Genomic DNA, 72,089 nt, shown 5'->3' with positions numbered 1-72,089 from the left:
AGCATATAATGAGTTGCAATAGTCAAGACGTGTAGAAATAAAATTGTGAATAATTGTTTCAAAGCTATTCCTATTTAAAAATGCTTAACTTTGGCCAACTGGCGTAAATGATAAAAACTGGTTCTTCTGACTGTGGCATTAATTTGTTTGTCCAGTTTAAGACTACTGCCAAGATAAAATCCTAGGTTTTTGACTTCGCAAGTGAGGTGTGGTGTAAGGGTACCAAGGTCACTGCAATATCTTTCAGAGAGCTCACTTACCATTATGTTTTGTAGGTATGTAGAGTTGGGTATTGTCCGTATAACAGTGGTATGACACACTAAGTCTACTCATAATTGACCCCGAAGAGTACAAAGGCCATGTTATCACCAGCATCTGTCGTTATTAATATATTGTTAAGAACTTTTAAAAGGGTAGACTCAGTGCTGTGAAGAGGTTTAAAGCCAGATTTAAAAATATCCAAAATAGAATTGTTATCTAAATACTTTTGGAGCTGTTTAAAAAAAAAAATCCCCCCAAAAATCAAGAGTTTTAGATTAGGACAGGTTTAAAATTGGTCTGTAATTCGCATATACTGAAGAGTTGAGCGTAGGTTTCTTGAGGACGTGTGTCACCGTGGCAAGTTTAAAACAGACAGGGAAAGTTCCAGTCAAGAGACTGTTGTTAATGATACGCAAAACATCGGAAATAATAGTGTCAAATACCTGTTTTAAGAAGTGAGAGGGTGGAATATGAGGTGAGAAGGTAGGTTTTAGTTTTAAACTGATTTCCCTGCATGTCTAAAGGGAGATCAGTTCAAAGTGACTCGATTTCGAGCAGGAAAAAATAAGATCAGAAACATGCTTTCTCGAAGTGCGGACTTGTGCATGAATACTGCAATATAATTTTTTTCAGTGAAAAAATTAAGGAAGTTAACACTCAGTGAGAGAGATCAAAAGGAATTAAAAGAAGGATTTAAAAGTCGATAGTAGAAAATAAGGTTTTGGAACAATGAGAATTTTTTTTCGATGATGTCGGATTCATTCTTAGCTGCCTTCGCTGTTTTTTGAAAATTATTTAGTGAGCCAGTCAGCATCACGAAAGACATTTGAAGCCTGTCTTTCTTCCATTTTCGCTCAAGCCGTCGAGATTGTTGACGCAATCAACGAATACCACTAGTTATCCATGGCATGGGCTTGTTTTGAGGATAGATACGTTTTCGAGGTGCAATGGAGTCTAGAATGTTGGAGCATTTATCATTAAACGCCTGTAGCTGCTCGTCGACATCCCGGTGAGAAAAAGTGGAATACGAGATGAAAGGATTTCCTGGCGCAAAGTACAGTTCAGAGAATACCTCATGAGAATGTGGGGTTAAAGAACGAGGCCAACGAGCATGGGGTGGAACTGTTGTGAGTGGAAGAGGAAGAAAAGTTGAGAAGAGCAATGGTTTATGGTCAGAAAGTGGAATATCTCTAATTTAAATATCAGCCATAAAGAGACCATATGACAAAATTAAATCTAATGTGTGACCATGACAATGAGTGGGACCAGTTACCCACTTAACAATGTTTAAGGAAGATAATAGATTTAAGTCCTTAGCTAAAACATTAGCAGTGCAACATACATGAATATTAAAACCACCAATTATTAAAATATGGTCATATTTAGTCAAAATTATTCCCATAAAGTCTGCAAACTTGTTTATGAAGTTGCTGGATGAAGGTGGATGGTAAATAAGTAAAAGTAGAACTGGACAGGGAGAATTTAGATGAATTTCCTGGAGTTCAAAGCTAGTATAAAGGGGGTCGCACACCGGACACGTCTTGGACAACTCCAGGTATCGCACACCGGACACGCACTTTCTCATCAGTGTGTGGCCAGCAATATTGTTATGTTTAATGACATTTGAAATGAAGATAATGTCTGTTCTATATTACGATTGTACTACAATCAAATACAATCGTTGCTGAGTCTGCAGTCTGAAAACTTTACCTCAGAGCATCCGTTAACTGAATGAATTGAGAATCTCACCTGAAAATCCACACCACAAAAATAACATTAGCAATTGTTATTCAAGCAGCTGATCATTAAATTAATGCAAAACTAAATGTATATTGCAGCATAGGGCGAAGTCAGGATACATTACCAACGATTTAAGAGAAAATAATTTAAATTTATATAACACTACTATGTAAATGGCGCTCTGTGGTGCAGAAGGATTTTGAACACGGTCCTGAGCCGTTGCTGAGCGCCGCGGACAGACGCCGAATGGCACCGCCAGTGTGTGTACACTCATAGAGAATAATGTGTTCGAATTTTAAAGATGCGGCGCTGAGCTTCTCGTCCGGTGTGCGACCCCTGAAGTAGTCATTGACAATTGGCGAGACTGTATTCTGTTTTTAAAAATAGTCACGCCCTTGCCAAGTCCGTCTCCCTTTCCAGTTGACCGGGGAGTGTTAAAGAAGTCATAACCCACGGGAACCAATTCGGAAAAAACAATGAGATCACCTGGTTTAATCCATGACTCGGTCACAAAGTAATCCAAATTGCTTGAGGAGATAAAAGTTTTATTAAGTAAGGATCGGACATTGGCAAGCGCCATCCTAAGTGGAGGTGGATCCAGTGGGAAGTATGGAGCACTATGGAGTGATTGCAGATTATGATGATGGGTCCATCTGTTTCTTGTGATGCGGAGAACTTCGATCTGAAACAGTCATGATAAAACAAAAGAGCTCAAAAACTTTTAGAAGGAAGATAAAATGTCATAGTTGCTTCTGCAAATGTGTTTCTTATCTCATTTACTTTTGTTAACAATTGGTTGGGTTTAGGTTAGGGTTGTGGTACATTATTTTTAAACACAAGAGAGGATCTGCTGGACATTAAACTACTATGATATGTGCTAAAACAAAACTAATTAATTGTTTCCAAATTCACATTCATCTGTTTCTGAATGTTATTTTAGAGCCACTCACGGGATATCCAACTCTTAAAAAGCTTTGCAAAACATTCAAGAAGCAACATAGTATAATTTTGCAGAAATTTCACAATGGGCATGTCTTTCCAATGAGTCTTGGTTGAAAGTGAAAATGTATTTCTTAAAGTATTTTCTGTACAACTAGCTTATGTTACCAATCTCAAACATGGAATGATTAGAGGTCTCCAATATATTACACTTAAGAAACTTCAATAAACATCTAAATTAAAAATTTGTCCAATTTGTCTTTAACCAATTTTACTTTGGATATAAGTTCTTTACCCAGCTCCAATGCAACAAACATAATAAATTCAACAGAATAAACAAATAATAGTCACTATTAGCCTCAATGTGCATGCTGAGGGTATGCTGTTTTAACTCTTATGAGTGTTAACCCCAAAGGAACCCACCATTTAACATTACGTTACTTTATGTTTATTTTTGTCTTTAGAATCTCTGTGTATACTTTTTCTACAACACAGTCATGAAATTGTGTATCTATACCACGAATGTCATTTCTTGTAGCATTTTTACGCCAAACTTTTTTTTTTCGCGTGCATATGCTACTCACTGAAAACCCAACTATACAGGTGGGTTGTATTTGACTATACAAATCACAACATGTAAAAAATGAAAATGTGTGCATTATTGTGTCACTTATTTGGGATTAGTATGCTAGCTGCAACCATTTACATCTAGTCTTTGTGCCAAGCTAGGCTAGCGGTGGGTGCGTCAAACAGACTTATAGCACGCACGGAGATGAAAAAGTTATGTATGGACATCTAACTCTGGGGGATAAGGTGAATAGGCTAAAGTCCCAAAAAGTCGGAGTGTTCCTTTAACCCTTTCATGCATGAATTATGATAACAGTCAGGATTTGTTTTTGTTTAGGGCAAGACAAACAAAGATTTTATTTTATTTATTTAATTATTTATATAATATATAATTTATTTATTTAATTATTTATATAATAATAATAATTCTGATTATGTTCAAGATGGACAGATTTCTAACATAGTTTTCGTCTGAGAAACCCTAGCAATCAGGTGTTATCTCTTCTGAAATTAACAGTGTTGGAGTAACGCATTATAAGTAACATGCATATCAGATTACTTTTTTGATGTTACGAGTAAAGTAATGCGTTACATTACATAATCAGATTTTTTTTTTATGTTTTGAGTAATGTTTTACAAGTAAGAGGTGGTACTCATCTAGACTAATTGGATGTAGACTTTGTTAAATAATAGAGTATACGTGCAATTAATCATTAATCACAGTAATGCCTGACACAAGATACTGTATCTTGGCTAGTGTTTAAAGTACCTGCCAGTGACTTCATTTTATGCTTAGCTTTAATTCCAGATTTAGGAATTACATAAAACCACACGTTTTAAATATGGTACCTTGTGTGAGCCGAACATTTCTTTTCATTCAGTGTTTCTTACCATCAAGGAAATGGAACTCATAAGGAGAGTTTACCAGCAATGAAAGATAGCTATGATTGGCTAAATGTGTTACTCGAAACAGAGACTGGATGAGATTTGGACCTTTATCGGGAATGTGGTGTGTGCAATAGTCATCACTCACACTCAAACTGATGAATGTTAATGCTTTAATAATGAGCTGATTATTTCGAGATTGCAACCGACAAAATGTCTCTATTGAGGCCTCTTCAATGTGTTTCATAAAAAAAAAGTCAGGGTCAGCAGTGGTTTCCCATATGTACCTTACAGATCATCATCATTCTGCCTGTGCGGAATCCAAACCACCCTCCTTCAACAAACAAAACCAATCCACCCAGTTGCACTTGTGTTGTCTCTTTGACTCCATGACCCCAACTCCACCCCATAATAAGGATGGGGATTTGAGTCCTATTCTAAATGCATTATGACAATAAACACATCACAGATGTCTAATTGTGTTTATGCCCTTTCTTTTTTTTTTTTTTGTGTGTGTGTCTTATATTTTTTTTTGCCCAAGGTTTTGTTTGCTGTGACACCAACGTGACCGGTGGCCCATTATGAATTATAAACAAAACCTCAATAAGGGATCAATAAGGGAAAAAAAACAACAAAAAACAACAACACCTTTCTTTCACCAGATAATTACAACATTAATGCATCACAGCCTTTCCATCTGCACAGTGGTTGGTGGTAAAAGGAGGCTAATTAGCATGCGACCATACCATTCAACCAAAATTTGTTTTTAAACAATTGGCCTCTGTGTCCACAGCCCTCCCATAAGCACTTATGTTATTAATGGAACAAAACTGAATTTAAAGAGGTACACATGTCAGACACCACTTTTCTGCCACCACAGTCACTGCTCTGGAGAGACCACATAAAAGGCAATTATGGAATATGGGCAACTGTGGGATATTGGGAAACCAAAAGTTAGCATAACATTAACACTTTTTGATTTGATTTGCATTAGACTGGTACCTTTCGAGAGCCTTTGTATTCTAGTGTGTATTCTCTGTCTCTGGTCTTTTAAAGGATGAGCCATGTTGATGGACTTTTAATTACCCATGAAGCTTTTCCTTTCAGGGATCACACGACTGGATTCTGAAATAATCAGTTCATTTGTGTCCCTTATTACTTTTTAATATAAGAAAGGAGAGCAAATGAGTGACTGAGCTGAATAAAACTGTGGTGTCAATAATAGGATTTTAAAGAGGCAATGGCTGCAGACCAAAGGTCTGTGTTGTTCATGTATTTTCGTGTTGGTTAGTTTTTTCCACACCCCTCAAATGATCATGTATAATTTTAAATGAAATATGAATCGAATTAATAATCAAATTATTAAAAGGAATTTAAAAAAAACGTGTCATAATTTACATTACCTTATGTCGTTACAAACAGCAATTCCTGTATGAATGATATTATTCTGTCACTCATACAGGAACACAAAAGCAGCTATTGTGAAGAAAGTCGAGGTCAAAACTATACTTTAATTATGCAGACAGAAACACAGAGACACATACTACAAAGGGTGTGTTTCAATCAGCTCCCTAGTAAGGGCACTGATCAAGTAGTTGGTTGCTCCCTAAAAAGTCCAACAATGCAACATGAAAACCAGGCACCATCATTGCTCACTATGTTTCTGTTCTGAAGCGTGAAACATAAATCACGCGAGCCAACTCACCAAACATAATGACACAAATGATAGATGTTTTGGAAAAAAAAAAAAAAAAAAAAAAAACACACAAAAAAAACCACAAATCGTTATTTAATTATATTTCAGCATAAACATACATCGCTAGACAGGTACTGTACTGAACACAATCTAGCTAACATTAATAATTCATTTGCAGCTGAATGTTGCAGGTAACAATCAACAATTATTTGTTATGATGTACTTTAAATACAGTACCATTAAAAAAAATAAATGTCAGAAAGATGTCAGTTCTGCTGTTGTTAAAAAATTCCAGTAGTGACATTGTACAAAAAGGTTGTTGTCATGTCACCATCAGTGTCCCAATTAGGGTGACCACTTCCACAACACCAAAAAGGAGGACACTTTGCAGCATTTAGTGAGGCAAGAATAATTGCATATGACTCGATGTATCTTGTGTGTAACAGAAGAGGCAAAAAAGTGTTTGTTCAAAGGATTTGTATTTAGGCTATTCGAGACATTGTGATGTCTGTTTCAAAAACTGACCACTGAGATGAACCTGTCTTGCAAAGTGCACAGTGCCTGAAAACATAATTTCTGGACCTCTGGAAATAAAATAAATACGTAAATGACCAAATAATGAATGCGAAAAATAAATAAATACACATTTCAGTTCTAAACAAAGAAGTTCACCCTCTGTTGCAGCTCAGGCGACAACAGCACTTAATATAAATTTGTGCGCTTTTGTCCATTCTGGAGGTCTGACGTTTTGGCATGTTAACGTTATGATATAACATAGCCAGCACGTAAAGGGCTTGTTTACTTTTTTAACAAATGATATATCAGTTATTTAAGATACCGCTTTCATCCAATCATTTGTTTGATCAGAGATCTTACGGCATTAGACGCAATGCTGCTGCGTCCCAATAAAGATTCTGCACCAGAAGATTTGAGGAGGCTTCAAATCCGGACAGTCCGGCCAAAATCCGGAAGTATGGCCACCCTGAGCCAGGTTTCTGTCCTTACCAGTGCCTGAATTTGCAACGCATTCTCACCCCAAGGCGTCACCTTTGACCATGCTTCAATATTTGACGTTTTAGGCGCCCTTTAGCGTCACTTACATGACGCGATCCTACGGCGTCATCTAACTGACGCTAAAGGAAAGCGTCAGTTAGAAGACGCGGTTAGGTTTAGGTGTGGGGTGGGGGTAGGGTACACGCGATCCTAGGGCGTCATCTAACTGACGCTAAAGGGCGCCTAAAGCGTCAGATATTGAAGCATGTCCAAATGCTTCCCAAGGCGTCAGTTAGGTGACGCCTTGGGGGTGAGAATGGGCTGGAATTTGTGTACTGTAATGACACAATATACTGATTCATGATGTAGGGAGCTGGTTGAGACGCATTCAGAGTGTTTGTACACACTGTCAAATGGATTATACTTTAAAGACTAAGCGTTCTGCTGTGCGCCTATGCAAGCGTTCGCATTAAATCTAAAGTATACTTTGGACTTTAAGACACGGTCACATTTACCATTGTTTCAAATATTTACATGTAAAAACCATTCAGTTTAATAGGAATCCATGCTTTACTGCATGGAACCTGGCTTTACTGAAACCTGGCTGAATGAAGCCATTCTGGACAATGCACTACATCTGCCGGGCTTCCAGCCGTTCAGAGCAGATCACATCGTAGTCAACGGGGAAAACAAAAGGAGGTAGACTTTGCTTTTTCATTAATGAAAGTTGGTGTACAGATGTATCAACTCTGAAGACGATGTGCTATCCTAATTTATAGGCACTCTCCATAAACTCTAAACCTTCTTACTTGCTGCGGGAGTTTTCCTTGTACATTTTGGTGAATGTCGTGTGTGAGTGCTGTACTGCAAAAGCTGGCTGAACAAATAACAGAAACTGAACAAAGGTACCCAGACTCTCTTGTGATCATTCTTGGTGATTTTAATAATCTCAAATCTCTCCCATGAACTGCCAAAATACCGACCGCACATTACATGTCTCACAATAAAGTATGCATATCTCTCTCTCCCACGTGCAGCTTTAGGGCTCTCTGATCACTGTCTAGTTCATCTTAAACTGACCTACAGGCAGAAACTGAAATTAGCTAAACCTGTAATAAGGACTGTTCAAAGATAGACCAATGAATCAGTGCAGGTTTTCAAGCCTGCTTCGATTGCACTGACTGGAGTATTTTTGAAGCTGCAGCCACTTATCTGGACCAGCTCACAGATACTGCAACTCCATCAGTTTCTGTAAGGATATATGCATTCCTACCAGGACATTCTTAACATTCACAATCTGTCTGTGACTTAGCCGTCTCAACAGATTTTCACGCCAAAGAAGATATTTACAGAAGTGGGGATCTTAAATAACAAGGCCAGAAACAGGCTAATAAAGAAATCACCAAGGAAAATCACAAAGTACAAGAGACCACCCCCACGATCCGGAGAATCAACAACTGGTAAATAATCTGAATGGGTTTTACTGCTGATTTGAAAAGCCCAGTCTCACACGCCCTACCCACTGTGACCTGCATTTTACACATTCACCAACATGTCCCGCAATCCCCCTCCTGCTATTCAACCTGCACTTAAGGTCTGCATGGAGGACATGAGCTGAGTTTTCAAAAGAAAGACCAGAAACTCTTCAGGCCCAGGAAATGTTGTCTGCCTGTTTAAATGGCCCTAACTTGCCCCAATATTCACGCAGATCTTAAACAGATCACTTGTGCTGTGTGAAGTTCCCTGCTTCTTCAAACACTCCACTATCATTCTGACCCCCAAAAATCCCCAAATCACTGAATGACTTAATGACTACAGACCTGTTGCTCACAAGTCTTTTGAGAGACTGGTGTTGGCCAAGCTGAAGGGCATAACTGAAGGGGATCCTTTTCAGTTTGCATACATAGCAAACAGGTCTGTGGATGATGCAGTCAACAGGAAGGCACACTAAACTACCCTTCTGGCAGAGGACAAGTTGGTAATTAAAGTTTTCACGCCACCTAGACGATGACCCGGGAAAGGCCTCATAAGGTAGGTTTTCAAAGGAAATGCAGAATCTCCGACAATACCGTAGGGCATGGGACCCTGCACACCTGAACCTGGTAAAGGGCTGTCTTCGGGCACATTCAGTGTTTTGGCCTCCATGCCCCTGCCAAGCTGCGAAGAGCACACCCCCGTCACTGGCCCGGCCAAAGTCTCCCACCTCGATGTAGGTGAACCTGTAGTCTGCATCCACAAGTGCCAGAAGAACAAAAGAGAATGTCTTCTTATAATTGAAAAAAAAAGACTTCCAGAATTAGAAGGTGCTTTGATGGTGATGTGCTTCCCATCTATTGCACCCAAGCAGTTTGTAAATTTCCACTTGTCCCAAAAAAATGAAGCAATGGCTTTCCACTGGTTCTGGTTTGGTGGAGGAATGTGAGTTGACATCTTCCTATTTTCAATGGCACTGCATGTCATGTGCACAGATGAGCACACAGTAATTGCCCCAAACGGTATTGATAGACCAGGCTAAAAAGCTTTCTCCTGCAGCAAGGTATCACTCAGAAAGGAAAAGATGTCATTGTCAATATGAGTTATTATAATATAGTAGAAATAATAATACAACAAAGTGTTAGTAGTATTGATGACTTTATATTTTTTCCTCATAGTTGATGAATGCAAAAGAAGGTGGAAGGTCCTGAGAGATGCTTTTGTAAAACATAAAAAAAGCATCCTCCCAGTGACTCTGCAGGTGGGACAGTCAAGGAATGGAAATACGAGGTTGAAATGTCATTTCTGCTGCCTCATTTGCATCCAAGAAGGTTAGTATGCATTTTAAATTCCTTGTTTTGGTTAGCAAATGGTTAGCAAATGTTTTTAAATTTCTAGCACAAAACATTATTTCTTTACTTTACATTATACACAAAGGCTGTTTATTAATTGTATAAAGTTAAGTGTTACTTGATTATCCCAGTGACCACTGTTATTACATTTTAGCTCAAAATCTTCACCGGATCCAATACAGCCACTGGACGACACGCAGGACCCTATTGATTTGAGTGCAAAAGAGGAGCGCACAGCAACTCCAACATCACGGAGGTGTAATACCTCAACCTCACCATTTGGGCCAGTCACATCAACACTCCACTCCCGAGCTAGTCCCTCTGCAGCCGACCCCCGCATTCAAGCTATTCTGTCAGAGACTAGACAAAGCACCCCATCTCAAACAAGACCTGCATGTGACAAGTGAAGACAAGTAGGAAGAGAAGCTGAGCAACAGCTAATGGGCATCACTATCTTTAAAGCCACACTGTGGAACTCAACCTTTATAATATATTACCAAAACCCACTGAGATGGTACATCAACTTACAATAGGTTGAATGACACGTCTACCGTATCCTGAAAGTGTCTGTATTGCTTTTACTTGCACTTTGTAACTTCGGGTTTCGGGTAGATTCCCGTGCACAAAAAGAACTACAAAATTTGGCCGCTTTACGGCATACGTCACTTCCCCCACCACCCACAACTTCCTCAGATTCTGACGTTAGTGCTCAACTCGCGTTTGATTGCCGTCTGTATGTTTTCGTCATGGCCGAACAACAGCTACAAGGAAGAAGGCAATGATTTTATCAGAAGAAACTAAAAAAAGAAAAGGGGAGAGTTACAAATTAAAAGCCAGGACTAGGATTAACACTGGTCCAGCTTTTGCTTTGCTCTCTGGCGTGAGCGGAAGGGTGCTCGACCGATGCTGATGCCTGCACACAAATGCCATTTCCAAGGTAACCCAGATAAATTCATATAAGCTGTGTAGTATTTTCTGGTATACTGGCCACAGACGATGGTGTTATGAGTGTAATAAAATGACCACAGCCCACATTTCTACACACAAACACAGCCCGCCTCAGGGCTTGCACGAATAAAATCGACTCATGTCAAATGTAACGTTACATTAAATGTAGTGAACGTGCCCACGACTCAGTAGTACCCACAAACACTAACGTTACACACCACATGTCCCACGGTTTCCGCAAAAATAAAACCAACACATAACGTTACAGTCAGCTCTGGCCGACGGTGTTTTCAGTGCAGTGAATGTGCCCGCTGTCCCGCGCCCACATTCACTCACAGACATGATAAGCCCCACGGGGCTCACCCGACTCGCTCTCACTCAGCAGACTGCTATAAGAGAATCGAGCGCGACAGGGCTGCCCGGCCCGCCTCAAACACTGCAAGCACACACAATCTAAAGACACGGGAGGCGGACCGGTTGGCTGTTTGTTGACTTTAACTTGCGGCAATGCTGCAGAGCTTGTGGCCTCTAGGAACGCTAGACGTGAAACTTACAGGTCGAACACCATCTAGTGGCCAAAAGTTCCGCTGTGTGGCCTTAACAGAATAGGACAATGATTTCATACATGTCTACTGTAGAGGACATCATGTTTATCATGTATTTTTGGAGACACAACAACTGAATATTGAAATAAACTATACATTAATATTCCTATAAAGTATATATATATATATATATATATATATATATAAATATTATTAAAATGTTCCCAATTATTACTTAAATTATTACACTTATTTTTTTCCAATTTAAATTTTGTTTCAAGAAACCATAAATTTGTAAATTAGATCCAGTGAATAGATACATAGCATTGAATGGGAATATTAATTTATGGTCACATATTGTATAAAGTAAAATGGTGTATCAATTCATTATGTGAGAATCACAAATTTAGGTTAGATAAAACCTGAAATCCCAAAATTGATTAGTTACTGATATATATATACAGTATATATATATATATATATATATATTGCAAACATATAATATAATATTGTGTAATTTTATTTTAAAATTACCAAAATTGTAACCCAAAATTGATTAGTTACTGTCCTATATTAGCCTATTTTTTTACAAAAACCTTTGTTCCAAGAGTTGTTCTAATTCTTTTACAACAAAGGGCCATAAAAGCCAGAATTCCTGAGATTTCCAACTCTCTTATTGGCTGAGCCAACACGAAGAGGTTGGACTTCTTCAAGGTTATAAATGGCATCTCCCCTCTCCATTCTGCCTCTCTTCTCTCTTGTCCTCGTCCTTCTTCTTAAGTATTTTTACCAAGTTCATTTCCACAGAAAAGGAAATTAATTTAGCTGAATCGGGTTTTTTTTTTTTGGTAATTTACCTCAAAGACTTTTAACCTTTGTTTGAATGACCGTATAGCAACACAAAGAAAACCATATACACTTGCAAGTATATTTCTTTATCAAGCTTTCAGAGGATTAATATTGTGTTTTTCTGTGTTGTCTTAAAGGTTTAAACTGTCTATAGGTGAATTTTGCCAAATTCTCTCTCTCTCTCTCTCTCTCTCTCTCTCTCTCTCTCTCTCTCTCTCTCTCTCTCTCTCTCTCTCTCTCCCACTCTTAGTCTCTTACTTTCACTTTAAACCACCAGTCAGTGTGTGATCCTAGCAAGCTTTAAAAGTATAAAAGTACTTTAACTAACGTTAGCAGGCTATATCTTTGTAAAACAGACGGTTGTCTTCACGGCCAGAAATTCCCTTTCCTGTCTCTGAGAGTATTTCTGTATGAGAATTGATAAAGATCGCATGATTGGCTTGCTGGTCAAGCAGATCATCAGATCACCGATTGATTTACAGGGATATCGTAAACATATGATAGACAATAATTGACATATTAATATTTAATTATAATCCGTTCTAATTAAATATTGATATACAATTGAGCTAATTTTTACCTGTCTGTAAAATGTGATCTATGCAATTAATTACAATCAATTTGTGGTTGATTGCTGAAGTACACATGCATGCAGATGCAGGCAACGTTTCATCCCTTCTCGGGAGATTTAATACAGCTGATCTGGTACAAACCTGTATGAATAATTATTAATTAGCAATTATTAATTATTGTATACAAATTCCCCATATCGATCAGGTCAGGCTCTTTACACAATTTGTAAATGTAATATTAAAATAAACAGACAGTCCACTTAAGGTTTTTTGGAAGGATGCGTATCAGTTACGTTAGGGAACTAAGAGGGAAAAGGTATTGCATACGTTAGCTAGCTTACACTACGGGAAAGATTAATCTTTTCGAGATTTTGAAGCCAAAAAAATATCTTTAATTTTGTATTCATTGTCAATGCAGTGCAGCAGCTAGCAGACCTAGAGAAGGCTGTCTAGCATGCTCATAGGCTGCCCTGCGGGAACTGCAGCAGCCTACCACTTTGCCCGACGTGACGCCACCTCCAACGAAGGACACTCGTGCCTTTACAGCATCATAACCCGCCAGTATCGGCTTGGCTTAGCGTATATAAGCAGGGCTCAGAGGCTGTTTCTATAGTTTTCATCGACTGAAGCAAAAGCCGCACGTGGCGCGAGCATGGCAGGTTACACAATACTCGTTCGCTCGTATTGCGTAAGTTAGCTTACGCTACAGGAACCCTTTGTCAATGCTGTGTGCTCCAAGCATCCACTCATGAGTCCCAGTTTCCTGGGGAACCCAGATAAGTGGGAAAATGAGGTGGCCAGCAAATGCGGGCCGGCACTTGTACAAAAACACCCATAGGGTATAGAGAGAGCGGTTCCACCGCAATGACACATTGAATTCATAGCAATTAATGTATTACTTAATCTATCATATAGACTCGTTATTAGTTGCTGATGAAGTAATAATTAATTAATGGTTTAGTTCTTCATAAGTCATTACTCATGACTTATGATACATAAAGGAGTAGTTCACTTTTGAAAAAAAAACTTTTGCTGATAATTTACTCACCCCCCATGTCAAAGATGTCCATGTCTTTCTTTCTTCAGTCGAAAAGAAATTACGTTTTTTCATGAAAACATTCGAGCATTTTTCTGCATGCACTTCAGTGGGAACCAAACAGTTCAAGGTCCAAAAGACCCTTTCAGTACAAACTACAAACTGTTCAAAGGGCTTTAAATGATTCCAGACGATGAATAAGGGTCTTATCAAGCGAAATAATCCTTTAACTCATGACTATTTGTGCATTAGTTAAACATGAATTAATGTATATTAGTGCACCCGTATTGTAAAATGTTTTTATTATTATTATAAATATTTATTTTTCTCCATCAATAGTGTGCTTTCACTTTAATTGAGCGTGAGCAGTGCAACAAAAACAGATTTGACGTCGAAACCCCCGCTTCACTGCTGCTCACACGCCGCTCCTGCTCGTTGCTCACGCGCTGCTTCCGCTCCCGGTGTGAATGCACTCATTGATTAACATGCATGCCGAAAAAAATAAACCATAAACCATAAAATGAACCGTTTTCGACACATTGACCAACAGAAAGCTGCTTGGTTTGAAATGGACTTTTCTGTGCCTGTATAACACTATAATTGACAATACACCTTGCTAACGTGACAGTATACATGGTTTAATGGGAATACAATACACTTCAGCTATGTCCTAGAAATCCCTCACAGATGGTTTAATGACTGTGTACTTAACCAAACAGATTATAAGAAAGTAAATTCTTCAAAATATAAGGAGAAATGTGAAGTGGGAATGCACAAGAGAGAGCATGTAGAGAGAAAGAGAAATGGGTGAATGTGTGTATCAGAGAGGCTCATCAGCTTAAGACCTCACAATGATTTATTTGAACTCCATCTCATCCTGACTCGAAGTCTCAATGACACTTCCAGATAATGAGCCTTAAGATATTTCTAAAAGATGTGTGTGTGTCCCCCTCTCTCCCTCTCCCTCTCCCTCTCTCTCCTTACAGCTTCTTTCTAAGCTGTAAGGATTAGGTTGTGCACTAATAACAGATCTTGTCGCTCTTTTTAAACAGGGCATCTGAAGGGCTCTTAAACCTTGGAAGCTTTGATGAAATAATGTAATCTAAACTCCTTGACACAATGATAGACCACAGCCGTGGCTTTGAGCACTGTTTTGACTTTCTTTTGGACATTTTAACAACAAAACACTTGAATTCTTTAACTGTTATACTTCACTGTAATGTCAGAACACTGTTATTAAAGTATTCACAAAATCTGCATCATATTATTTTGTACGAATGGCCACATAACTGAATAACTCAGCTGTTTGATACATAATACAAAAGTGGAAGTCTTTGAAATAATGAAAAGCGTAAATTAAAATGCAATTAGATTAAAATAGCTATGAAATATTTATTTATTATTAAAAAAAATAATAATAAATGAAATAATATTTTTAGTTCAAGGACTTATGAGACAGTTGTCATTTTTTCATGAGCACTGGAAACATTTTGGGCCAATCACCTCTGCTGTAAATAACAGACCATGTGACTTTTGCATAGTTCCAGCATCTACTGTACAAGCTAACTACAGATACTAACCAGATAATCCATAATCCCTGGTTTAGTTTGCAACATTTAGAGTGTGTGACATAACTTTGCTTAAATGGTTGTAGTTTGAGTGCAGTTCTTTTTTTAGGACAATGGTGACACCGAGCATCCCGTCTCGCAACACACCGCTTAAGTCGCTGATGCTTGCCAAATAGCATGTGAGCAAAGTGATCTGAGCCTGTCTTGAGCAGTCACAGACGTTGCAATATTTTCAAACCAGTTTGATATTATCGCTACGTGATCTTGTTATGTGAGTGATGAAACAACATGGTGAACTAATAAAATCATGCACATTAATGTACACGAATGGGCGAAAATTTAATGATTGTTTTATATTAATAAACTAACAATAAATATATATTTAAAATGTAATTAGGTGGTGTTTGCACTATACTTAACATTATGATATATATTTTTTTACCATCAGTTTTTGCTGAACAGACATGGACTGTAACCGTATGGTTGAATGGAGACAAGGATTCAAAAACAGGTTGAGGGGATATTTATTAAATAATACAAAATAAAGACAAACTTCAACTAAAACAACCTCAGGGGGAAAACAAGAAAGGCTTCAGGCAAAATCAGGAAACGCAAGAAAACAGGAAACATTGACAACGAACCGGCACAGGACTATAAAACACAGGGAGGCAAAATAGTCAAACAAACAAAGTAGGGTTACAAGCAGAACAAGTGGGACAAATTTAACCAATGATCAGACAACAATATGGGAGGGGCTAGACAATAGACAGGAGAGCACCAGTGTTGGGGAGTAGTTAATAACTGTCCGGCCAGACAGCTTACATTGGTCAACTTCTCTGCAGCTGTACAGCCAATAGAGTGAATGGATTTTTTTCTATTCATATTGTTAGGATTGTACTATATAACCATAACCAGCATACAAACGAGGATATTAATAATGAACAATCTTTGAAATTGTATACCCTAGCTTTAAGACAAGATAACGACAAGAAAACTTGTTGTGTAATGTGAGCTCCACAGTGTTTCATGTAGTCTAATAGTTAGTGTGAGTTTGCCTTAATCTCGCCTGCATCCTCCACTCACCTAGCCATCGTTTACCTACTCCCCAAGGACAACATTTAAACTCGGATCACACACACACACACACACGCACACTTTCTTGAGAGTCTTCGTTTCTCGTTGATCTTACCTGTTGGAAATACTTACTTGGATTTCTCCATTGTCTGCTCCATTGTTGTTCTCAATCGCCTATTCTCCTCTTTTGGTTCTCTTTTTTTCCCCCTCAGTTTGGTCTCCTTGTGGGTTTCGTCTCACCTGCCAACAAAGAACTGTTCATTTCAAGTTAAGTCAAGTCAAGTCACATTTATTTATATAGTGCTTTTTACAATACAGATTGTATCAAAGCAGCTTCACAGTGATGACATGAAAATAATACAACCCAGATTAATAATATTGTTGAATATTAAATGTCCCCAACTAAGCAAGCCAAAAGCCAAGACAGCAGTGGCAAGGAACCAAAACTCCATCAGGTGATTGAATGGAGAAAAAAACCTTGGGAGAACCCAGGCTCAAGTACTTTTCTTGATTCATCATCTTACTTGTGTCGAGACCTTTTTAAACATCCTAAGCAACATCAATCTAGGTACAGGACATTACTGTTTAGAAAATCCAAGGTCTCATGCCAGCTGTATACACAGTGATTCCTATGGGCCTTTTGCACATGAGACTGCTACAGTTAGTAGCTCAAAAACAGAGGATTTCAAACAAGCAATCCCTTAAGGCAAATGAGGGCATGGGCACGCACTGAGTGCTTCATGCTTCAAAAATCCATGTTTATGATAAGGGTTACATACTGCGGATTCGTTCCTGTTCGATGTGGCTCTGGTTCCTCACCTTGGGTCCCATTCTAGATACGTGGTGATGTCGCAAGATGCAAACAAGAGACGTACGAGCTGGGGAGTGGTCCTGCTCAAGGGATATGGTGAGGTCCTCATCTTGATTAGCACATCAATTGCCTCAAATTCTAGCCCTGAAGTACTTCCTCCACCAGTTAAGGGGTTACTTAGTGCAGGTGGACAAAACTGCGTTAGCCTCCTATATAAATAACTAGGGCGGTTTGCACTAGTGCTGCGCATTTTGCTTTGAACTTAAGACAAGGTCCTGTCCCTCAGGGCAATTTATATCCCTGGATGTTTCAATGTGGGAGCAGATCAACTCCATCCCAAGGTAATGAAACAAATCTGGGAAAGATTTTTCGAAGCAGAGGTGTACCTTGTCGCCCTCAACAGACAGCGCAATGTCCCCTCTATGTCTATGTAATTAATGTAATTAATGTTGTTTCCACTGGTTTCTCTGCTCCTGGGAGTTCTGGCTAGAGTTCGTCAACAAGGGTCTTGCCTCTTACTTATAGAGCTGTGTTGGCCGAACAGAGTTGGGCGATACCAGAGAGGTGTGAGACCTTCTGTCTGGGAGAACTTCTGTCTCAAGCACAGGTGACTGCTCTTCAGACAAAGTGATACCTGAGGATACACCTGTGGCATATTTAGTTATAGCCTCTGACGAGCCAATGACATCACAGTCTGAGGCTATCAATTAAATGTCAATTCTATTGACGTGTTACACACATTATTCACAGCTGGTCATATAAAGATGGAATTCCAAAGCCCTTATACGGAGGATCTTGTTCCTACTTTTTCAGAGAACAGTGATACAGTCAAGTAACCCGAGACGTTTTCAGGTATAGACATTAAATGAAATAATCAAATGCAATAAAATAGAATACTTGGAGAGACAGGGATTTTTTGTGAATTTTGTGAGAATATTTTTGTGAATTTGTTCGCTTGACCACAAGAATTATGTGAAAGAGAGCTCAATTCAGTATTCACACGCTGCCTGAGTCATCACTTTTTGAGCATGTGCTTTGGATGTTACCGTAAAAAAAAAAAAAAAAAAAAAACTTTCCATGTCACGCTAGAGAATTATACAGCACTGCCCCATCAACTGTGTAGAGCGGTGTTCACATTTTTTCACGTTCATTGATCCAAAACGATACACACTGCTTTGTTTTACGGGTTGTGTATCTGCAGCCTGCAGTGTTGGTTTCCCTTTTTGAATGACGAATATAATAATAATAATAATAATTCATCACATTTATATAGCGCCTTTCTGGACACTCAAAGCGCTTCACATAGAGGGGGGAATCTCCTCAACCACCACCAGTGTGCAGCATCCACCTGGATGATGCGACGGCTGCCATAGTGCGCCAGAACGCTCACCACACACCAGCTATAGAGGAATATACCTGCAGAAATAGACAGTTGTCTCAATCACAAACATGGGCATAACGCGCATGATAGTTGACAGTCGGCTGTACTTCTCTTGGTGAGTTCAAGAGCAGCCATTTTGCCCCGATGCAGGCTATGCGAGGTGACATCGTAGGAATTTCTATGTGTAGGAATTTCTTCCATCTAGTGGTGAAAAATGTATTTTGCATTCAAATTGTGCTCTCCAGCACCTCGCTTTTTCAAATGCGAGTTGCATCTACGGTAGCCATTATGTACCAAAAAGCTATGGCAGGATGTCTTCTAATAGAACTTTGTCAAGTGTTCCTTCGGGTGAACAGGTTTGCTATTTCAAACAAACAGCAACTTGACACAACGAATAAACCAATGTTACAGTATGAATTACTGACTGTGTAAATCATGAACTATTGTATTAAGTATTTTTGCCTTCTCGAAAAGCTATCTCGACATTAACTTTTTTTTTTTTCGTAATCTCCGGTGACGTTTCCCTTTATGATCTATTTTGGAATTTTCTGGTGATGAGTCTTTTAAACTTGCCGGGGTAGTGACAAGCGCATCTCCAGTACCTGCTCTGCTCCTCAGTTTCTGCTGCTTTCAGTTACGTCACGCTGCCTCTAAACGAAAACGCATTGTGGAAACGCGTTGGCCTAGTACTTTTTGTCCCTCTCTGCTATTATAGTTTTTCAAGATGGAGAAACTACATGGAAGCCTCTGTTCTTCGTTTACACGGATAAGTTAGATAATTGGCAGAGGTATTTGTACACCATTGAGGACATATTTATGAATAAAAATATTAATTTTAAATAATAAAACACATTGAAAAGTACACAATGTCCCTTTAAATTTTCTCATGTAAAAAGGATTCACATCAGCTCATCCACAGGGCACAAACACCCACAATGGACACGCAAAGAACAGACAGTTAATGTTTACTAGAGTGTGATGTTTGCTAACGTGTCACAGCTTGGGGGTAAAAGAGTCATGTCCATGGAGACCGACAGTACCAGTCTCATACGACTGTCATAATGTTGGAGTCAAAGGTCAAAGTGGTCTGCTTTGATGATATAAAAATGCATGAGTAATTTTGGCTCTAGTAATTTTGGCTTTTTTTTATGTGTCTCCATCTTTGAAATAATCCCATATTCCATACATATATTCTGTTGTTACTAACACTGATATTAAACATGGGCTTTATTTTAAATTTTAATTAATTCTGGCACTTTAAAACACAAAACATGACATGTTTGTTAAGCGATGCTCAAATCAGAAACTATTAGCAAATAGTGGAGCAGAGTGACCTTGTGATGAGGGAACATATGTGACTCACAGCAAGCAAGCATTTCAACAAGTGCATATGTCCTACACCTACAGTGTGTAGTTGCTCTAAATGCAGTGCTGGAAAATGAGAAAAACCATGGCAGAGCTCACACCGCCACAATATAACTCCAATAAATAACACATTCACACACTCTTATATCTCAATCTCTGAGATGAGAGACACTTGTCAAAAAGGATTTTTTTTTTTTCCATCTCATAATTTTGAAGGAGACCATATCACATTCACTGACTTCCTGTAGTATGAATATTAACTGTTGAAATTAACTGTTTGCCTATGAACAGAAAAAAACAAAACAAAAAAACAAAAACAACAACAGGCAATTAGAGTTCACAGATCAGCCTTGAAATGAAAAACAAAAACAAAACAAAAAAACTAGAAGTTAAATAAATACAAACAGTAACAGAACCTACACCAGGTCCAATGAAAAAAAAAAATGAAAAAAATAACACTAGGAAAAAAAATCTTTGGATTGAGATTCAAAATTAACTTGAAAACTTAACTTTTTTTTTTTTCTTGCCAAATCGGCCTTACAGGTGAAATATACAGTCATGGTCTTGCAAGAACATTGACTAAACAATAAAAACATGAAAAATAATATAAAACATTAATGAACAAAAACACTTGAACAGTGAACATTTTCATGTATATCAGACCTGAATGTAATGCATATATCAATACCTAAAAATTACAAATAATAAATAAAGTGATGCTTCAAAATTGGGTAAAAGTAATTGTGTGAATTGTACCGTAGTAAGTAATGTTTACAAAACGTGTAATTTTGTCTGGCTTCAAAACAAACTCTGTACAAACTCTTTGAATTATCAGCCAGTTTCTTTGATATGCAAGTCAAGGTTTTGCATCCAAACATCTGCTGCTTTGGCTGTTAATGATAGATCCCCTGCCCTAGCAAGGGCCGAATTTGTTTTGCTAACAAGTATGTCTGTGCAAAGGAATTCAATTAGCCTTGTGCTATTTGATACAGACTATTTGATTGGCCAACAATATCATTGTCCCTAAAATCTCTCACAGATTCCATTTTTTCCCACTTCTTGCAAAATACCTGAAATGTGTTGCTGCCTGTGAGCAAATAGACTTTCTACCACAGAAAGATAAAGGGGAAAAAAAAGAGATGTGAGAGATGTGCGATGGATTCTTTCTCTGCTGGGCGAAACCAAGGGATTCAAACATCAAACCCCATCAACAAGGCACCTTTTCCAAGTCACTGATTACATCTGTGCTGGGTTTGAAGAATGTGCGACTCGCAAATATGTATGATAGAGTGTGTGTAAACCCAATCAGAACAAACTGCTTCCCAAAAGGTAGAGATTAGCAGTCAATATGTCTCACCTCTGTGTCCTGCAGTCCACTGGGGGACTCCAAGCTGAAAGCTTAATCAGTCACAGTCTAGAAAAGTAGAAAATTATTTTGGAGAGTCATTACATTGACAAAAGTTTCATGGCACTTGTGACCATTTTAAGAGCATTGCAAGAGCATGTTGAAATTTACTTAACCCTAAGTTAATGAAGATTGGTTTCAGATTTCAGTCTGATACCATACAGTAAAAGTGCAACAGTTTAGTTTTGCTGGGTTACACAGAGTAATTTTGAGTGGCAGTTCAATGATGTTTCCAAGAATTCATCCAAGGTTTTCATTTCCAGTTTCACGAGTGAGAAATGGCATAATTGTTTTTCCTCTTTATTTTTGTGAAGAAAAAAAAACCCTGCAAAGGAACATGACACACTTAATTTTTGGCTCAAAAAAGACAAGATGTTACATAGGACTATATGATACATTTCATTCTCTATTTTATGACAACTGAAGGCTTAAAAGTATATTTTAAAAACTGAGACATGTGGCTTTTAAGAAACCGAATGCGAATCTTCAGAGATCCTGCTTTAAAAGACTCAGGAAACTGTCTGAGACAGACCTTTTTTTTCAGTCTTTCTACATAAACAAATACATACTCGCACAGTGGATTTTTAAAAGCCTCTGTGAACTCCAGGTTTTCCATAGAAGTGCTGTTTCTACCCTCTGGCAATATCTAAACAGCAGACAATAAGCAGTCAGCATACACACTTTAGCTATGAGTGCAATCTTTAATCATCTGTGTTTATGGCACCTGCTATTTACAGAAATATGGGATGTGGAAATGTTTCCCTTCTCCCATGGCACCCTTGACATTGTCAAATCACAAGGGAGTATTCGATTGAGTAAAATATATGCCACTCACACACATCTTGTGTTTTTTAGTGTGTATTGATCGCTTAGCAGATACTGCATTTGCTCTTAATAAACTTCTTGGACTACTTAACTAGTTTTCTCAAAATCCAAGTAATAACAAAGATCTATTAAGAGAACACGTTCCAGCATAATCATCAAGTTATCACGGCCCAGGAGATTTATTTATTCATTACCTACATGGAAGATTAGGTTGGAGGCAGCATTCAATTTTAATAACTGCAACTAAGCAAAAAAAGAAGATGAAAAAAAAAAAACAGAGAAAATCCCAAAGTTTAAAGCGCATGCCAAAACAAAATCCTATAAATCAAAGACAATGATCACACTTTACACAAATAGTTAATTTTGTTTATAATACTCACAATAATGATCTATTTCATCTGGTTTGATTTCTAAATTAATTTCAATGGAATTTGTGCTTCACAGTCATGGGGTGAAAGGTGGGCTGGACAATCAGACTGGAGAAAGCTATCTTCCTAGCACACGACACGAGCCACAACATACGAGCACAGCCGATTTCCACGCGATTTCTCCTGAGTGAAAAAAATAATCTGCGTGCTCGTAAAACAACAAAAAATCTTACCAATCCCTGCGTCCCAATTCGCTTACTTATTCTACTCTTTTTGTCAAGAAAAAGTACATACTTTTGAGTGTGTAGCAAAAGACTTTGGGACATACCACTTCGTCATCTTTAACGGACAGCTCTGTCTAGTGCATCCTATCACCGTAAACTGACCTGTCAATCATCTCGTCACAGTTAAAATCCTCCATTCAATCTAAATTAATTTCTTACAATTTCAGAGAGAAATGTTGTTGCACGTTCACCTGAGAGTTGTGGGTCTTTCATGCGGAGACTCTCCAAATGTGTTTGCAGTTTGAATGTAATAATGCTTATAAAAGTTAATGGCTAAATGTAACTTTACAAAAGTTCACAATGCTGCTGCAGATGCAATATAATAATAGCCAACATTGAATAAATACATTTTCGTCAGGTTAGATACTGATAATTAAACACATAAACCCCATATCTAAACCTCTCTACATAACCGCCAGACTCACACGTCCTCCATGTCTGTAGTTTTTTTAAACACTTTTTACTCGTGTATGTAGTTCTAACCGAATCCTCATCCGATGTGCGGATGGTTGTGGGCAATATCAGCTGTTAGAATGTGCATCGATCTGCACTTTGGATTCTGACCTAGGGCCCGTTCTTTCGTACGTTGCTTAAAACATCCGAGATCAAATGAGACATCCAAGATAATATCATCGTACTCATCATGATCCGGCTAATTGGGTTCTTCGAACACACCTGCCAGTTATGATTAGTATAGCTGGATTGAGTCATCTGAGATATCTGCGCGTTCTCGTATTGGTTTAAAAGGGGACATGTATCGATAGCAGAAACAGTGATCAGCAACGCTGCTATTGGCTGTTCAGCAGCATGGCCCAAGAACATGCCCAGTTTTTCTCCCAAGCAGAGCAAGCGCTTTTAGGTTATGCCGAATTTCAGTCTTTAATTAAAATGCCAGGAACACCTCAAAGTGTGCAAAAGCCAGGAGAGATCTGGCAAAACTAGAAGACAACTGAAATGCGTTTGTGGTGGCCATGTTAGATGTTTTAACATTTTTATATTAATAATTTCATCATTACTTTGTAAAGTCAGAGTCACAACACTATAATGAAAATGGTGAAAGTGAAGTACAAAAATATTCTACTTAATGGTAATTTTTACTAGGCCTTGTATAATAGGCCTACTAGTCTCTTTTAAAAAGCCACTGTTGAATAAATGATTGTCTGTTTATAAAAGCAACCAGGAAAAAGGCTGAGAAAAACGAAGGGCATCTTGAAGGGCATCCCTGGGTTCAGCTCTTCCAGACCCACATCAGGGACCAGTAGCAGCAACACCTTCATTACTGGGAAATGAGATTTAAATTATCTTTGTACACTGTGAAATAATTTGTTGCTGCATTAAATGAAGTAGACCTATAATCAAAATTGGCTGGTTTAGTCATTTCAACTGTTAAATCTTGAGTAATGATAAATTGCTTTGTCTTGTGAAAGAAAAAACTGATAAACTTTTGTTAATGTAAAAATATTTTGCCATGAGTTATTAATCACATTGCACTGGCGAGTGAAGAAAACTTCTCAGATGACTGTCCTTTGGAGGAAGAACTTTAATTTAATTGATGGCTTTAATTGATTTATACTTGTGCCTATTATTTCTGATAGGAGTCCACATGTACAGAAAGGCCTACAGACGAGTCTGCACAAAGCAGTGATACAGGGGTGGGCAGTGTAGAGACAACTTTTCCGTTTTATTTGAGGCATGAGGCATGTGTGACACAAACGACACAGGGTGAAATTTGTTCCCTATATGAGTCTTCAACAGAAAATAGAGTATTTTGAAAAAAAATAAATAAATAAATAAAAATCAGGGGGAGAAACAAAACTTGACTAAGAAAAAATTGCACTAGAAATAGAGTTGCTTCAAAATAAAATACACTATTTCACACAGAGTACTATTGCTGACGTTGCCTAATATCTCTTATTAACAGATGACTGAATAACTGGCTTTTCTTTACAAAGAACTATTGAAATAAAACTCTAAGCAAATAAAGTTTTGCAAATTTGTCTTGTCTTTTATTTTAGGCTTAATTAAACATTTTTTTTCTTCTTTTTCTGATGTTGGCAATGTTGTGTAATATGGCACATGCAATGTCACAGGCTCTGTCAGGTGCAACCCTCAGGCTTTTCAGACCCTGAAATCTTCCTTTTAGTTGGCCAAAGCTCATTTCATTGTGTGCCCTTGTCCTAGAGCTGCATTGTAACTGGTCTGGGGTTTGGGTCAGGGAATGGGTTCATAAAACACCTGTCTCCATGCAGGATCCTGTTGTAATCACCTGTATACAGGAAAAATGCAGTTCTCAGCATAAGTGTATGTAATAGCGTGAGTTTGATATTTATAATTTTCCTTACCATGTTCAAATAATGTGCATAAATGTGAATCTCTGAATATTCTTGAGTCATGCACAGATCCTGGCCATTTTGCTTTCACACTGATTTGTGATATGGAGGGTCACACACCATCTAAGAGATTTTACTCAAGTCAACTGCCTTTTAAAAAAGTTGATATAATATTATAATCTGGGATATTAAAAATTGTAGTAACTTGGCTACACATTTACATTGTAAGCCCCCTTTCTGCTCACAAAATCCCTTCATTGAGGCCTTGATTGGAACATGTGTGCATTCTACAGTGAATGGCACCAATCACGGAAGTTAAGCCTGAGGGACTGCAAATCATAATCGGCATGGTCATCATGATTGCATTATCTTCATTAAAAATTATAACATAACCTAAGTTGGCAAAAAAATAATAATAATAAAAAATAAATAAATAAATAAGAGCACTAGGTAAACTTTGCGAATGGTGTAAAGGAACCCACTCGCAAATAATTTTAAGGCAATGCAAACATTGTGTGCTGTTGTTGAACCCCGACATCGAAACGAACATTAATGTGCATTTCCAACAAAATAATAATGTATTTAAACGACACCCTCACAAGGATCGTTTCACAGGAAAAAAATAAATAAATCTCAGAAATTAGGCTACACTATCGCGCTGCGCTAAAGGACTTCCCGTATCAGTCGCGATCTAATCATGTTTACATGAAATATGCCTGCTCACGAGCAGGTTCAAGCTGACGGACCTGTTGCTATGACAGCAAGTCAAGGATGATCGTAGAAGAACCAAACAATCCAAGATCATGGCAAATCGCCAACAATCAAATCCAGCTAACTGAGTTAGCAATGTACGAAGAACAAGCCCCGGATATATGTAACGGATAAAAGAAATTTGTAATGAATTATGCCAAAATGTTTGTTCATGTTCTATAATGTACCAAGTGCATCTAAGAAAAGGGGATGGGGACACCTACAGGCGAGTATCTATTAGTGCTATCCGCCATTTTCTCTTCAGTTTATGCGAGCTGTTGAGGAGAATGGTAGGTGGAAAATCTCTCTCCGGTCAAACAGAAATAAAAGTTGTCAGTGATGACTTTGTTTCTCTTTTAAGCACATGTGATTTACTTTATATTTATTTTTGACAGTTATGTGACCGGATGAGCTGTATTTCAAGTCTGTATGGTGTTATTTCACATATCTCCAGGTATGATGTACTGTTTTCTGTGTTTAGAGAAAAGAAAGAAAAGAAACTGAGCTTTTAATTGCGATAAAAACGTGATTTATTGTTTGTTGAATTAATGAAAGAGTTTATGCGAGCTGTTGAGGAGAATGTTATGTGACCGGATGAGCTGTATTTCAAGTCTGTATGGTGTTATTTCACATATCTCCAGTAAACACTTGATGGATGTTGAATCGTCTCGACTCTGTCTCCGTGTGGTCCTTTCCGGGAGGGTCGAAAGAATGAACCAGAAAAGGGGGTTACAATGGTGCCGTGATTCCCGTTTGTGATCCACGCAAAGCAGCCGATCTCCGGAAGGACGACAACAAGGCCTACCGCGGAGTGCAGCGAGGACGTCGCGCGCGCAATCTGATCAGGTGGACTGTGGTTGCCAGATTCTCCGGTTAAAGACTTTTTTTTTTCTCTCTCTTCTTCTCTTCGAGGGACTTTCGAACAGAAAGATAAATGACATTGGACTGCAGATAAGTGAAGTGTTTTAAACAAAAAACAAAAAAAAACAACAAACATTTTTGGTTGATTAATCTGACTTTTGATTTTAGCTTTTAGAAAATTCAGAGTATTTTACAATTGTAAAAATGGCTGAGGGTGGTGCAGACAATTCTTTTTTTGGTACTGGACGGGGTAAATACCTGATGCAGTTTTCTGACACCAAGCCGGGTTCGGGTGAATTTGGCTATAAGACTAACATTCCTGATGGTACTAAGGGAAATTACATAGCTCATGATGTAAACAAAACTTTCCCTGTTACTTCTACCCCAAAGCCACAGATTGTGGGAAGTTCTAGTGATCGAGATATCAGCGAATTAGGAGATTTAGTCAAAGAGTTGGGCAGACAGATCGGTGACTCAGTAACAGCCAAACTTTTGTCAGGGGGTGATTTTACCAGAGCCAATAATGGTAATAACAACACAGGCTCTCAATGTGCTAATCTTGATTTGTCACAGTTGAATGTCATTCTGAAATCAGATGAAAAAGACCCGCCAGTGTTTAGGGGGGATGGTTTGGGCAGATGTGACATTCAAGAATGGATTGATATGATGAAAGTCTACCTGCAAAAGAGAAATGTCAAAATTACTGATCAGGCTAATGAGATTATTAGTCATCTAATGGGCAGGGCCAAGGACATTGTGAAAGTAGCCCTACGCAGCAACCCTGCTCTTGACTGCACAAATCACCCTGAGATTATTTACAGTATACTTAAGCAACATTTCAGTGAAGTCTCCTACTCTAGTATGCCACTCGCAGACTTTTACAGTACATTGCCTAAACAAGGCGAGAATCCTTTTGACTACTGGCTTCGCCTTAATAAGGCAGCGGATATAGCTGACGAGTGTCTCAGGGGGCAGGGCAGAAAAATGGACAATTTGAATTCTGAAGTTGCAATGATGTTTGTGAGAAACTGCCCAGACCCTGATTTAGCACGCACTTTTAAAGTACGGCCACTAGAATGCTGGACTGCGAAAGATGTTCAGGAGCTTTTAGACAGTTTCCAACGTGAGCTTAAACTAAGACCGAACCCAAACGCCTACCCAGTCTGCCATAATGCACAAATGACCACACAGAGCTGTGGAAATTCTAATGTTGTCTCGGAGTCTGCATTAATGTGTCTGAAGCAGGGGACCAACGGGCCTGGTGAATCTAAGGAGGACGTGAAGGATCAATCTAGTCTGAATCGGATGGCTGACATGCTAGCTCAGTTGATCGAGGTGTTGAAGACAAAGGAGAAGAGTAGACCTGAGTTTATGTCTTCTGGGAGATTGCACAGAAGGAACGCAACTGAACCAACGAACTGTAAGATTTGTGGCGACACAACGCATACTACTTTCGATCACTGCAGATCTGATCATTTGTGTTTTAGATGTCATGGCGCCGGCCACTCAAAACGTGACTGCACTGCTAAATTCCCAAATTCAGCCTCTGCACAAACAGCACCTAATAGTCAGGGAAACTGACACGCTCACATCCGGAGAGGGGGGGTGGGGGTGACCTTGAAAATTCCCTCGGAGCAGATACTGATTTCGAAGCTTTGTTCAGTTCCTTTAAGAACATATGTCCTGATTCCCAGAAAGTCGTCTTTCAAAATATGCAACGCCTTGAATGCTCAGATACGCTCTTCTACACACCTGTTTGTATTAATGATTCTATCACCGTGAGTGCAATGCTGGACACCGGCTCTATGGCCTGTACATTAAATGATTCAGTCGTCAGTAAACTGAGAGAACGTGGTGCTTTGGATAATGTTAATGAAGAAGATACTAACATCGTCTTAGTTGGGTGCGGTGGCAAACGAGTATTTCCAAAGTGCACGCTTGAGCTTAAGCTGGACGTTTACGGCTGTAACCTTATTGTTCCATGTCTCGTTGTTCCAGGCCAAGGAGATGATCTCATTTTGGGGACAAACGTTATCAAACATCTTGTTCACAGGCTGAAAGATTCTGACAGATATTGGGAATTGATTTCTACGCCCAGCGAAACTAACCTTGAAAGCGACGAGTTCTTGTCTATGATGGCTGGTGTATGTCGATGGAAGGGCGGAACGATTCCTGACGTTGTTGGTACAGTTAAACTACAACATGCAGTTACACTTTCGCCTGGCCAAGAGCATCTTGTCTGGGGTAAACTACCCAGTAAGTCCTGTAGCCAACCGGGCAGCACCGTCATGGTGGAACCATCTAGACTCCGTTCTGCCCCCAAGAATGTTCTAGTGTGTCGTATTGTCACTCCACTTTGGGGCGACGGCTGGATTCCCCTTAAGCTGATCAACCCTAGCGACAAGCCAGTAACGGTGAGGCGAAACGCCAAAGTGGCTGACGTTTACCCCTGTATTGCATTGGAGGATGTGTGCGAAACTAAGCCTGAGCTTCCAATTCGTTCAAGCATTCAGCAGTCAGTTGCTGAGTCGGACAAGTCTGATACATTGGCCGACAGGCTGCGAAAGTGTGGATTGGAGACTGTTGATTTGGAAAATTGTGAAGTTTCTAAATTGTGGAAGGCGAAACTGTGTGACTTACTGCTCGAGTATGAGTCTATCTTTTCCAGACATTCTCTTGATTGCGGTGAAGTCAAGGACTTTGTACACAGAATCCATCTGTTCGACGAAAGGCCCTTTCGCTTACCATATAGACGAGTCCCCCCTTCACAATACCAGAAGTTACGTGTTGCTTTGAACGAGATGGAGGAGAGAGGTATAATCCGTAAGTCAGTCAGCGAATTCGCATCACCTCTGGTTCTGTGCTGGAAAAAAGATGGCGATCTTCGCATATGTACTGATTTTCGCTGGCTTAATGCGCGAACCGTGAAAGACGCGCACCCCCTACCCCATCAAGAAGACTGTCTTGCAGCATTAGGTGGCAACTCGTTGTTTAGCACAATGGATTTAACCTCAGGATTTTATAATATCCCGTTACATGAGGACGACAAAAAATATACAGCGTTCACAACACCAGTTGGGCTACATGAATACAATAGGCTCCCACAAGGCCTCTGTAACTCACCCGCAAGCTTTATGCGCATGATGACTAAGATCTTTGGTGAACAGAATTTTTTGTCACTGTTATGCTACCTGGATGATTTAATGGTCTTCGCGCCTAATGAAGAAGTTGCATTGCAGAGACTTCAAACTGTTTTTGAAATGCTGAAGAAGCACAATTTGAAATTGTCGCCGAAGAAATGCCACTTCTTAAGACGCTCTGTGAAATTCCTCGGTCATTTGATTTCAGAAGAAGGCGTGTCTACGGACCCCGGAAAAGTTGAAGCGATTACTAAAATTACTTCTGCGGATTTGATGTGCCCAGATGGTGTCACCCCGTCGGTTAAGAAAATCCAATCTTTTCTTGGTCTCGTTATGTGGTACCAACGCTTCATCGAGAATTGTTCTTCAATTGCACGGCCGCTTTTTGCCCTAACTAGCGGAGTTAAGAAAACTAGAGGTGTTGGCCGCAGAGGGATCCCAGCGTCCAGAAAACTCACCAGTGATGAATGGTCTCCAGCTTGTGAAGCGGCTTTGACTGCATTAAAGGAAGCCCTCTTGTCCAATGTTGTCCTTGCCCATCCTGACTTTTCCAGACCTTTTATTCTTGCCACTGACGCTTCGTCTGAGGGATTGGGGGCCGTGCTCTCGCAACTGAGTCCTGGAGAAAGCAGGGCTCGACCCATTGCATTTGCGAGTAAGTCACTGTCCCGAGCGCAATCCAGATATCCAGCACACCGCCTTGAATTCCTTGCCCTCAAGTGGGCTGTATGCGATAAATTTAGCCACTGGCTAAAAGGACATCAGTTCACAGCCTGGACCGATAACAATCCTCTGACGCATATTTTGACCAAACCTAGGCTTGACGCCTGTGAACAAAGATGGGTGGCTAAACTCGCTGCCTTTGAGTTTGACATCAAATATGTTCCCGGACCAAAGAACTTAATAGCTGACGCCTTGAGCAGGCAACCTTTTGCTGACGGTCATGTTAGTCACCGCTTAGTAAGGGAACCCTATGATGTATTGTTAGCGGAGTCAAGAGATCATACCAGTGCTGCTGTACAGGATGTTTTCCGGTTGTCCAGCGCCAGTCAGCAAGTGGTTGACGGGACAAAGGGACCAGTGGGTGTTTGTGATCAGTCAGGTGTCAATCCAGATGACGTGCCAGGGAGCTTTTCGAGTGCCGAAGTGTCTGCTATCTTTTCTAACCACCTTTCTTGGGACGATAACGCACGAACATGGGCCACTCCTCTGACTGAAATTGTCCAACAAATCGCAGATGTTGGGTTTGATGCCCTTCCTTCTTACTCACGCCAGGAGTTGAGAAAGAAACAGATTGAGCATGAACATTTGCAGAGAGTGATGTACTACGTTGACCGAAAACGCAGGCCTTCGAGACGTGAGCGCATGGGGGACCCCAGCGCTGTACGAAAGTTTATGAAACAGTGGGAGAAGTTATTACTGAACGATGGTGTCTTGTATCGCGTTTCAAAAGATCCCTTGACACGTCACAGAAGATTTCAGTTCGTGGTACCTTCTTCCCTGAAAGGTGACGTGATGAGAGGATGTCACGATGAGGCTGGACACCAAGGCCAGTATCGCACTTTCCAACTGTCTCGTCAACGTTTCTACTGGACTGACATGGAACGTGATATTCGTGACTATGTGAAAGTATGCAGTCGTTGTGTTCTGGCGAAGACACCAGAGCCGGAGGGTCGAGCTCTATTGGAGAGTGTCAGGACTTCTGCTCCTCTTGAGTTAGTCTGCATTGATTTCTGGACGGCAGAGGATTGTCAGAATAGGTCAGTTGATGTTTTAGTGGTAACAGACCATTTTACCAAGCTGGCCCATGCTTTTCGTTGTCCAGACCAGTCAGCTAAGTCGGTGGCAAAGCAGCTCTGGGACAACTATTTTTGTTACTATGGTTTCCCGGAACGCATTCATTCTGATCAGGGGGCGAATTTCTGTAGTGAGCTCATTAGTCATTTGCTTGAGTTTTCTGGTGTCAAGAAGTCACGCACAACACCATATCATCCGATGGGCAACGGAATCACAGAAAGATTTAATCGGACGTTAGGAAATATGATCAGAGCCCTTGAACCACGCCAAAAGCAAGATTGGCCTCGAATGCTCCATACATTAACATTTGTGTACAACTGCACTGTGCACGAGACTACGGGGTTTCCTCCCTTCTACCTAATGTTTGGCCGTACCCCACGACTGCCAATTGATGTTGTTTTCAAGAATGTGCTGTGGGATGACTCTAGTAACTCTCTTCCCAAGTATGTAGAGTCTCTGAGGAGGGATTTGAAGGATGCTCTTACTGTAGCGGAAGCTAACACATCAAAAGAACAGTCTCATCAAGCCCACATGTACAACCGCAAAAATAAGGGAGTGAGAATTGAAGTTGGCGACAGGGTCCTATTAGCCAATAAAAGTGAACGTGGAAAGCGCAAACTGTCAGACAAGTGGGAAAATGTGGTATATACTGTGGTTGATTGTGATCCTAACACTCACATTTTCAAAGTTAAGCACCCTGTATCTGGTCAGTTGAAGGTGGTACACAGAAACCTCCTTTTGTGTGTGAATTTCCTCCCTTTGTGTGACATTGTGGGAAAAAATGATGATGAGAGTGTATTTTCTGTAGAGGATGGTGCATCTGATAATTGTTCTGTATCTTCTGACGATTCGATGCCTGAAGATGAAGGCTCAGTTGCGGCTAACGGTGATCCGCAGATAACCGAGTCATGCAGTGATCACGACTCAGCTGAAGTTGTTGATGTTCCATCGCAAAGAGTGGTTCTTGGAAATGATGCTCCAGACTGCCAGGCCATACAGGACAGTCCTGAAAACAGTAGTGCCCATAATCCTAACCCTGGTACTGCTGATACAGTAGAACGTACTGCGTTACAGGGTCGTAGGTCAAAGTTTGGCAGATTGTTGAAACCAGTGAATCGTCTTATCTCTTCAATGAATCAGCACACTTTGTTTCACACTAGAAAGCAAATCCTGGGTAAATGGTCTGTTTCGGTCCTTAGTCTGAAATAATGAAGCGTTAACTTCAATGTATTGTGTTCATTTGTGTGTGAATAGGAATTGCTAAAGTGAAATGTAAAAGGCATTTCATTTGGGTCATGATCAAGGAAAAGTGATATGCGCAGCACTTTTTCCTGTCAGTTCTTTATATGAACAGTTGTAACTGATCAAAAGCAATGTGCTAAGTATGGCAATTCTGGTTTATGTCTGTTTTCAGAAGGAAAAAGGTAAAGAAAAGAGTAAACCGATTTTGGTTGTTTTGTTTTTTTGTTCCATTTTGGCAAATTCAGTGGGGGAGAATGTAACGGATAAAAGAAATTTGTAATGAATTATGCCAAAATGTTTGTTCATGTTCTATAATGTACCAAGTGCATCTAAGAAAAGGGGATGGGGACACCTACAGGCGAGTATCTATTAGTGCTATCCGCCATTTTCTCTTCAGTTTATGCGAGCTGTTGAGGAGAATGGTAGGTGGAAAATCTCTCTCCGGTCAAACAGAAATAAAAGTTGTCAGTGATGACTTTGTTTCTCTTTTAAGCACATGTGATTTACTTTATATTTATTTTTGACAGTTATGTGACCGGATGAGCTGTATTTCAAGTCTGTATGGTGTTATTTCACATATCTCCAGGTATGATGTACTGTTTTCTGTGTTTAGAGAAAAGAAAGAAAAGAAACTGAGCTTTTAATTGCGATAAAAACGTGATTTATTGTTTGTTGAATTAATGAAAGAGTTTATGCGAGCTGTTGAGGAGAATGTTATGTGACCGGATGAGCTGTATTTCAAGTCTGTATAGTGTTATTTCACATATCTCCAGTAAACACTTGATGGATGTTGAATCGTCTCGACTCTGTCTCCGTGTGGTCCTTTCCGGGAGGGTCGAAAGAATGAACCAGAAAAGGTGGTTACATATAGTAGACCTTTGATCTTTGGAACACTCATTTTAACATACTACAATTTGGAACATAGCTACTAATTCTATTTTCGAATACTATTAGGATGGATAGTACGCAAATTGGGACGCGCTAGTCCCTGATTAGTGTCACACTTGTTCCCTGTTCTGTTGATTATCCTCCCTTGTGTATTTAAGCCTTTAGTTCTCCTCTGTCATTGGTCTTGTGCAAATGTTACCAGGGGCACGTTCAAGTTCAAAACGGTGCACAACGTTTTGCTACGGTTTCCTAGTTGAACGTCATGTTTCCTGGAAACGGTGTGCACACATTGCCACAATATTATTGCCACAGCCCAAATACAATAAATTTTAAATGTTTAAATGATCATACGACGCCTCCTTGCTCGTTGCTTTGTCGACGGTGGCCGCGTGGTGGTGCGACACTGGTGGCTGGTGTTGCCAGATTGGGTGTTCACTACATATTAAGGCCTGTTTACGTGTGTTTTAGCCAGTTTTTCGCCTGGAAGGCTCTATAGAAATCTGGCACCCTATTGTACGCAGACACCAGAATGAACAAGTTCACAGTATCGTTCATCAGGCAGTAATACGTTCAGTTCACGTTCGCCCAAAATATGAACGCGTTCATGAACTATCATTTGTTGAATGCGTTCAGGCACAACACTGCATTAGCAACTCATTATTAACCTTATACATTAATTGTAAAGGGTTGGCTCACCAGAGAGACATACTACTCTTCTCAGAAGAGGATCAAAGTAAAAGCTTTGACTGTTTGCATAGTGATGTATCTGTGAGTGAATCTGAGTTTTCTTACAACCATGGCTTACACAGACAGAAGCTGACTCATCACATGACAGCAGTGGTGGCAAGTGTGAGACTTTCAAACCTCTTACAGGGTTTTCCAGGACTGACAACCCAGACAGCAAACTGACATTGAATCAACGTGGAAACGACGTCTCTCATGACATTGAAACAACGTTGATTTTGCTCATCGAATTAACGTTGAACCAACGTCAGACGCGACATTCTTCAAAGCTAAATGAAAATCGAAAAATGGTTTGCTTTCATAACGTTGAAACAACGCGTTGATTTCAAGTTGATTTTCCGTTAGTTTTGAAAAAATGACGCGTCTGACGTTGGTTCAACGTTAGTTCGATGAGCAAAACAATGTCAAATCAACGTTGTTTTGATGTCATATTTCCACGTTGATTCAATGTCAGTTTGCTATCTGGGAATTGAGTGCCACTCCTGCCCCCTATTGTTCAGTTCTCCCTTTGATGGCTGTTCTGTAACGATTTATCTTTTTTAAAGTTGTGTGCGTGCCTGTAAAGTATGTAGCAGTCTGTTTTGTTCTCTACTTAGTTTATGAATGTTCAAATAGTCCAGCATGTGTCAAAGTTAATGTATGCGAGTGACAATACGAACTAGCTCGTAAAGATGTTCGTGTGTACATTTGCATACAAGTTTCCTCATGTAATTCATTGTTATATTTAGTAGACATAGTATATGTGCCTTTTAGTCATTATAAAACTCCTCACTGCAGACTGCTATTTACCTTTTTCTGGCTACAACTGAGTTCCCTCTGGAATTCAGCGGTGAACACATTTTAGGTGAATTTAAACAATGGCTAAGTTGCTAAACGCATCTTGTTGTCATGTAAGGGCCCTGTTCATGTTGAACAGACATTTTTATTGCATTTTGTGTCTATTAAGAAGCACAAAGACACTCTTTATGTAAATGCCTCCATAACTGCTGTTTAGCTGAGTGGGAGCGCTGGGCATTAGCTTTAGAATCTGAAGACTGATCTCATGAATTGAATGACAAGCCAATTCGTATTTCCATTTTTGGTGTGCAATCAACATGCATAATCGCTTTTCAGCGTGTTTATAAACGCCGTTGGCTTAACGTTACATTATGAATATATGACCTACCCCAATACCGTCACTAAACCTACCCATCACTGGGGTTAATACCATTTACGAATGTTCCCCTACCATCCTAGGAAAAAAAATATCGCTCCCCAGATGTAGATCTACATTATGCTTCGTTTTGCTCTGACATTTAATGGCGTGTACATACACGCGGAATCACTCGGACATTTAATGGCGTAGACATACACGCATACACGCGGATATCTCAAAATGTGTATAGATGCATTTTCAGTGTGGGGATGGGGGACTGAAAGTAATGTGGATGTATTGGTGCATTACAGTAAATAATGCAGCGTGGAGAAATACAACAGCACTCTGTCTGAAGTGTCTGCTATTTTTCAGCAGCTGACAGATTACTTTTTCAGGTCAATGCAAAAAAAATGTCTTAACCTAGATCATTGCTGGAACACAATTTACAAAGCACTCAAAGCAATGGCAATGCAATGCATAAAATGCAAGCACAGCACTTTCCTAATTTGCTTTTTCCTTTATAGAGGATGGGAGAGAGAGAGAGAGAGAGAGAGAGAGAGAGAGAGAGAGAGAGAGAGAGAGAGAGAGAGAGAGAGAGAGAGAGAGAGAGAGAGAGCCGTCAACATAACATTTGTACTTGTGCTCATAAAGGCGTTTTACTTAGCAGTTCTCTGCAAGTCCATTAAAGCTCTCCATACAGTCTGTCTGCTGATTAAGAGAGGCAGTTTTAGGTCCACGATCATCTCTGCAACACCAGCGGACAATTCAAACTCACGAAGAGGCCTCATAATCATTTGATGTTCTTTATTTCTTCTCCCCTGATTTAAATATTAATACTGAAAAAAAAAATGCGTAGGTTGCCATTAGGGATGCAACAATACAGTTAGCCCACGGTTCACTTCATACCTCGTTTTTTTAAACTGGGGAACACATAAATTCCTAAATGATGAAAATAATCATACATGTGAAGTTGGTAAACATACATTGACCATTTCAAATAAATGTGTGTAAAACAATGCTTGCACACAGTCATTTTTTCTGTTTACAATTTTTTAATATCCTTGGCATTATACTCAACGGCAAAACGGAAATGTCCCCACACCATGGATTTGAAATGAAATGTCCATTACCTAGCAGCAGGAGCACCTTTACAACTCTCTATGGGCTTTTATGCCTCCTTGACTTTATGCCTCCACATCCCCCCGATTGTGCGCAAGCTTCTACTTCTGTTTATACAGTAATTTCTGTACTGTGCGACAGAGAGTCGCACATTATGACGCAATGGTTAGCCTATTTTTACAAAAACTGCTTCTACGGGGCCGTAACGTAACATACAAGGTAATGGAGTCTTTTAGACATTGTTTTGTTTCTTTAGAAATAAACATTGGACAAATTGGGTCTTTAAACGCCTCAGATGTAAAGTTATTCACTGTCAAAGTGACACCAAAATGAATGGGAGTCAATGGAATGCTAACAGAAGGTGAAGGCTTGTTAGCCAATGGCGGCCCCCAGTGAGACTTCAGTTTTTTGTAAGGAAAGTGTTTTTTTTTCCTTTTCTTTCATATTTTAATGGTTGTAGTCCAATTCTAGACTGACCTGACTGAATTATTACTTGTGAGATTTTGCATTATTCAAATGTAGTATGTCAGTCTGGTCACCAGGGGCATACCACAATCTTTGAAATATGAAAAACCTTGAAATTTGGGGTAAAAGATCCCTTATGTATATTTCACTGTACAGGATGGGATCGGAATAATATTCTTCCTTCCCAAATGCCCCCTCGCCCAAAGAGTGAACTGCAGGTACCCTGTTAACCTAAACAGTCTGAGAAAAGGATATAACAAGTTAGCCTAGCCCAGTCACCAATTCGTAAAATACCCTGCTACTTATGGGGCGCTCCAGCGATTTGGACATCCATTAGAGATAGTGCATCTTCAACATGTCTCTCTCACCGCACAGTATCCGAAATGAACGGTGCATGGTGATGCATTTTTCGCCGATCAATAAATGTTCCAGGTTGACCTCTCTGCAACAGATCTACTCCGGTGCAGGGTCCATGGTCCGGCAGCGCCCACGCCCACATCAGTTACTTCCCCCCCAATTGATCCTGTACTGTAGGTGGAGCCTGAAACTGATCGTCCTCCATGTGGTGGTAGTCAGATACTACTGCCCTGTCCCTCACAGGACAGGCTCAAATGCATAACCCATTCCGTTAAAGGCTAACTAAACCCCTGGTTAGAGCCTGACTCCACCCACTGGCAATATTTGAAAAATGCTGAAAAAAACGAACCGACGAACCGAGGGCGAGGCTGAGTGGGGGGGCGTGCACCTCACACAGTGACAGCTGCTGTTAGACTCTAGAATGAAGAGCGTCTGGAGTGATGCAAGTAGCTTTACAAAAGAGCAGAGGATTTGAGGATTTGAAGTCAAGGACTTTTCTCCCCCACCTTCACCTGAAGTGAAGAATGGTGAATTATCTGTGGACACAGAGCCATATCAATTCAAGCCGCTGGCTAAAAACTGCAGTCTTAACTCCCGCATTGCGATTGGCATCTGATGAGTTTTGTTGAGTTGATGTCTATAGTGCACTCTCTATAGGCATATATTCATACTGGTATTTTGTCGCTATGTGAAAAAATACAGCAAAACGCGCCGGCTCGTTTGTCGACCCCAGAGGATTAAATTTAGCCTAACCATAAATTGTGATTAAAATACACATGATCACTCACATCAAGACGCCGCTGCGGTGGTAGAGTACAAGCAGGAGGAGCAGTGTTTGGCACTGCATTGCATTTCAGCGCGAGCTGTGTGGAGAAGCCCATTTCCACCTCTATTCCGTTACCATCCTGACTACTGTACTAAACACAGGTAACTGCAGTAGCCACCGTTCAAACTAAAGAGGGCAGCACTCAGACGTTTTTACACCATATATTGTAGAATTACAATACTTTATACCCAAATGTCAAAAAAAGGAGGAGGTGTAGTCCATTCTGATCAGCCAACACATATGGTGGAGGATGAATGGCCTGCAGGATAACTGTCATTGTCACATGAGATGGTACATTATCCCTTGAGGGACGTAATGGCTAGCAGGAAGGCGATTTTAAGAGAGAGAGAAACTTTTCCGACTCCTCGTTAATGAGTTTGAAGGGTGCCAGAGATAACCCCTCAAGAACCACTGCCAGGTCCCACACAGAAACCCTGGCCTGGACGACAGATCTCATCCTTCGAGCACCGGACATCAGAAATGGGATGGGGAAAGACCATCAGAGAAATAGCTTTGGATGAACTCCAGCTCTTAAGCCACTGGGCAGTTAACTGGGTCCAACTGGCATTCTCTGCACAAGAAAGTGAAGACATTCCACTTTAAAGTCAAAGTGTCCTCATGGATGGAGCTCTAGAGTTTAAGACCTCAAGGCCTCAACATCCTCCGTTGAGAGATCAGATCTTAGGAGTCGGTCCCCCTCAGGGGCCAGACCCACAGATTCCACAGCTCTGGCTGAGGATGGTCTACTGAGCCATTGGCTTGAGAGAGAATGTCCTTCCTGATGGGAATATCCCATGGGGCACCTGCTAGGATCGCTATGATGTCTGAGAACTGTACTTGAGCAGGTCAGTAGAGTCGTACACTACCCTCAGGAACATAGTTCTCTGCTGGGGAGACGGTGTACTTTTCTTGACATTGAGCCTCAACTGCACCTTAGACTAGACTGTGAAGAACTACATCTTGAACCGCCATCTTCTCCAACTGACCTAGGATGAGCCAGTCGTCGATATAATGGGATATTCTAATGCCCTAAAGCCTCAGTGGAGCTAGAGCAGCATCCATATGCTTTGAGAAGGTGCAATGGGATAACGCTAGGTTGAATGGAAGAACCTGGTATTGGTACACTTTTCCCCCAAAAGTGAACCTCAGGAACTTACTGCGTTGAGGAAGGATTGGTATGTGGAAGTACATGCCCTTGAGATCTATTGTGACAAACCAGTCCTCGGAATCGGATCTGATTTGACTCACAATTATAGGGATAGTTCATCGTGAACCTGAATCTCCACAGAGAACTATTGAGATCTGAGACATTTGATGGGACGCAACCCTAAATCCTTTTTGGGCACTATGAAGTACCGGCTGTTGAACCTGGCCTCAGAAATACACTCTATGGCCTACATATATCAAACATATACTGATGAGTTTAATAAAGTTTATTGTACATCACACAAAAGATGAAGTGTCAGTTTTACTTCAGAAAATCACCGTAAGAGCTAAGTAAACACATTAAGTTATAAGAAGTACGTGAATGTGAAACAAGGCAAAAACACATGATAGCAAACGTTTATCTCTATAACAACTGTCAGCTGATAAAAAAAAAGTAGACTACATCTCCGTTAATGTAATCTACATTAAATAAAAGGTAAACTTATGTGGGAGAAAATAGCAACAGACGTTTTAGCTTGTTACTGATTTTAATGTATGTCTCAGTCAATCTTTACCATTCAGAGACATGTTGATGTAGACGTCCTTCCATTGACTCTAGTCTATATCTTCCGTTTCCAGCTCTGGTTCAGAGTCTGGCTCAAACATATATGGTTGAATTCCGTAGGTCGTGGCCAGGTCGGGTTCATTCATAGGGGTTCATTCACAACTTGCACCATGATGAAGTTACCTGCGGTGTCAAGCCCACTCCTTCTTGCCACCAATCAACGCGACAGCCAAAATATCGCATCAGATCTCGCGAGACAATAATGCATTCAGAAATAAGGGTCAGAGGAGCTCTGTGTTTATTTTATTTTTTTCCACTTTTCTTTTTTAGAAGGGCCTGAAAGACTACAATAGAGCGTGGGTATCCAAGGTAATACTATAGGTTATGACTCCTTTAATGATATTTGGATGTTATGGAGTGAAGCACTTAGCTGATGCATGACAAATCTGATAAACATTTGTACATGTGTGTGTGTGCACACGTGAGAGACTGTGAGGCTTGATGGTGAAGTCTGCACAAAAAAGTCTGAGAGAAAATAAATCCTTGTCCCTCCTTGCTTTCCCCTCTTCACTCACTTTGTAGTTGAGAGCACCTTTGCAGCCCAGACACTAGATACTCAAGTGGTCTTATGAGCCTCAAAGAGAAGGATAGACGTAACAAGGATTTCATGAGAGTGAGTGATCCAGAGAGAAAAAATATACAAAGAGCTCAAGGTGAATGGCTTTAGAATGCACATGTTGAGTGGCTTAGGCAAAAAGAGAGAAAGAGAAAGCAATGGAGAGGGTTAAGAGAGAGAGAGAGATCAGCAAAAATATAATACTGTTGCAGAAGAATGATACTTTTCAGGCTTTAGTGAGTGCCTGACAGGATAGAGATAAAGAGAGAGAGGGATTGGATAAAGTATGTCACTAGCCATTGGCCGGGTGAAAAGGTGTCAGTCTCTCAAGTTGGACATGTTACTGGGAGTCTGGACATGAATCTTCCAGCTTAGGAAAGACCTAACTGACAAGACAAGCATATGTATACTAACATCCGCATGATGCTCACACACACACAAACACACGCACACACACACACACACACTGTTGGATTTCCGACAATGATTTTTATTTTGTACAAACTGTATATCCTACACATAAATACACATAATTTAGTATTTGACTAATCAATTATTTATTTATAATACACTTAACATGTGTGTGAAATTTCTATCAAACTATTTGAGAATGGATAATTAAACTGATCTGTTTTAAGAATCACAAATATTACTTAAATGAAATCAATATTATTAATATATTTTACACACTCTTGTTTGTAGTTCACTGAAGTTCACTGAATGAAAACAATAGGCCTGTTTCACAAAATGGCGACTGAGACCAGAAGTAGGGTAGCGATACTTCCGTTCGTGCCGCAGGCCGCTACGATCAGGGATGTAGTGGAGGCTAAAAGCAACGTAAACGGCATTTACGCACCTCCCAATATTCGGAAATAGCGTTTACCCACCTCCAAAATGCATTTATCCACCTCTAAATGTAGTTAATTAAGTTTCAAAGACAGTTTAAATTAAGCTTATGTCCTTTTAGTTTCATATTGTTCATTATTAGTTTCATAGGTTGTTAAACCTAAAACAAACTCTTTAATTTTGCGCTGCATTACTGTCAGTGTTGATGACTATGACTGACTGTAAGGTTGCTCTGTTGACGCTCGCGCAGCCTCTCGACCAGAAATCTACACAAATGAGTGCAGCACACACACACACTCAGTTAACAACATATGCCTGCCTATAAAAATCTTAATGTGGAGTTTTTATATTTTTAACATACGTTAAGCAATCTCAATTATTTTTCCTGAACAGCATCGCGATTGAAAATGTGACATTGATTTCCTACAACAGTTCAATAAAAAGTTAAAATTAAATCACTTACGTTTTAGATGCTATATTGGCTGTTTTTGTTCTGTTTCAGCAGTGAAAATAGTTTCAAACAAAAATCACAGCAGAACCACGGCGAATGTCACAGCAACACTCAACCTGTTTTCATTACTTAATCATTCAGCATTTTGAACGAATCGATTGAGTCAAAGATTCAATGACCCATTCATAAACATCTGTCATTCTTGAATGAATCAGCCGTTCGAACGAATCATTTGAATGAATTAATCAATGACTCACTCATTAACAGTGTCGCCTGCCGCCACCTACTGGCGGTTTAGTGTTAAATGTTTAAAAGTAGTATCATTCTTTCCAAAGTTTCTTATATGTAAATTAAAATCAATCATGCAATTGTAATTTTTCAGTGTAAATGATTTAATTTGATCAGCCCCTAGGGTAAAAGTCCTATAGTGTCTTATTATTCGAAATAATTGATTTTTTTTTAATCAAATTTAGGAATTTAAAATGAAAGATGAAGCATACATTTAATAATATTGGGGGAGGAGATGCCATTTAAAGTTGCAGAAATTACAATATGGTGATTTAAATATCAAAGCAGATTGAACACTGATGAGAATATTGTTTCAGAATAAATTAACACACACAAAATAAAAATAAAAAATCCGGACGAGCAACTTTTTTACTCGGACAATTAAATGACAGATTTACTTTCAAAAGCTTATGAAAAGGCTTAATGTCGAGCCCTCCCTATATAGCATTGTCATCATGAGATACACATACACCGGTAGGTATTGGCCCACCTTACCTGGTGACCGCATCGTGGTCCACCAGAATTGATAGTTTACCCACCTCTTTTTTTTACCACTACACCTCTGGCTACGATCGCCATTAATTCTCAGAATGGACCCCAAAGAGCTTGTTTTCTCTCAGTCATTGATTTATCTGCCAAAAATAAAGATTTCAGATGTTGTCCATTTTGTTTAGTTCGCTTTTGAGGGAACTCAAACTGCGTCCAATGAACTTTGGGGGAACACCACTCAGCGTAGCGCCTCTGAAGCATGAACGAAACTAAGCCAATCTCCGATTGGAGCAAAGTGATGACGTAATGTGTGACGGCACATAGGCGGAAGTTATAAAGAGACGCATGCACACATGAGATGTCAGCTTTCTGTTCTTCAGTAAGCGCTATCTGTGACTGCTTGTCTTATTTATTGTTGTCTGTCTCTAAGCCAAAGAAAAAAGATGCATAATAGCAAGCGCGAGTTTCGACGCTCTTCATGGGGCTCGTAAATTAATTTGTCTGGGGATCCCGAGGCTGCTGAGGCACCTTCTCGGGATTCCTCGGACAGCTCTGATGTCCTCGAGCCTCATATAGAAGCCCGCCCGCGGCTTCTTCTGCACGAGCCGAGGACCCAATGCTCGAGCTGTCTGCCTCTGAGAAGGTGGACATGCTCAGCATCGAGGGTGGGTATTTCGGGGACGACTCGCCACCCTGTGTCCCCGCATATGAGGAGCTGGTGGAGGTTGTTTCCCATGCTGTGGCCCATCTAAATATCAGTTGGCCACAAGAGAGGCAGGCAGAGCTGACTAAGAGCAAGTTGGACGAGCGCATCCTGCAGCACAGGGAACAACCTCATCACTGGGGCTTGCCATTCTTTCCCGATCTACACAATGAGTTGTGTAAATCGTGGAACAGGCCACACTCATCTCGTGTGTCCAACCCCCAATCCTGAACTATAGTATCATAGCACGAGTCAACGGCTATGGGAAAATGCCACAGGTGGAAGAGCCGATGGTCAACTATTTATGCCCCGATCGGTGTCATCCCTGAAAGCCCCTATGCTGCCCACTAAGCCATGTAGGGACACATATTTGCTAATGGGCAGGGCACATATGGCTACGGGTCTGGCTGGAGTGAGTCTTCACACCATGGCCCTGCTCCATGCGTACCAGGCCGACCTTCTTAAAGACATCAATGAAGGCGAGGGTCCAACTCCCGAAGGTATCGCGGAGTTGAGGAAGGCTGCTGACTTTTCTCTCTCCGAGTCACCAAGGAGGCGGCCCGTGCAATCGGCCGCACCATGCGGCGATGGTGGTCTTGGAGAGACACCTATGGTTAAGTCTGTCAGGCATCAAGGAGAAAGATAGGGCTATCCTCCTTGATGCTCTGATTTCACCTTCTGAGCAAAGCAGTTGGCGGCCTTCAAGCAATATCTCCCTCGCCACTCGATGTCTAAGAAGTCTGCCCCCAGTGGGCAGCCTAAGCCACAGCCATCCACCAGCTCCTCAGCCTACAGGCAGGCCCAAATGGAGAGCGTCGCGTCTAGAGCGTTTAAAAAAACGTTTTAAGAATTAAGAAGACAATCATATTTACCACGGGGGAAAAAAGCATATACTCACCAAAACTACAGATTCTTTCTTTCCTCAAGAACTGCGTTTCAGTTCCAACAATGTCGTGTCTGTCCCATCATATTTCTAGCATGTTTTTATTCGCTTTATGGCTGAGAGTGCCTGCTCGAAAGAAGCACACACAGTCACCGCAAAACATGACGATGTGTACAGCTGCCCCATGCTCTCACACAGAGTTTTGAATGAAATAAACGAGATCAGTGGGACTTTTTGTCTTCAAAATCATTCATGGCATAACTTACACATTAGTCATTTCTGTTTCCCGGAGAGATCGAATAGAGTTCCGTTACTCTGCGTTTAGCTCAGGCTGAATAAGGGATTTTTTTCTGCTGGGGGTCGAGGAGGGAAAGAAACTTTAATTTGTGGGTTGAAAAACTACTACATCTACAGGAATATGTTTTGGTTTACGCAGTTCGCTACAGATGCGGAAACTACCAGTAATAGTGCGCGCTCTGAGCATCCAATCAAAGAACGAGAAAATACAGACATTATTATACACTTACTAGATGGCCCCGCTGCAGTCAAAGTGAAATCTGATTGGATTAAATCTGACTGATTATCTTATTGGTTAAAGAAACCGTTTCATTGCCATTCATTTCAAGCTACATGCGCCCACACTGTCGATTCTGAAGGCCTCCAGGCAGATTTATTTGACCCTAGCAATGCATGATGGCTGAAATATGATTGGATGCAAGCTCTAACATAAAAACACAATACTGGAAGCAGCGCAACCAAGAGAAAAGCTATGATATTAAGAGAATGAACTATTGGGAATAGTGTAATACTCTTTCATGGAAAAAATATATTAAAGTGCAAGTCAGTGATTCTGATAGTGTTTAGGCCAGCAGAGAAGGCCTTGCTCTCAGTCAAATGAACCAACCACTGCTGCTAGGCAGCCTGGAAACCATGAACCAAATTTTTCCCTTCTATGAGCTACATACAGGCCCATTTGATAGACATTCGTAGCACCCAATAATACGGCTCTTGGCATTCGTAAACCACGCCTCAAATACGAGAAAATAAACATGTGGTTTCCAGACCACGTCTCATTCTCAATGATACGTGGTCTGGCGTTAGCCAGTCTAGTTGTCAACAGGATAAGATTAATCAGTAATAATGAATGGCTGAATAACTTAACACATCTTACATTAATGCATACAAATTCATCTGTGGGACCAAGGGACACTAAAAATATCTCCTCATAGCCATTTACGTATATATTTTTAATTTAATTTTGTTAATGATTCAGCCCTGTCTAACTCGTCCAACTCGGCTATGAGAAAAATGACTTGTGAGTGGCAAAATATTCACATTCTGCTTGTTGGCACAGGTGAAGGGGCACTCGCATCCTGCAGATTGTGCTTCAAACCCCTGGCGTGGGTGGCAGTTTGAGAGGACGGCCATCTTGGAGTGCCCTACAGTCATGAACAGATGGAGGTGGTGGCATTTCCTGCTAAGCTTCGCCAGGAGCTTGTAAGTCTCTGTCATTACTACCCATTTGTCCACTTTATTCTCCTGCTTCTCTAAAAGCATGTCCCAATATTAACTTGTGGGCCAGCAGTAATCAAATCATAACCATAAAGAGTTATATCTAGCGTATTAAGTGTGAATTTATGCGCAGGGAATGAGTGGAAAGTTTATATGTGAAAATATTTATATTTTCAATTCATTTCGGAAGGAAGGGTGTCCTGAAGAAAACATATTTTCCTAATTGTTGTATTGGCATTTCATGCACCGATATAGTTGTGACATCAAAGTGCACCGTAAACCTTGACTGTCAGTACTTTTTGATCTGTACTCACGTCTGGAGCAATTTAAGATCTGCCACCTTGAAAGTGACTGAGGTTGTCAAACTTCCTGGGTTTCTCAAAATGATTTCCTTCCCTATATACATTTCATCATAGATTTCATTCATATTTTCTCATTTGGGGTTGGTGTGAATCATTTCGTGCATAGCAGATTGCCTGTCACGCTGCTGAAATTTTTCTTTACCAAAGTAGAAACCACTAGAAGGAGAGAGGTCTCATTATCTGTTCACACTGTTCATCTGTTGGCTAATCATTATAAATTGCAATAATAATAATAAAGTTATTGTTCTGAAAATGAAACTATTAAAGGCCATTTTGCTTTCCGGTGCTACAGAGACATTGCGGGCTAGACAACTCTTATCTGTCCTGGCCACACCAGTTAGTCTCAATGGACCAGAGACGTTTTTGAAAATAAGATTCCACCCTGCCAAACGCATGGATATATTGGGACAGCAGGATGGGACAGAGCTAGATTTTAAGTGCTATTTACTCTGAAAGGAGAGTAAATCCCTCACCATAATGAGCTGTCAAATTCTGGCAGTGGAATTTTGCTGCAAAGAGTTGTCACACAGTTCATAGGGAGATTCAAGACATGCTAGGTGTATATTATGTGTGTCCGTGGAGGTACATTTAAAGCTTTGCTGAATATGTAAGTGCATATCTGTGGAGTGACACGGATAGAGACATTTGATTTAACTTCTGTTAAAAAATCTGATATTTTAATATTACTTTAATACATTTTCATTATATCGCATTAAAGATACGTATGTTTGGTTATTGTCACAAAGTATCAGCCTTAGATTATTAACCTGGTGCAGATATAAGATTTAAACGGAACTCCTTTTTTTTTCTTTCAGATTGTCATTTGCATGAATTTAATCCTGCGACTTCAAGCAGGTCCAGAGAGGGTTTAGAGCAAAGCTGAAATTAAGCTGACCCTCCGCTGCAAAATACCCATACTCTCAGTCCTTCAAGATTTAGTAAATAAACTTGTCAGTCAATAGACATTACAATCACTTAAAGATATAGTTCACCTAAAGAATAAAATTCAGTCATCATTTGCTTTACCCTCATGTTGTTCCAAACCCATAAGAATTTTGTTCATCTTTGAAACACAAATTAAAGATATTTTTTAGTGAAACCTGAGATTTCTTTCCCTTCATCAAAAGTCCATTCCACCAAACATCTCGGGTTACAACTGTAACCCTAGTTCCCTGAGTAGGGAATGAGACGCTGTGTCGATGACGCTTTGGGAATGCCTCCACGTGACTGCGTCTGAAGCACGTGTCAACTAGTCCAATGGCGAGAATGAGCGTCACGAGCGGGTGACATCATGACCACAAAAGGATTAAAGCCCATCCGGTCTGACCAGCGCAAGCTTCGAAAAGGCCGAAGCAATTCGATCACAGGGATGAAGGAAGTATGGCAAAGCATCTCATTCCCGAGAACGAGAACAAGAATGCCTGAACACCATACGGCCAAGAACCAGCCTGCTGCATCACAAACTTCTTGAAGGGAAACCCCAGAAATCAGGGCCGTGAAGGGGTGCCATACCCCTAGTAGAATGGGTTCTAGGGCCAAATGTGAAAGCTGGCCTACAATCTCATGCGCAAATGAAATAGCCTCGACTATCTATCAGACTTCCTCCCCTGGGCAACTATTTGGACGTAAGTGCCCAATGCTCTGGCTGGACAAATGACGTTCAAATTCTCCTGGTCCTGATCTTTAAAAGGAAGAGGACAGAACGCCTGCAGTACAATAGGCTGTGGTACATTGGTTGAAACTTTAGGTACATGTCAAGGTTTAGGATAGAGGAACGGTTTGACCATCCCAGGTGTAAACTCAAGGCATGAAGGAGATACTAATAGGGCCTGAAGATCTCCTACTCTTTAGTCCTTTAGTGTGGAAATGGCTAGAAAAAAGACAGACTTGAGGGTAAGAAACTTTTCTGAGACAGAATCGAGAGGCTCAAAGGGAGTGACAGATAAACCTTATAGAATGAGAGTCAGATCCCAAGCTTGAACTCTGGTACGGACTGCAGGCCTCTGCCTTAGGGTCTCACGAAGGAAACACATAATAAGAGCATCTCTTCCAACAGATAAACCCCCAGAGGGGGTTTGTATCTCATGGTAGGCAGTAATGACAGCAACATAACCCCTTCAGTGTGGAAGAATAATCCTGAGGCAAAACGATCGTGCAGGAACTCAAGTATTCAACTAACAGTGCAATTAACGCTTTGGGTGCGGAAAACACGCATTTTGTTCGATTTCACATAGCAGCAAAATAGACTTAACATACTCCGTTATCTTTGGTCATACAGACTTAAGAAATCTTACCTAAAATGTCTGTTGAATGTTGAATGTCTTTATTTGTGTCCACTTACAATCGAAACAAAACATTATGCTTTTGTAAAGTAAAGAAAATAAACAGGGTGTGCGTTCTGGCTCTGTCACCGTGAACTTTTTTTTTTTTTTTTTTTGGAGCACGTCTCTGAACAAAACTCAGTAAATACTATTCACCCAGGCATGAGTTATATATCTTTATAATCATTTAAGTGTGTACTTTTAAATGGTCTAATTCATAACAAAAACAAATATTCTTTGTTTATGAAATCTATATGAAAAGAGAGAGTTGTCAGTCGTTCTTATTTCATCGTTCTCAGCCAGCTCATTATTTTTTAATTTGATCATGTCCACGGAGAGCGTACTATTTAAAAGCAAATGGTGATACATGCAAACGTGACAACGTCCACAAATCAGTTCGATAAAACACAACAAGTTTAATCAGATTACAGTAGGCTACTTTACGTCATCTTGCGAGGCTTTGTGGAACAATCCTTGGATACATCAGAAGTGCTGGTTTGAATTCATTTCGAGGAGCAAGGGATCAAGCTGTTGTAGTACGTTTTTTATTAAGTGCTTTGTTGTAATCGTGATATGGAATAGCCTATGTAAACTGCAAAAGGACTGTTTAAATGTGATTCGCTTTCTGTGTTTGAATGAGTGAACAGCTTTTACTAAACTATGTTGCTATACTGAGATCAATAAAAATCAACTGAAATATGTTGAAATAAAATGTTTTTTTTTTTTTTATAAGCTACTTAAACTGGAAATTAACATTTACAGTATATGCCCTAATATATCATAAAAACAACACAGTCTCATGAAAGTGTGTATCTATAGCTCAAATTTAATTTCTCGTACCATCCTACTCCAAAAATAGTTTTTACGTGCAAATGATACGCACTGTAAACCCCTTAGGTAGGATTAGGTGTGTGGAGTGCATGTGTATTACACGCCAAAAAAGTGCATATCATATGCAGGCGTAAACTGCATATCGCATGCACGCAAAATCTATTTTTAGTATGAGAAATTCAATTTGTGCTATAGATACGCATTTTTTTAATGACATTGGAACGATATGCCTATGTTGCAGACAAATTATGAAAGACAATATTTCGTTACAGGTACACGTGCATGCAGATGCAGGTAACATATCATCCCTTATCGAGAGATTTAATAACATGTAAGGCTGATCTGATTCAAACCTGTATGAATAATTATTAATGATCAATTATTAATTATTATATGCAAATTCCCCATATCGATCAGATCCTGAGAATCTTTACAAGGAGCCCCACCTTATTTCCACTCATTACAGTCTGAAATAAAACAAGATGAGAAATTAAATTAGCACTTTCTGTGAAGTCAGCTTGCTTATCATAGGAAGTAATACGAAATTACTCTTTAAATTAAGGTAGATGCCTAGTAAGAACAGGGTGTTGAGGGAATTTTTTTTTCTTTATTTTCACACTTAATTTTCTCTTTTTCATCAAACCGCAGTTTCTGCACGTCCCCGCAATTTTTGAAAGTTCCCGCAATTTCACTGCATAAAATTGCATAAATATCCTGCATATTCCATCGCATTTTTAAAGAAAACGGGCTACATTGTCAAGGATTTTTGCCTGCAACAATCACAAAAAACTCTGTTTCTTTGGAAGGACTGATTGAAGACAGCCATCATCTCCAGACACTTTATGTACCACGAAAGATGATGACTCCTCCATAGACCATGTGCTGAATGACCTTCCATTACCATTCCCCAGCTTGTGAGAGAAACATCTGTCGAGAGCAAAACTCGATGGCAAAGAGCTCGTAACACTGGACCCTGGGATAGAAACCAAGGGTTTCCCAATATAACCAAGGCTAAGGCAAGGGAGACACCACCGTGTTATCTTGATCATACGGAATGGGTTCCTCCTCGAGGAAAACCCCTTGGTCTTGAGCCACCACTGTTTGGGTCTCATGTACAGCAGGCTGAACGGAATAATGTTGGATGCTGCTGCCATCAGGTCCAACAGCCTTTGGAACTGTTTTACAGTGAGTGACTGGCCTAGCTTTATCTCTTTTACAACTGTGAGGATCAAAGCGACAAAAACAGGTGAGAGCACGGGCCTCATTGTCACTGAATCCCACACGACACCAAGAAAGGTGGTCCTCTGTGCTGGAGAAAGTACACTTTTCTTAGCATTCAATCTATCCCCAATTTATTCATATGCACGAGAACAACATCTCGATGCCGAACCACCATCTGTTCTGACTCTGCCTGGATAATCCAGTTGTCTATATAGTTCAGAATGTGTATGCCCTGCAGTCTGAGTGGGGCTAGAGCTGCATCTATGCATTTCGTGAACGTACGGGGTGCTAGACTGAATGGAAAAACCAGATACTGGTAAGCTTTTCCCACTTCGGACAAGAACACCGTTCCACTTCGGAGGGGGCTGTCACTTAGATGCCTGACACCATGAGCATCAGGACCTCTTCTTTGCTGAAGCCTTCATCGTGAGCAGAACGTTCCTCAGATCGGTCTGCGGCTTGGAAGGCTTGGGCTGAAGGTGTCGTCCCGCACCCCACGGTTTTTGGGATGGAGTGCGAGAAGCGACACTCTGTTTCTGTTGCGCTCGTTATGAGGAGCTTAACGGCTGGGGCTGCTTACGGAAGGAGCCGCGGAGTGGGCTTCCAACTCTGGAGCAAGAGCAGTGGATCGAAAGTGATCTTGACTGGTTCAAAAAGTTAATAAATAGATAGTAAAAGAAATCCGGTCACACTTTAGAATATGGTTCCTTCGTTAATGAATAACTACACAAGAACTAATGAGTAACACAATATTAACAATCTAGTAACTATTATTAACTAAAGACTTTTCTAAAAGTATACTAAAGTTCACCAAAACGTTCAAACGTGCAAACGTTTGAGATTTTTGGTGAAGTTTAGTATACTTTTAGAAAATGTCTTTAGTAACACGTGAGTAATTACTAGTTAGTTCCAATGATCTTCACTTTATAATACGAATCCAAATAATTAGTAATTCCCAAAGAACTATCTAGTAACACTTTCATCTGTGAGCTATTACTTACTAATTCGTTAATAAGAATTTATTTTAGTTAATAGTAGTTACTAGATTGTTAATAAACTTTTTCAGTAGTTCTCTGGGAAGTATTAAAAAAATAGTAGTTATTGATTACTTAATAGTGAACTACGACTTTCGTCTGTGCGCTATTACTTACTAGTTCGTTAATCAGAGTTTCTTGTTAGTTAATAATAGTTACTAGATTGTTATTATTGTGTTACTCATTAGTTCTTGTGTAGTTATTCATTAACGAAGGAACCGTATTCTAAAGTGTTACCAGAAATCCATTTGAATTAAGTGATTTAACCCAGGTCTCCTGAAGATTGCTTTATATAATGAACAGATATAATTTAGTCTTTTATTAAAATTTAAACAATAATCAGGACACATACATTTAAATCATCACATTTGGTAATAAGAAGCTCAGTTGTACGTGTTTGACGCGTGAGAGCAAAACGAATTGGTTCTCGCATATTTGAGCTCACGTTTACCATATTTACTCATCCTTGGAGGATCGTATGAGGATGCTGACACCTCGGTGCCCTGAAATGGCGAACCAGCAGGGAACAACCGATGTGGCAGCGCTGCGCAGAGGGCGTCGAGGAGGAACAATTTCTCAAAACCATTTCTCCCTGGAGGGGACCACCCTCAGAAGTCTGATGTCCCTGGCGTCAGGACTTCTTCTTACTCCAAGCTCTCTTAGTGATGACAGTCCTCAGATCTTGTCTACCCTTAACAGGCTTGGACTGCGACCGCCACCCAGGAACCCCAGATTGTGTAGGAGCCCGAGCGGCAACACTCTGTTTTTGATGCACTCTATGCTGCTGTAGACAGTCGAGACTGCTCAGTCTTTATAATTTGAGCAGCCTCGGGGACATTGGATCGACGAGAAACAAACCTCTGGAACACCGCATATTGTTTTTTTCGTTTCTTTAAACCTATCGACGACACAGTTCATATCACCGCCGAACATCAAGTAAACCCTTTTTAGTATCAATATAATTTAATAACACTTTTTAGTATCAATATAATATTAATTTAGCTACAATATTTAATTTAGCTACAGCACGAGATAAAACCTCCATGAGCTCCTCATCACCAGAGGTATGAGCTGGCAGCTCAGTCTCATCCGAAGACGTCATATAACTGACGTATTGGGATGTCTTGTGACCATACGTTAACGTCCGCCTTTTTAGGGTACCCTTAAATATCGGTAGATGGCGATCCCGGGCCGTCATTCAACTGGCGCTTTACCTTTAACGTCAGTTAGGTGACGGGTTAGGTTTAGGGTTAAGTTTAGGTCTGGGGTAGAGTTAGGATCCCATAACCTCATCTACCGACGTTTAAGGGGGCCCTAAAAAGGCGAATATTGACGTATGGTCAAAAGACGTCCCAAAACGTCAGTTATATGACGTCTTGGGATGAGACCGGGTTGGTTCTCCCTGGGCTGAGGCACTGGATCCAGCAGGTAAAGGCAGAAAAAGGGCGGGGCCCATCTCAAACCCTGCTGGTAGATCCATCTGCAAATCCCAAGATGCGCGCCAATGCTGTGCCTCGACAACAGCAGGACCCTCACCCCGGGAGCGCAAACCGAACCGCCCTCTTTGAAGAATGCCTGGCCTAGAAATTTGGATATTCAATTAAAGCTCCAATCTCCTCAGTCCTCCGAAGATCCCGAAAATAGTCTGTTGGTGCTTCAGTGACTGCTCAGAGAACCTGTCAATCACAGCTGTCCATCATGAAGTCACCACCACTGCATCAAATTACTAACTAAAAACAAACTTATTTTAAAAACAAACGCTTGAAATTACATCAGCGTGATAAAAACTACAGTAAATGACAGAAACCATTTTTTTTTAAACGATCTTTGAAGTGTAATTTAATTGTTTATTTGGTCTCACATGCCATTGAATAACATGGGGAGGTGGGGTTTATGACCTATACTTGGACCGGCCACCGGGGGGCGATCAAGTCGTTTTAGCTTCAATTTTCAGGGCTTGTGCGGCACACTTGTAATGTACTCGTCAGTTCTCTTTTGTGAATTTTAATTTAAAGAGAAAAAAAAAATCTTAGGTCCTTAGGATCTTATGGGTTTGGAATGAATTTAAATTTTTGGATGAAATACCCCTTTAATAGTTTTTTGGCTATAAATTGCTGCTTCATTGTGCAGGGAAAGTGGACAAGACAAATTGGATGCTTTGTTATGATGAGACCTCATTAGATAAAGAGGAGGGACAATAATCTGAATGCTAAAATGAGAAAATTTGCATTAAGTCTGGAACAAAATATTTATGATGTCCAATTATAAATGGGCAGCAGAACAGGTTGTTTGATAATATAAAAGGTTTCTCTTAGCATGCTAATGTAATCAGTCATATACGTATACATTACTAACCTATAACAAACTCTGACCCTCGCTAAAAATGAAAGTAAGGATTTCTCAATAAATGCCAGTTTAATTTGTCAGCCTGGGTTGGCAGACAATAAAATAATCCCTGCTCACAAGCAGCAAATTCTAAGTGGTGTTGGGCCAGTAATTGCTGAGCCATGTAATGACAGTATGGGTGCCGCAGCAGTGCAGCTGATGCATTAAAGCTGAACGGGAGATTGAAAACATACCAGTCTCTTGTAATGTTCCCTTCAAGACCGCATATCTGTTACGTCAGGGAGGAATCAGCTCACAACAAGGTGGGGCAAAATGACAAAGCAAGTATCAGCAAACTAAGATTGCAACTACATACTGCCAATTCCAGCTGTCATGCTTTCTGAAGTGACTGTGATTTTCCGGAAATTGAGGCAAGGATCCATCTAATGCGATACACTGTTGAGTGACTGGTTCGCTTAAGGACTGCACAGCTACTTTAGTGAAGTCCAACCATAGTATTTTCAGAGAGGAGAGAGTGGGATTGGAATAATGATGAACAGATGGAGTACAAGTAACTGCATCAGCTCTTGCGAATTAATTTACTCCAGAATGTATAAAAGTGATTTTATTAAATTTGATATAAATAACAACAGCATCTGACTAGGGGGACACATAATGGAGAACTGAATCACCTCTGATTAAAAAGAAAAATGACATCAGCCAACAAGTGTAATGATTGCTTTATTCATCATTTAGCAATGCAATTTGGCTATCTGGTATGGCACACTCTCAGAAACCTCACAAACTGCATAAGTACATCCATTGGCAAATGTTAATTGCATTGTTACAACTCAAAAATAAACACTGATTGATGGATACATAACACACCATTTTCAGTGTTCAATGTGAGCCACAATCTAAAGTTATTGATCATAAGACTGTCGGACCACTTTGTGACACTTATCATACTAAACCTCTGTAGATAAGGTCAAGGACACATCAAGAGTGTGCTTTAAATGCATGAAACTGCAATGCGCAGAAATGGATGATGCATTTTATTGTTTGTAATCACTGATCTGGGACCTGCAGCGGTTTGATAAAAGAAGAACAGAAGGGAACCGGCTAATTCCACAGATTGAGAGGGCACAGCAAGCACACGTGCTGCAATTTCTCTTCCCATTTGTTTGACCTCAGATTCTTTATACTGGGAACCTCTTTAGGGAGATAAGCAAATACAAAGTCAGGTTAGTAAAAAAAATGCATTTTACATTACATTATTGCCTGTTACATTGCACATCAATGATGAGAGAAAGGTGGCTCTCTTTTACAGGAAAATATAAAAGTGGCTTGAATAAAGAAATACAAAGGTGTAAGAGAATGTATTGTTGTGAATGAAAGGACAAAAAAAGCAATTCATCACATCAAACAATATCAATTTAATGTATTTTGTGATTACCATCTAACATTTACTTAGAGATTTCAAAGGACACTGAAAAAAAGGGCACTGAAGAATATGATCGCTTTTTTAAGTTTGCCTTTCTAAATGTATGTTCTGGCACTCTAACTTATGGTTGAAACATACAGAGCATTGATCTATAAAAATATTGCTTTCTACTCACTCAATATTGTGCATTACTGCTTCATAGGTTTATCTAGTGTTTACACATTTACAGTACTCATTAAAGGACAACTCCGGTGCAAAATGAACCTTTGGTCTAATTCTACATTGTTACCTAGTCAACCGTTATCTGAGATTTGTTTTCATGATTGCTGAATGTAAATAGTTTCATCTATAAAAACAGTTTAGCCTATAATGCTAGTATAACGCTAGTATATGGGCCATAGAGTAATGACAAATAAAAATCGCTTGTTATTACCACTAACAAGGCTAAAAATAGCCCCACAGTAACACAGTAGCATAATAAGGGTCTCTACATTAACCGAAGCATTGAGAACTTTGTCAGTGTCCATACAGTTTAATAAGAAGATATTTTATACATACAGTCAACTTCACAAAAACAGGAAGAAGCCATCTTTGAAAAATAGTCTCTACCAGTCGATCTACGAACGCCGATCCAAGTGCGCTGGTGAGATGTGAATAAGGTGATAAGGTGAGCGCGAACAGTAGTCTACATACATATTGAAGAAAAGAAAATGGTTCATGTTTGTGTTTCTTCTGGAAACAACGGACCATATGAGATTCTGCACAGTTCAGCGCACTCGGATCAGCGTTCGTAGATCGACTGGTAGAGACTATTTTTCAAAGATGGCTTCTTCTTGTATTCGCGAAGTTGACTGTGTGTATAAAATATCTTCTTATTAAACTGTATGGACACTGACAAAGTTCTGAATGCTTCGGTTTGAATGTAGAGACCCTTATTATGCTACCGTGATACTGTGGGGCTATTTTGAGCCTTGTTAGTGGTAATAACAAGCGATTTTTATTTGTCATTACTCTATGCCCTATACACTAGCGTTATAGGCTAAACTGTTTTTATAGATACAACTATTTACATTCGGCAATCATGAAAATAAATCTCAGATAACGGTTCACTAGGTAACAATGTGTAATTAGACCAAAGGTTCATTTTGCACCGGAGTTGTCCTTTAAGCAAAAATAGTTGTGCAAGGACTGGAAGTTCTAACTTAAATAATGTTAACTTAGATCTTAACTTACCATATAAAGCTAAATATACACATGACATTTTTTTATTTTTTATTTTAATTGTGTTCCTAAAACTGTATCACAGAAAATGTATAAAGCAACTTATTATCTTAATACTTTATTTTAAGATTTTTTGTATGAACATAAACATACTGCTATCCATATATGGCATTGTGAGGTTGGATATGCTCATATGACATCATATCTCTCTTCAAATGTTAACAAGGGCTCAAGAGCGGCCTCTTACTTTACATACCTGTATGACATGATAAAAGAGTTATTTACTGCCAAATACTCATCAGATTGTCATAAATTAGTTGAAAATGGATTTGTGTGACAATTAAATGAAAAATAAATAAATGTGATAGGAATATTGGAATAAAAGCTCTTCTGGAACACTTGAGATGACAAATTGTTTGACTGATCAGACTGATATTTGCTTCTTTATTACATCATGAAAAGCTATTGCATTTTCAGAAAGGGAAAAAGTATTGTTTTCGAATTTGCATTTTAATTTTTACTCCTGATATATTTCTATCGTTGGAACATTTTTATTGTAGGAATTAATACCTTTGTAATGATATATAGTTTGTAAATGTTGTTTATTTTTGTGAATGTAACCATTTAAATTCATTTAAACAAACAAATTTTGGTCACACTTTATATAATAATAAACAGCCAATATCCTTGTAATATGAATGCTTATAAGCAACTAATAGTGAGAATTTGAACTTAAACTAAAGTGTTACCCATATTTTGGCCCAGAGGGTGTGGAATCATACCTGCCAGCTTTATAGCTTTAACAAAAACAGTTATCACATTTCTGTTTTTAAAGTTTTGAAAAGTTTTGAAAAGTTAATAGATCACAAGTTGCACGCAAAACAAATGCAAAGATATGTACAATATTATATACATTGCAAGCTTGAAATACATTCAAATACATACTGTCTGTAATTTGGTCTGTAATTTTATGCATTAGTGACGGCTGTTCACTTGAATATACATGATTTGGTGAGTTAACATGCACAGAATGACTGTTTGTGTAGCTGAGTTTACCAGTGTTATATCCTGAGCACATCTTGTTTCAAATGAGCTCCAGTCTGCATCTCCATAATTCTATAACAAATCTCTTTTAATAAATATTTGTTGCACAGAAACATTTCAAAGGTGTCGATCATTGATTGAAAGCCGTCGTTCTGTCAGCATTGCGGGGGAAGCCATGAAACACTGTATTTTTGCACTGTTCACTTCAGTGTTTGAAGTACCTTTCATAGAAAAGGGTCATGTGGTGTCATGAATAATTATGAGACATCAGTGCCTTTTTACAGGATGCAGCTACAGTATAACATTCATGAGTATGCAGTTTCATGAATAATTCTAAGATACTGCTGACGTTGTCTTGCAATCTATGTTGGCTCAATGTGGATTCCAAACTAAGCAGACAAAAATAGTCCTAAAAATAAATAACTTTTTCCAAATAAAGTTAATACAATTGTCTTTCATCACATTCAACATGTCTGTCAAGTCAAGTCACCTTTATTTATATTGCGCTTTTTACAATACAGATTGTATCAAACCAGCTTCACAGTGATAAAATGAAAATAATACAACAAAGTTTGTTTCTAGAAGAACATCGTGTCAACGTCCACCTGGCAGATCAATAATGTTGTTGAATATTAAATGTCCCCAACTAAGCAAGCCAAAAGCCAAGGCAACAGTGGCAAGGAACCAAAACTCCATTAGGTTACAAAATAGAGAAAAAAACCTAGACTCTAGAAGAAACTACACTCAGTCGGGGGCCAGTTTTCCTCTGGCCAACGAAGGAACAGTGTATGATTCGGGCAGCATTACAAGCCAGATTGGATCGGAACATTTAAAGTATTTATCCATTTCCATCTGTTTGGAAGTCAAAGTAATCATGCCGGTATGGAGACGAGTTGTTGAGGATCAGTGCCGATGAGGCCTTAACAGGGCTGGTGAGGCTGGCACCTAAGGATAAGTTGGGATGGGTCAAGCCGCAGGTCCACCATAGAGGGTCCCTCGGGATAAACAGAGAGACTAATATTAGCATAGACGCCATCCTTCTTATGATGTATCAAGTACATTGGGATTTACGGGACGTTTTCCCGGTTCCAGCTTATCTAAACAGCTTCATTTTGAATTAAGGAAGTCTATAGTGTGTTATGTGTATGCTAGGCCAAAGAGATGTGTTTTTAGTCTAAATTTGAACTGACAGAGTATGTCTGCTTCCCGGACAATGTTAGGAAGATTGTTCCAGAGTTTTGGAACTAAATAGGAAAATGATCTACCCCCTGCAGTCGATTTTGATATTCTAGGTATTATCAACTAGCCAGAATTTCGACAATGCAATAGGCGTGAAGGACTATAATACGTTAAGATCTCACTCATGTACTGCGGAGCTAAACCATTTAGTGCTTTGTAAGTAATCAGCAATATTTAAAAATTTATATGATGTTTAATAGCCAGCCAATGCAGTGGTGACAGAACTGGGCTAATATGATCATATTTCCTGGTTCTGGTAAGAACTCGAGCTGCTGCATTTTGAACTAGCTGTAGTTTGTTTATTAAGCGTGCAGGGCAATCACCCAGCATTACAATAATCTAGCCTTGATATCACACGGTCTTGTGGTACGTAACTATTTTTTCCGCATTTGTCAATGAGAGCATATGGTGTAATATTGGTAAGTTTCGTTTTGAATTGGTAAGGTTTTGAAGAAAATGCAGCAGGGTATCATCGGCATAACAGTGAAAGCTAATTCCATGTTTCCTAATGATATCTCCTAATGGTAGCATGTACAGAGTGAACAGCAGCAGTCCTAGTACTGAGCCTTGTGGTTCTCCATACTGAACTTGTGATCGATAAGACATCTCTTCATTTTACTGCAACAAACTGATAACAATCAGATACAGTTGTATGATTTAAACCATGATAATGCAAATCCACTAATGTCAACATAGTTTTCTAATCTATTTAAAGGCTTAGTTCACCCAAAAATGAAAATTCTGGGTGAAAATACTCACTCTCATGTTGTTCCAACCCCGTAAGACCTTTGTTCATCTTCGGAACACAAGTTAAGATATTTTTGATGAAATCTGAGAGCTGGATCACTCCTGCATACTAGTCCATGGGCTTCTTGAGGAAATGAAACTTGCTGGCCTCAAAGTTATTAAAGACATCGTTTCCAAGTGACTACAGTGGCTCAAGTGCAAGTGACTCTCAGATTTCATCAAAAATATCTTAATTTGTGTTCCGAAGATGAACAAAGCTCTTACGGGGTTGGAACAACATGAGGGTGAGTAAATACTGACAGAATTTTCATTTTTGGGTGAACTAACCCTTTAAAAGAATCTTGTGGTCAAATTCAGCACTAAGATCAAGTAACAAATCATTCTAGTGGTGTAAGCCCTCCACTTACACAACAAACATGTTGTAGTGTAAGCGTAAGTCCTCCTATAGTCTTCCTTTGGAAATGCATTAATGTTTTTATAATTGCATTTATAGTAAATTATATTCAAGTTTTTGTTAATATCTTGAATTAGTTATATATATATATATATATATATATTCATGTTTATTAATTTGTTTTAGTTACTTCAACAGCATCTGTGGCATAAGAGCTTGACTTGCATCAGAACCTTCCTTTAATTCCACGTGGAGAACACATGGATGGTAATGGTTTGCCCTTAGCTGATCAACCCTCATTATTTTAACTGCTTCCTGGAAGGTACTTCTATCCTTTAGTTTCCATGTCTAACAAATCCCATACCTTGTGCAAAAAGCCTACAGGTCCAAGTTTCATCGTCTCTAATCATATATTACACGACTGGCTTTGAGCTACAGCCAGTACCATGTAGTACATGTGGTCAAAGACCAGTGTTAGGCTGGTTTGTTTCTCACTCATGGCCTCCAGGCAGCAGGGACTAACTCCTTTACAGGAGTCTATTTTGTCTAGGACTGCCACATACATCTTGCTCTACAAATTACATCTCAAAGCCAAATCACAGATGGGTGGCCAAATTAATTTTGGGAAATTACATTTCATATGTAGATTGCACCCAGTTTAATGACTGGATTACATTGTGTGTGTGTGTGTCTATTGGATGAGGGGATTTGGATGCTTGCTGTCTGTCTGTCTGTGTGGGTGGGTCTTGGTGGGTGGAGGTTGAAAATGAAAGGTTTCTTATAATGCACAGCATGCTGCCACACACCAATATGCAGCCTGTGTGTGCCATTCTCACTTGAATGTAAAAGCATGTGCCCAATGGCCTGAGGCTTGCCTCTCTTCCCATGGAAGCAGTTCAGGCTAAATAACTCAGAACAGCACCTTCCACTCTACCCCTAAACACTCCAATTTTCTGCCTCTTATGACACAGATGCAAGCTATACTTTTGGCCTGCAAGCACAGCAATCTGCGGGAGAGCAATGATGCCAGACAGACAGTCTGAGAGAAAGAAAGGAAGAGATAGGAAGAGAGAGGGAACACAGAGGAGGCCATGAAGAGTAATGAAACAAGAGCAGATAAAAAAGATGAAAATTTGAAAAGAGAAGTGTGAGAATGAGATAAAAGAAGGATATGGATAGGCACTCCAATAAATGGGTGGTAGAGTACATAAGAGAAGATGACAGCAGGGGAATCTTGCATGCTCTTCCAGACATATTGCCTGATAAAATGGTGTGAAGGACAAAGACATTGAGAAAAAGTTCTATGGAATCCTGAGCATTTACAGGAATCATGTCAGGGCTGCCGTTGGCAAAATGTGTGTCCAACATCTGTTAGGGTCCGCCTTGGTAAAAATTGCCATTTAGGGCCTCCATGAGATGAGATGATGCCCCCTTAGTAGTTGATGCCATACACAATCTGGGCATTCCACAGCGCTACTGATGCTATACCACCAAACAGGGACAAGCTACAGTCATTTTGTCATTTCTGTGTGCAACCAACTTTAATCCTGGTGCTTAAGTATGGAATCCTGCACATGACATGCAAAAAATAAAATAAAAAATAGGTACCATGGCCACAAATGATAAAGTTAGTATCCATGTCTAATTTGTAGCCATGTTTTAATAATTATTTCCCTCAGTTTCATTAATTTACTAATTTCCACATTTTATTAATTTGTTTACTTGTTTATGTCGCTGTTTTATTCATTATTTCCCTTGTTTTAATTTACATGAAGCAGCATTCTACAAGCATTCCTATTGTGTGTGAACACAACCCAACAAGTCTGTTTTGGCGAGTCAGTGCACAGTATTTAGGTCAGGTGACAAGGCTGTTAGTCAATTCGAAAAGACGAGCTGGCTGAGAGGAGTTTTGTCAGTGCTAAATAAAAGTGATAGAGGATGGATAATTTTGACGGACTTGATGAATTGTGTGATATCTTCTTCGGGACATAAAAGGAAAATTAAAGCTGAAAACTTTTCATGGAATTTTGTTAAAGCAGCACGTTACAGTGGTGACGTAAACTGCCCTGTATTGCATGTATGTATTGCAAAATTGTAATAAAAAACTTATTTTCAATTAACTTTAATTTAGTAATTGACCAATATTTTTTCAAGTTATTATTACTTAATCAAAACAACCCAACTGCACATTGAATGATTTTACTTGGAATGCAAAAAAAAAAAAGAAAAAAAAAAGTTTTTTGAAAGTGAATTTTTGCAAATTAACTCTTTACATTCTGATTAATTAGTTATTTTGTTTTAGGTAAATTGTGGCAATGATTTAACTTGATTAAAATGGCGTAATTCATTTAGTAAAACGTGACCATGATTTACCTAAAATTAGGAAATAAATTAGTCCAACGTGGCCTACATTTAACTAAAATGGGTGGGGGTGGGGGGAGACATGATAATACACGACTTTTATTTAAAACAAGTCGTGTATTATCATGGTTTACACGACTTTCCAAAAGAGGGAAAAATATTGAGATATTGATTGCTGCTGTCAGAAGAAAGAATGATTTGAAATTTGCTGTCACGCCCTCAGACATTGTATTAGAAACATACTGAGCCCCTAAAGGGACATGGTGAAGGGAAAAAAAGTGAGATGAAGGAAAAAAAATATTTGTCACTGCTTTTGCGTTCTCTTTCAAATGCTTGCTTTTCCCAGAGAAACTTTGTGTTACACCAAGAAACTTTGCGTTCACTCACAAAGAGCTGAAAAGCTTTTGCGAGCAAATGCAAAGTTTCATGGGGGAACACAATGGGTTTGCAAGCAAACGCAATGTTTGTCAAGAGAGAGCACAAAATCATTGACTTATTATTATTCAATCCCCAGAGACTGTAATAATATACAAATGCAGGCTTTTACAACAGATTTACAACAGGTGAGTGGCAAATTAAAAGTGATAATGTTAATATATATTGTAATGCTTTAGATTTTTTTAGATTTTGTATTATTATTGTTATTAAACAGACATAGTCACATTTATTCAACCTTAGTTGTTTAATGCTACTGGGTTTTAAGTCACTTATTTGTACGGTATGGTACAAATTGTGTCTAAACACAGTTAAGCCTTTGGAAACTGATTTAGCGTGTGCTGTTACACATTCTCACATTAGCCCATCATGTGCTAAAGTTGAGTAGCAAATATGGCCAAGTCAAAGAAGCTCTCACAAAAGCTATAACGAACAAAATGTTGTATGACATTAGAAAGTCTATGACTACAAGAAGATTTCCAAAACATTAAAAATTTCCAAGAGACACAGTTGGCAGCCTTATTTATAAGTTTAACATTTGTTGTAGAAGAAAACCTTTAAGGGTTTTGAGAAAAAAGGCACAATTTCATTAAGGGGAATACAACGTTTGATCAGAGCAACTGAGAAAAAAAACTTCAATTCAGTGCCAAAGACCTGCAAGAGTTCTGGGAGAATGTGGATATGGAGTGATATGACCAAAGTGGAACTTTTTGGACCTTTGGATCAGTAGTACGGTGCAAAAAAGACAAAAGGTCAAACATGGATGTGGTCCATTATTGGACCCATTGGAGGTGCTTTTCTGTTGCAGGAAGTGGAAATCTTGACTGTATGAAGGATGTCATGAATTCTTTAAAATATAAAGCCATTTTGGCAAATGGGGATGTCTTGACTGAAGCTTGATGATCAATGCACTTTCCTGCAGGATAGCAATCCCAAATTCACCCATATCTACTACAGCTTGGTTAAGTCGTAAAATGTTCCTTGAGTGGCCTGTACAGTCTTCAGATTTAAATCTTTTTGAAAATATTTCATCTGGAAGCTTTTTCAAGTGAGGAATGGGCCAACTAGTGCTAACAACTTGTACAACATATGTACGTTCTTAGAATTAGCTGCTTGTCTAATCAAATTGTACTCTCAATCAGATCTAATATAAATAACCCCCTGCCTATAAATAAAAAAATAATGCATTCACAAAAAAAGAAGACAGAGAGAGAAAGAGCGAAGGGAGCCTGCTAAAGGCAGTTCAACACTGCAAACATGGATTCAAAGCTCCAGCAAGCCAGCAGGTAAATCATCATAAAGAACAGTTAGCAGACAGTTTGTCAGTTTAATTCTTATTTCTTAAGTATATTTCCCATTATAATCACTTGTCTCTTAGTTGAGAATAACACATCATAAGCTCTAAATGAGTTGTATATTAGCATAGCATATAGATTTATGCTGTATGCCAATATGAAATAAAATGTCTATTACTTATTTTTCATTGAAGATGAGGCAGAGGCAGGTTCAGAGAGTGAGGGAGAGCCCACTGAGCACCAGCCAAATCAGACACTTACAGGTAAGTGTTGTTAAACTGGCTGACAGTAAAGGATTCTGAAAATGCTAGAGTTTGATAACAAGAAAGATAGACATTACTTATTTGAATGGAAGAGTAATTAAATTACAAGAACACAAATTGAATTAGCACTTAGCCTAAGCACTAAGCCTCAAAATTCTATTTAAAATATGATTGTTAAAGGTTTGTTATTCATTCTCTATATTAAGATGAAACTGCCCCAGAATTAACTCAGCAGAGTAAAAATGAAGGTCTTGGAACTGAGTGAGTACCAATTAAAAAGGTGTTGCTGTAAATGGAACAGGTAAATATAAAAATTGTAAACAAGCAAATAGTTTTTGTTATTATCAGCAATGTGTAATAGGGGTTATGCGGAGGGCCCAGCGTTCGAACCGGAAAACGTGTATAAGCATTTCCGTTTTTTGTCACTTCAATACGCATTAGTAGCTGTATCAAAGAACATATACTTAATAATGACATCGCTAAAATGATACAGGCCTAATAACAATCTTTAGTTCACACCACAACTCTGTGAAAATCAAAAGCAGCTTCAAACACTTGTTTAACAAGAAATATTCTTTTTTTATTTTTATTTATACTGTCATTAATGTAGGTCCACAACAGAAATATTAAGCCAGTTTTAAGATAGTCGCTATACCATTATATCCATCCGTCGTCTTGAAACGTTAAATCAGCGACAGATGCCGAAAGCTCAGTCTGTTTTAGCCCATTCTCACCCCCAAGGCGTCACTTAACTGACGCCTTGGGAAGCATTTGGACATGCTTCAATATCTGACGCTTTAGGCGCCCTTTAGCGTCAGTTAGATGACGCCCTAGGATCGCGTGTACCCTACCCCCACCCCACACCTAAACCTAACCGCGTCCTCTAACTGACGCTTTCCTTTAGCGTCAGTTAGATGACGCCGTAGGATCGCGCCTAAAACGTCAAATATTGAAGCATGGTCAAAGGTGACGCCTTGGGGTGAGAATGCGTTGTCTGTTTCTACTTTCACTTTCAGAGAATGAGAGCATTTATATGTACCTGATTATGCTGAATAAACTGAAAATGCATGTGGTCATGTAAACGCAGTAACCCTTATCGGAGTCAAGTAAGAAGTTTAAGTATAAACCGAGCGACCCAGCAAGATTTTTGCCTCTAATAAACTACTCTGATTTCCCCCAGCATTTAAAACACATGAACTCACGTTCTTTGGTCTTACTGAGGTGCGCATTATGTGCGTGCATCAAGACAGAGAGAGCATTGGTAGGAGGACATATATCGCAATCTCCGACTCAAAAAATGATTAAACGTGTTCTCATAGTGCAGAAGTACAGTCAAAATGCTGCATCTGTAACAGCATGAGAGGACATGAGTCATATACAAAAATGATTAGGAGGTCTTAGGAGATCTTTTTTTACCTCACTATACCGGTAAATAACCTGATTTAGCCTATTAATAAACACTCCACCTTTGCTAGCAATATAGAAAAATTATTTCATATATAAAACGAAGTAATAAAAAGCAAATTAATGAGTAAATAAGCAAGTTAGTAATCAAATAAGTAAGCCCCGCCCCCCTCACGATAATATCATGTATCGCCGATCTCACAGGCTGATGATAGGACGGTATAGAACCCGGAAGAATGTTGCGTATAACCATTATTGTGATGTTCTATCAAAACATCTACAATAAAGTCTAAAATGTATTTTAGTTTGTGCTGTCTTCTCTTTTAATTGTTTTGTAGTAACTGGATCATTTGTGTTAACAAGCAACCACCCCCTTTGTGCCCCCCCCCCTTTTTTTTTTTGGTTTAGGCCACTGCCCCTCAAAATGTCTGTGCATGGCCCTGTATAAATTAGTATATAAAATCTCTAAAATCAATTCAAATTCCAGGTGAGTAAATGTATTACTCCACTATGGCACTGGATTCTCATATTTGTGTGTTACTATTGTGATAAGTACTTTTCGTTTTACATTGAGTAATTTCAAATAAAGCATAAAATTAATGCAACATGCATTTCATTTCCCAAATATGTTTTTGAACAGTAATTTAGTTGTAGAAGAATTATGTACATAAATGAGTTTAATATGGCAATTTGAGGAGCTTTTTGAGCACGTTTTGCCTCCGTAAGGGTGACCCAAAGGAACAACAGTATTAGAGAGAAAATCTGATTATATGTATTTTAATCACACATTATATATATTTTTTCTTTTTTACTGAAAAATGCTATTTTAATTACAACAATGCTATATGTTGTACAAAACCATATTTTGCCAAAAAAAAAAAAAAAAAAAGTGATCATTCACCACTGTCCAATGTCTTTCTGGGTGCTTATTCCGTTGTCCTACAGCTGCTGCTTATAAGGAAAGGGTTTATGGACCCATGTTTACAAGCATTAAACCATATTATTGCATTTTATTAGTAGACTCCCATTAGCAAAACACAATATGACATTAGTTTTATAGTTATTCAAAGAACATCCAATCTTTCTAATAGTTTTGAGTTAAAAGTGAAAAATTGAGGCAGTTCTGCTTAAAGGGTTAGTTCACCCAAAAATGAAAATTCTCTTGTTCCTCTATGTGTTTGTTCTGCTGAACACAAAGGAAGATATTTGGAAGAATGTTTTAATCAAACAGATCTCATTCCCCATTGACTACCATATGTATTTTTTCCTACTATGGTAGTCAATGGGGAATGAGATCTCTTTGATTAAAACATGCTTCCAAGTATCTTCCTTTTTGTTCAGCAGAACAAATAAACACATAGAGGTTTGGAACAACATGAGGGTGAGTAAATACTGACAGAATTTTCATCTTTTTGGTTAACTAACCCTTTAAACAGCAGAGAAGCAAAGTAATCCCATCTTCCCTACAGAATGTTGTAACAGAAGCTCACTATCTTAGCAGAGGGCTCCATCCACCAATCCTCTCTTTCTCCCAGGCACCAGTGCTTCATATAGTCTGTGTGCTCTGGACCACATGCAGGGCAACCTGTCAATACTATCAGCACTGGCAGATTCTGCCTGTAGACCAGTCAAAGGCAGAGTCTGGCTGACTGGGAGCGTGAGAGGAGCTAGGTTGCCTGTTACCGCCAGGCTAATATCGACTTGGCAGAGTGGTGTGGAGGAAATGAGGGCTTGGAGAATTGGACATGCTAACGTTTTAAAGTTTGAGAGAAAACTTTTGCCTAAGCACAACATACTTGGGGATTTAGCATATCAATGTTGCAATTCAGTGAGTGTATCACCTTTGTGGATATGTTTCCCTGAAAGAGTGAATGGATTTGTTTATATGTTTAAATGAGTAGGCCTACTGGAAGCATCATGCAATAGATTTATTGTTGTTGACATTTTTCTTTACTTTTAACATCACTGTATATTCAGGCTTCAGAAGCAAGCCATTGACATGCAATGTCTGGTCTTTATATCCAAGATGGCAAAATTATCTCCATTAACATTTAGCTTCAGACATGAATTGGCTAATTAATTCCAATCCATTCCAATGCGAGTTACTTAATTCCATTCCAATGCGAGTTACTGAATGGCTGTGGAAATCTCGTCAGATTCTGACATTTAGCGACTGATTTTAGTTTAGCCTTTTCTGGCCAAATGGACTGCATACATTGCATTTAATTGCATGAAGTGGTGTTATTACAGCTTTTAATTGCATTATATTGCTTTCAGGGGTGATGGTAATTCATATTTATTCCAGAGTTGTTTTAAAATGTATATTTCTTATTTTATTTATACGTTTGATAATACTTTTAATACCCCCCCCCCCCCCCCCCTTCAGTGTGCAGACAGGGATATTTGAACTTATTTTCCCTAGACTGTTTGAAAAGCCTCACTGCCATCCACTCTACACTAATAGGCCCCTTCCTGGGCCCTTCTGGAGCCGGAGAAGACACAGCTTTAGCATCTGTTTGCTCACTCTGGCACGTTATCGTGGAAATAGCAGGAAAAATATTTTTCGATTAAAAAACCTCAACAATGTAGTTTAAGACTCTCATTCTTCACTGACCTCCTCCTGCCACCATGCAAAAGCAAATTAAGATTTAGTTGTTTCCGTTGTCTGTGAGAGTTGTGTATTGATTTTTGACTCTGTGGGACTGTAGAGTTTGTGAAGCATTGAAGTGTAAAGCTCTGCTCAGACAATGTGAAAGATTTCTCCAAACAAATCAAAACAAAACCATCAACCGTTCAGATATCATGCAAGTGTATTTTTTTCCTATGTATATAGTTATGTCATGAAAATATTGAAAGCATGTAGTTATAAGGGCTTCATATAGTGCCTGAAGAGTTTGATATGGTTTCACACAGTTTCAAATGCCTCTCCCTCAGACAGCACACCCACAGTCTCTGACCGCCTGATGCATATTGTGCACAAAAATAACAAGAGCTGTCTGAAATCACCAAATCCAATCTGGTGTGCGTTTCCCGAAAGCATCGTTAGCCAACTATAGCCAACAAATTCCATCGTTATTAGCGTAGTTCAACGAGTCGATGTTTCCCGAAACCATCGTTCCAACAAACATTCACAAACAGCATTGCAAAGTTGTGTGGTTGGAACAACAGCTCTCAAGCTGTGGTTAGATGCATAGTTTCTAGATTGCATGATATGTGGACTTGAAACCAATATATTTGAACGACCACTTTGCGACAAGCCCTGGCAGTGACACCAGCTTGCTTGGAGTTTGCCCTGGCAGAGTTAAGGCCTTTTTGCACCTGAATCTGGGCTATATGCCTAAAGTTCATTATGCCTAAAGGCATTCCATCCTCCACCTCATGTGTCGGCAGAAGAAGAGAAGCTTCATTTGCTCTGCCCCGTCAGAGCTTTGAGTGTGTACCTCGAGAGGTGCTCTTCTTGGGGAAGGTCGGACCAATTATTAGTGTGTTTTGGGTCACCTAAGAAGGAGCCTTCATTTTTAGCTGTTAGGGCTCATTCAACTAGAGGCATGGCTTCCTCTAGGGCCCTCCTTTCGAGAGTACCCCTACAGGAGATCTGTGAGGCAGCCAGCTGGGCTACCCCACACACTTTTATTAGGTTCTACAGTCTTCACCTTCCTAGTACGCCTGGCGCACACATACTTAGTCCTAGCTGAGTCCCTAAGTCAGTTTCACTCCTGGTCAGGCCTATTCGGTGCGTAGCCTAGTTCCCCAATGTTTCGAATTCTCGACGCAGTGTAGAGTTCCCTCGAAAGGGAACGTCTCGGGTTATGACTAACCCTTGTTCCCTGAGTAGGGAACGAGACACTGCATCGTTCTGCCACGCCCCTTTTATGCTTCTGGGTATGCCGTTGCAACACCAATCAGGATTGGAATAGTTTCATTCATACTTCAGAGGCGCACGCTTGGGGAGTGTCCCCAATATGTCGAATTCGCGATGCAGTGTAGAGTTCCCGCGAAAGGGAAGAGTCGTGACTAGTTGATTTCTTCAATGATGCATCAAACTATGGTAGTGAAGCATCGCGTTATGTCGTTGTACAGGAAACACACCCCTGAGCGGCTTGTGCCACATCGGTGTGCACCAGTCATCCTTAAAATAAAGCCAAGTTTACAAAGTACTGGGTTTCTACAATGACCAGGTTTAAGGAGGAAATAATCCATGGAAATCGACCAGAGGTGCATTTCCCGTACAATGATGCAACTCGCTGCTTCACTATCATACCATAACTAGCTAGTCACGACTGTTTCCCGAAACCATATTGTCGCGAAGTGGTCGTTCAACCATATTGGTTTATGATGTCACGCACGTGGTGGAGTAATAACATTTAAATAGAGATTGAATTAACACTAGATATTATGATATAAATTACAGACATGGCATCTGAAGACTATTTCTTAATTTTCTCAGTTATTTTGCTTTATTTCCAGATTCAATCATAGACTCGTTCTTGCACGTACTCACATGCACAGTCTTCAAAAACAGTGCTTTAAATCTCTTGACAAACTAAAATATGTAACTGACATTTGTATGTATTATAAATAAAATACATAGGTTGTACTTAATGTCAGCTTGCTTGTTTTGCTCAAGATAAGGATTTATTAAGTCCACGTGTCATGTAAACTAGAAACTATGCTTCTAACCCCAGGTCGAGAGCTGTCGTTTCGAGAAACACAGACTTGTTTAACTATGCTGACACGGAACGACGGAACTTGCGAACATTGTTGGCTAACAATGCTTTTGGGAAACCCACCCCTGCTCAGTGCCATCAACTTTTTGAATGTTTTGTTCGGAGGCACAACACAATCACCTTTTATTCACAAGCCGGATTTCAATATTTCAAAATACTAAAATATTTTTTCTTTGTGATTACAAAGCTGCGATATCTGACCCAGTTCATTTGCTTGCTTTCATGGTTGAAATTCTCTATGTTTTCCATAAACCGACAACCCAAGGTTGTCAAAATACTATTGGATAAATTGGCAGCAGATAAAAGACATTTCGGAACACACGTTTCAAAGTAGAATAACTGACTGTAGCATGTGAACTTAGCATGTTTCTTAAATATCTGCAAACATATATGGTATTTTTATGCTTTAGTACAGTCAAAAAATTACATACAGCACCTTTAATTAATGGGGAATCGTTTTACTAAACCATGTTCTGAACATAAATGAGCTCTTGTTTGAAAAACAATAAAATACTTGCAGCAAAGTACAGAATTGTTTTTTTTAGTTTTTGTAATTCGTCATAACATAACTTACTTTATACAACTTGTCTTTCTTCCTCTTCCCGATCTTCCTTGTCTGTCGACAAGCAAAAACGAGCACTGTTCTCTGCACACCCCTATGCTCTGTATCAAATTGGGTTACGCAATTATGCACCTCAACTTATTTTTTTTCATTTTAGTTTAACTCCTATACCCACTATACTCATTAAAGTGCTGGTTGCAACCCATTCCTGTTGGTGCACCAAAGCATATGAGCAATTCTTGAAATTTGACCACCCAGAAGACACACCAGTAGCTGCACATTTAAAAACGAACAAGCCACGTGTGTACATGGAGGTTAACGTCAATTATCAGAATTGCTGTGCACACCTCCATTGTTAGTATTTGTCATACAAGGCAACAGTTATTTTGTCACAATAACCAGGCATACGATTGATACCCAGGGGTCAAATAGAAGCAGTGACAGGCTAAGCCGATATGTTTTCCATTTGGCTATCAGCTTTTAGCTAAACAGGCTAATTACATAGTTGCCATGACAGTGGTCTAGTGGTTTATTGAATTGACATGGTAAAATATTGGCATTGCTCTGTTATGTACCTCTGGTAAACAACAATGATAAGATTTACTTTTAAAGAAATGAGGGCTCTGATGCAGAGTCACACAAAAAAAAAGAAAAAAATATCCCAAGAATATAAATTGAGAAGTCAATGTATTCCCTATTCTGCTCTTCCTCTCTCATTAATTAATATTTCGCACAAGCTGCCACTGATGAGGACCTGGTAATGAGGAGA

This window comes from Pimephales promelas, chromosome 1 (genome assembly GCF_988280905.1).
Source record: "Pimephales promelas chromosome 1, fPimPro1.hap1.1, whole genome shotgun sequence".
NCBI classification, from domain to species: domain Eukaryota; kingdom Metazoa; phylum Chordata; class Actinopteri; order Cypriniformes; family Leuciscidae; genus Pimephales; species Pimephales promelas.
Note: the sequence above shows the minus strand (reverse complement) of the source record.